The sequence below is a fragment of the Gadus macrocephalus genome, chromosome 14 (genome assembly GCF_031168955.1).
Source record: "Gadus macrocephalus chromosome 14, ASM3116895v1".
NCBI lineage: Eukaryota > Metazoa > Chordata > Actinopteri > Gadiformes > Gadidae > Gadus > Gadus macrocephalus.
The window spans coordinates 25,750,544-25,822,632 of record NC_082395.1 but is presented as its reverse complement, the minus strand read 5'-3'; the positions used below and the strand labels follow the sequence as shown (position 1 = coordinate 25,822,632).

Below are 72,089 nucleotides of genomic sequence, written 5' to 3'. Positions count from 1 at the left end.
CACATTGTTGGTCAAAAAGGGATTCTAGCGCTCTGAAAAGCATTTGGCACGATAAAAACAAGAAATGTTGATTTTTCTGTTCATTTCAGAAAAACAAGTCACAAGACATTGTTGGTCAAAAAGTGATTCTAGCGCTCTGAAATGCATTTTGCACACATAAATACAAGAAATGTTGATATCTCTGTCAATTTCAATGCAAACGTGTTACTAAGCTTACCAAAGGGTTATAGGGCCATACTCCACCATTTGGAAGTGGGATACATTAGTTTTGAGAAAAATCAACAATGTAAGGTCAAAAACACATTGTTGGTCAAAAAGTGATTCTAGCGCTCAGAAAAATATTTGGCACGGATAAAAACAAGAAATTTTGATATTTCTGTTCATTTCAGAAAAACAAGTCAAAAACACATTGTTGGTCAAAAAGTGATTCTAGCGCTCTGAAAAATATTTTGCACTCATAAAAACAAGAAATGTTGATATCTGTCCATTTCAATGCAAACGTGTTACTAAGCTTACCAAAGGGTTATAGGGCCATGCTCCACTATTTGGAAGTGGAATACATTAGTTTTGAGCAAAATGAACAATGTAAGGTTAAAAACACATTGTTGGTCAAACAGTGATTCTAACGCTCTAAAAAAAGCATTTTGCAGGTATAAAAACAAGAAATGTTGGTATCTCTGTCAATTTCAATGCAAACGTGTTACTAAGCTTACCAAAGGGTGATAGGGACATACTCCACTATTTGGAAGTGGAATACATTAGTTTTGAGCAAAATCAACAATGTAAGGTTAAAAACACATTGTTGGTCAAAAAGTGATTCTAGCGCTCTGAAAAGCATTTTGTACGCATAAAAACAAGAAATGTTGATATTTGATGGATAGATAGATAGATAGATAAATACTTTAATAATCCCAGAGGGAAATTATTTTTGTCAAGAACTCCAGATATACATACACAAATACACAAATAAATAAATAAATAAATAAATAAATATTAAGAATAAAATATAAAATATAACATAGATATATCCATATCCATATATATACATACACACACACATATATATATATATCTATATATATATATATATATATATATATATATATATATATATATATATATATATATATATATATATATATACATATACATACAACATAAATACACATACATACACAAAAGATAAAAGATACAACCTAAAAAAAATATATATATACCAAAAAAATAAAAAAATAAAAATAAATGGTTCGTTTCACAAAAACAAGTCAAAAACACATTGTTGGTCAAAAAGTGATTCTAAGCGCTCTGAAAAGAATTTTGCCGGTATAAAAACCATAAATGTTGGTATCTCTGTCAATTTCAATGCAAACGTGTTACTAAGCTTACCAAAGGGTAATAGGGCCATACTCCACCATTTGGAAGGGGAATACATTAGTTTTGAGCAAAATCAACAATGTAAGGTCAAAAACACATTGTTGGTCAAAAAGTGATTCTCGCGCTTTGAAAAGCATTTTGCACGATAAAAACAAGAAATGTTGATTTTTCTGTTCATTTCTGAAAAACTAGTCAAAAACACATTGTTGGTCATAGAGTGATTCTAGCGCTCTGAAAAGCATTTTGTACTCATAAAAACAAGAAATGTTGATGTCTCTGTCAATTTCAATGCAAACGTGTTACTAAGCTTACCAAAGGGTTATAGGGCCATGCTCCACTATTTGGAAGTGGAATACATTAGTTTTGAGCAAAATCAACAATGTAAGGTTAAAAACACATTATTGATCAAAAAGTGATTCTAGCGCTCTGAAAAGCATTTGGCACGCATAAAAACAAGAAATGTTGATATTTCTGTTTGTTTCAGAAAAACAAGTCAAAAACACATTATTGATCAAAAAGTGATTCTAGCGCTCTGAAAAGCATTTGGCACGCATAAAAACAAGAAATGTTGATATTTCTGTTTGTTTCAGAAAAACAAGTCAAAAACACATTGTTGGTCCAAAAGTGATTCTAAGCGCTCTGAAAAGCATTTTGCACGCATAAAAACAAGAAATGTTGATATCTCTGTCAATTTCAATGCAAACGTGTTACTTAGCATACCAATGGGTTATAGGGCCATGCTCCACTATTTGGAAGTGGAATACATTAGTTTTGAGCAAAATCAACAATGTAAGATTAAAAAAACATTGTTGGTCAAAAAGTGATTCTAGCGCTCTGAAGAGCATTTGGCACGCATAAAAACAAGAAATGTTGATATTTCTGTTTGTTTCAGAAAAACAAGTCAAAAACACATTGTTGGTCAAAAAGTGATTCTACACATTGTTGGTCAAAAAGTGATTCTTGAGCAAAATCAACTATATAAGGTTAAAGACACATTGTTGGTCAAAAAGTGATTCTAGCGCTCTGAAAAGCATTTGGCACGCATAAAAACAAGAAATGTTGATATTTCTGTTCGTTTCAGAAAAACAAGTCAAAAACACATTGTTGGTCAAAAAGTGATTCTAGCGCTCTGAAAAGCATTTTGCAGGCATAAAAACAAGAAATGTTGATATCTGTCAATTTCAATTCAAACGTGTTTCTAAGCTTACCGAAGGGTTATTGGACCATACTAAACCATTTGGAAGTGGAATACATTAGTTTTGAGCAAAATCAACAATGTAAGGTCAAAAATACGTTGTTGGTCAAAAAGTGATTCTAGCACTCTGAAAAGCATTTTGCAGGCATAAAAACAAGAAATGTTGATATCTCTGTCAATTTCAATGCAAACGTGTTACTAAGCTTACCAAATGGTTATTGGACAATACTAAACCATTTGGAAGTGGAATACATTAGTTTTGAGCGAAATCAACAATGTAAGGTCAAAAACACGTTGTTGGTCGCAAAGTGATTCTAGCGCTCTGAAAAGCATTTTGCAGGCATAAAAACAAGAAAAGTTGATATCTCTGTCAATTTAAATGCAAACGTGTTACTAAGCTTACCAAAGGGCTAATTGGGCAATACTAAACCATTTGGAAGTGGAATACATTAGTTTTGAGCGAAATCAACAATGTAAGGTCAAAAACATGTTGTTGGTCGAAAAGTGATTCTAGCGCTCTGAAAAGCATTTTGCAGGCATAAAAACAAGAAATGTTGATATTTGTAAATTTTAGAGCTGTCAGTTAAACGCGTTATTAACGGCGTTAACGCAAACCAACTTTAACGGCGTTAAAAATTTTATCGCGCGATTAACGCAATTATTTCATTACATTTTTTTTTTTTTTTTTTTTTTTGGCTCAAAACGAAGAAGCAGTAGCCTGACTGCTATGTTTAAATTACATTTGTTCAAAGCAGTCGTTTAATTGCACTATAGGCTCTTTTTTTGTATCGTCCTGTTTTGATCAGTATATGCCAATGTTGTTATCAATAAAAAATCATTTGCACAAGGCAAGCCGATGCACTTCACCATGTTGATAAGAGAATTAAAAGGTGAAGAATTATGGGACAAAAAAATCAAGGGATATTTAGCATAGAAAAATAATTTGTGATTAATCGCGATTAATCGCGAGTTAACCATGACATTAATGCGATTAATCACGATTAAATATTTTAATCGCTTGACAGCTCTAGTAAATTTCAATTCAAACGTGTTACTAAGCTTACCAAAGGGTTATTGGGCCATACTAAACCATTTGGAAGTGGTATACATTAGTTTTGAGCGAAATCAACAATGTAAGGTCAAAAACACACTGTGGGTCGAAAAGTGATTCTAGCGCTCTGAAAAGCATTTTGCAGGCATAAAAACAAGAAATGTTGATATCTCTGGCAATTTCAATGCAAACGTGTTACTAAGCTTACCAAAGGGTTATTGGGCCATACTAAACCATTTGGAAGTGGAATACATTAGTTTTGAGTGAAATCAACAATGTAAGGTCAAAAACACCTTGTTGGTCGAAAAGTGATTCTAGCGCTATGAAAAGCATTTTGCAGGCATAAAAACAAGCAATGTTGATATCTGTCAATTTCAATTCAAATGTGTTACTAAGCTTACCAAAGGGTTATTGGGCCATACTAAACCATTTGGAAGTGGAATACATTAGTTTTGAACGAAATCAACAATGTAAGGTCAAAAACATGTTGTTGGACGAAAAGCGATTCTAGCGCTCTGAAAAGCATTTTGCAGGCATAAAAACAAGCAATGTTGATATTTGTCAATTTCAATTCAAACGTGTTACTAGCTTACCAAAGGGTTATTGGGCCATACTAAACAATTTGGATGTGGTATACATTAGTTTTGAGCGAAATCAACAATGTAAGGTCAAAAACACATTGTGGGTCGAAAAGTGATTCTAGCGCTCTGAAAAGCATTTTGCAGGCATAAAAACAAGAAATGTTGATATATCTGTCAATTTCAATTCAAACGCGTTACTAAGCTTACCAATGGGTTATTGGGCCATACTAAACCATTTGGAAGTGGAATACATTAGTTTTGAGTGAAATCAACAATGCAAGGTCAAAAACACGTTGTTGGTCGCAAAGTGATTCTAGCGCTCTGAAAAGGATTTTGCAGGCATATAAACAAGAAATGTTGATATTTGTCAATTTCAATTCAAACGTGTTACTAAGCTTACCAAAGGGTTATTGGGCCATACTAAACCATTTGGAAGTGGTATACATTTGTTTTGAGCGAAATCAACAATGTAAGGTCAAAAACACATTGTGGGTCGAAAAGTGATTCTAGCGCTCAGAAAAGCATTTTGCAGGCATAAAAACAAGAAATGTTGATATCCGTCAATTTCAATTCAAACGTGTTTCTAAGCTTACCGAAGGGTTATTGGACCATACTAAACCATTTGGAAGTGGAATACATTAGTTTTGAGCGAAATCAACAATGTAAGGTGAAAAACACATTGTTGGTCGAAAAGTGATTCCAGCGCTCTGAAAAGCATTTTGCAGGCACAAAAACAAGAAATGTTGATATCTGTCAATTTCAATTCAAATGTGTTGCTAAGCTTACCAAAGGGTTATTGGGCCATACTAAACCATTTGGAAGTGGAAGACATTAGTTTTGAACGAAATCAACAATGTATGGTCAAAAACACATTGTTGGTCGAAAAGTGATTCTAGCGCTCTGAAAAGCATTTTGCAGGCACAAAAACAAGAAATATTGATATCTGTCAATTTCAATTCAAATGTGTTGCTAAGCTTACCAAAGGGTTATTGGGCCATACTAAACCATTTGGAAGTGGAATACATTAGTTTTGAACGAAATCAACAATGTAAGGTCAAAAACATGTTGTTGGACGAAAAGTGATTCTAGCGCTCTGAAAAGCATTTTGCAGGCATAAAAACAAGCAATGTTGATATTTGTCAATTTCAATTCAATCGTGTTACTAGCTTACCAAAGGGTTATTGGGCCGTACTAAACAATTTGGAAGTGGTATACATTAGTTTTGAGCGAAATCAACAATGTAAGGTCAAAAACACATTGTGTGTCGAAAAGTGATTCTAGCGCTCTGAAAAGCATTTTGTAGGCATAAAAACAAGAAATGTTGATATTTGTCAATTTCAATTCAAACGTGTTACTAAGCTTACCAAAGGGTTATTGGGCCATACTAAACCATTTGGAAGTGGTATACATTAGTTTTGAGCGAAATCAACAATGTAAGGTCAAAAACACGTTGTGGGTCGAAAAGTGATTCTAGCGCTCAGAAAAGCATTTTGCAGGCATAAAAACAAGAAATGTTGATATCCGTCAATTTCAATTCAAACGTGTTTCTAAGCTTACCGAAGGGTTATTGGACCATACTAAACCATTTGGAAGTGGAATACATTAGTTTTGAGCGAAATCAACAATGTAAGGTCAAAAACACATTGTTGGTCGAAAAGTGATTCCAGCGCTCTGAAAAGCATTTTGCAGGCACAAAAACAAGAAATGTTGATATCTGTCAATTTCAATTCAAATGTGTTGCTAAGCTTACCAAAGGGTTATTGGGCCATACTAAACCATTTGGAAGTGGAAGACATTAGTTTTGAACGAAATCAACAATGTATGGTCAAAAACACATTGTTGGTCGAAAAGTGATTCTAGCGCTCTGAAAAGCATTTTGCAGGCACAAAAACAAGAAATGTTGATATCTGTCAATTTCAATTCAAATGTGTTGCTAAGCTTACCAAAGGGTTATTGGGCCATACTAAACCATTTGGAAGTGGAAGACATTAGTTTTGAACGAAATCAACAATGTATGGTCAAAAACACATTGTTGGTCGAAAAGTGATTCTAGCGCTCTGAAAAGCATTTTGCAGGCACAAAAACAAGAAATGTTGATATCTGTCAATTTCAATTCAAATGTGTTGCTAAGCTTACCAAAGGGTTATTGGGCCATACTAAACCATTTGGAAGTGGTATACATTAGGAGGGGGTGGTCGATAGCAACCACCATAGCAACCATGACGGTCAAGTGACTGGATGCAGCCCCGTTGAAAAAAATAGAATACCACCCTACACACTCAGGAGATTAATCAGGAGATTAATGATGTTTAAATTATTAGGACCATGAAGTCTTTATTTGCATGGGTTTACATTTCATTCTGTGTAGCATGGAAAAATCGGAGAAACACTCCCATTCAGAATGCATTAGTTTACATTTCGTTCTTTGAAGCACGGTTATTTTTATTTATTTATTTATTTTCAGTTTTTGAGGAGCGGCTTCAAAGATGCAAATCTTTCTGCAATAATCCAAAATCCAATGGAAAAACCCGTTGGCTTTTTGTCGAGGGAACGGAACCGAGTGCGACGCTCACTTCTGGGTTGGCCAACACACGTCATCCCTCCACCACTCTATACTGTAAAAACACATGTTCAAGTTGAATGATAATGCATGAATTTATTCTTTATTCTGCTATAGTAACTTCCGGTAATGGCTGCCTCGAGCATGGCTGTGTAACCAGTGAGCTCCTTCTAGCCAACATTTGAAACTCCGCCAAAACTCGAAAAATAGTTATAGAACAGAACTAAATTAAAATAGGAGCGGATAATGAATACAAGTACGAAGCCCAAAACCAAGAAGACCATGGAAAAGTCAAGGAAAGACGATATTAAAGTCAAGTCTAACTCTAGCACACTAGCCGAAGATAGAAACCAGGATCCAACCAACTCACTTCAGATTGGCTTGGACGGCATTAGCCAACAGATTGCTACAATGCAGAAGGAGCTGAAGGCAGACTTAAAAACGTTTAAAGAAGAAATTACAAGTCATATGAGAAGCGAATTGTCACAGTTCAAGGAAGATATGGAACAGAAACTGACGATAATAAGTAAAGACTCGCAAGAACAAAATGAAAAGATAGATGCTGTTCAGACGCGCACTGAAGAAGTGGAGGCATGGAGCACAGAGGCGAACGAAGTGCTACAGGAGTTACTCCATGAACGGAACAGGATGAAGGACAAACTGGATGATTGAGAATCGAGGTCTAGAAGGAATAATCTGAGGATCTACGGCATACCAGAAGACACAGAGACAACATCGGTGCTGTCGTTTGTGGAAGAGTGGCTCCGCACTGAATTATCGATTGATAGAGACCTCCAGATTCAACGTGCGCATAGAGCGCTAACTAAGAAACCGAAAGCAGAGGAGCCTCCACGGTCTTTGGTGGTAAACTTTCTTCAATATACAGAGAAAGAACTTGTTCTGAGCAAAGCATGGAAGAAGAAAAACATCACATTGGGAGCCAATCGCATTTATTTCGACCACGACTACAGTGCGGGAGTGTTGTAAAAGCGCAAAGCATACACAAACGTGAAGAAGGTTTTGAAAATTCAGGGCATTCGCTTCCAGACACCGTTTACCAAAATGCGTATTCACTGGGCCAACGGTCAGAAAACATACAATACAGCAGATGAGGCTACCGACGATCTACGAAAGAGGGGAATTGAAGTGGAAAGTCCAGCATTTCAGAACGGTCCTCCTCAACTCGAAAGGCTCCTGTCATCCAAAGCTTCTGCCTGGCAACGCGTTGGACGGGAGGGAATCGCAGAAACAAGAAAGCGGACCAGACAGAGGCTGCGAGAATTTCAACACGACTCCAACGAGAGGCGTCAAGGAGAAAACGACTAGGCAAGGATACGTTTGGTTTATAGTGTTATATGATTAGATAAGGGAACTGTAGAAAGAGACTCACACGTTAATGACTTGACCAATGACAATGTTAAAGGATTAATACGTTAAATGATAATTGTTATTAAGATGAAGAATATCAAGGGTTTATTTTTTTTAGTATTGACGGAATGTTGGCTGGAAGGGTAGCCTATACCATATCCACAACTAGTACGGGTAGAGCAACTCTAAATGGGTGGACTCACGCTGCTAGGCGGGGGCCCTTTCTCTGCGAAAGGCCATCTCCCCCAAAACAAAAGGGATGTCAATGTATAATAAGGGAAGCTGACATCTCTTGGAAGTCAACTTTATGTCTTTCAATGGAAAGTATTTTTTTTTGTTTGTTAAATAGTTCTTTGCTGTGTATTGTTAATGTCTGTTTAAATGTGGGCCTAAGAGGAAGTGAAGTTAAAATTTGGATTAATAATAACAATGACATATAAAGAAATTAAGGTTATGTCTTTAAATGTAAATGGTTTAGGAAACCCAGTTAAAAGAGCAAAAGTAATGAGTAAAGTAAAAAAAGATAAGGCACAGATTTGTTTTCTGCAAGAGACACACCTTTCACAAACTGAACATAAGAAACTAAAAAGGTTTGGATTCAGAAAATCCTTCTATAGCTCACACACAAATACACGTCAAAGAGGGGTAGCAATTCTCATATCAAATTCAACCAACTTTGAATGCCTAAAGGAAATAAAAGATAAAGAGGGTCGGTATATAATAATTAAAGGGACAATTGATCTGTTAGGGTGGTGGTGGTGCGAGCAGGCAAGTAGGACCCAAACGCAGACGGTTTCAGGAAACGGCACTTTATTCAGGCCTAAAGGCTAAGGCACAGGAATCAGGGAACTCAGAAGACAACTCGGAACTCGGGAGACTACAGGGAACTCGGGAGACGACAGGGAACACGGAACACGCAAGACTAGCCACCACAAACAACCACAGCAAACCACAACTAACAACCACAATGACAGCACAAGGAACAAAGGAAAGACGAGGGCTTAAATAACAAACACAACGAGGAACAGCTGAGACACATTAGGGGAGGGAACAGTAATCAACACAGGAGGGAAACACAGGGAGACACCCACACCCTGACAGTACCCCCCCGTTAAGGGTCGACTCCCAGGCGACCCACGACAAGCAAAAAACAAAGAAAGTCAAACCCAAAACGGGTGGGTGGAGGGGCGCCAGGAGGGGGGAATCAAAAAAAAAAGAAATGGACTGGGGCAGAGCCGAGGGACGTCAGGCGGGCGGCCAGAAAACTGCCCCAGGGCATGGCAGGGAGCCTCAGGCGGACGGCCTGAGGGGCAAGCAGAGGCAGAGTGACGGCGGAACCCTTCAGGAGGCCGGCGGCAAGGACGATGAGGGCTCAGTCGCTCAGGAGACCTGCAGTGGCACAGAACCCCCTCAGAAGGCCGGCAGCGGTGAAGGCGGAACCCTTCAGGAGGCCGGCGAAGGCGAGGTAGAGGGCGGGTCCCCTCCAGAGGAAGGCCAGGTAGAGGGCGGGTCCCCTCAGGAGGCAGGCCAGGTAGAGGGCGGGTCCCCTCAGGAGGCAGGCCAGGTAGAGGGCGGGTCCCCTCAGGAGGCAGGCCAGGTAGAGGGCGGGTCCCCTCAGGAGGCAGGCCAGGTAGAGGGCGGGTCCCCTCAGGAGGAGGGCCAGGCAGAGGGCGGGTCCCCTCTGGTGGAAGGCCAGGCAGAGGGCGGGTCCCCTCTGGTGGAAGGCCAGGCAGAGGGCGGGTCCCCTCTGGTGGCAGGCCAGGTAGGGGGCGGGTCCCCTCCGGTGGAAGGCCTTGAAGGGGAACCCCCCTCGGGAAGGAGTGGAGGAGGGCCCCCACAGGCAGGAGCGGGGAGCGTGCCTTCCCTGGACGGTCTGGAGGGCGGACCCCCTCCGGCAGGAGCAGAGGCCGGTCCCCCTCTGGAAGGAGCAGGGGGCGGGCCCCCTCAGGCAGGAGCGGAGGGCGGACCACCTCAAGCAGGCGAAGAGGCCGGTCCCCCTCTGGAAGGCTAGGAGTGGGCTCAGGAACCGGACAGGGCTCGGGGACCGGAGTCAAAGCGGGAGCTGGAGTGCCAGGAGGAACCGGGTGGTACCCCAAACTCTCCCAGCGAGCTATCGCCTTCATAAAAAATGAATCCTGCAGCTCACGGCTAACCGGGTGGCACCCCAAACTCTTCCAGCGATCTATTGCCTTCAAAATAAATAAATCCTGCCGCTCACGGCTAACCTGATCGTCCGCTGGGTCCATTCGTGTTGCTGTCATTCTGTTAAGGTAACTGCGGGTGGTGGTGGTGCGAGCAGGCAAGTAGGACCCAAACGCAGACGGTTTCAGGAAACGGCACTTTATTCAGGCCTAAAGGCTAAGGCACAGGAATCAGGGAACTCAGAAGACAACTCGGAACTCGGGAGACTACAGGGAACTCGGGAGACGACAGGGAACACGGAACACGCAGGACTAGCCACCACAAACAACCACAGCAAACCACAACTAACAACCACAATGACAGCACAAGGAACAAAGGAAAGACGAGGGCTTAAATAACAAACACAACGAGGAACAGCTGAGACACATTAGGGGAGGGAACAGTAATCAACACAGGAGGGAAACACAGGGAGACACCCACACCCTGACATGATCAGAACATGGTCACTCTGGTAAATGTTTATGCACCACCGGAAAGTGATAAAAACTTTTTGAAATCCCTTTTTGATGTTATTGCAGTACAAGTGGAGGGCATGTGCATCTGCGGGGGGGATTTCAATGTAGTGCTGGACCATAATCTAGATACAACTAGTAAGAATAGAGGTAAGATGAATATGTCAAGACTGGTAAACAAAACATTGGAGGAAATGGGCTATTTTGATGTATGGAGGGATATTCACCCTCTTAAAAGAGACTACAGTCACTATTCAGGAACAGTATACTCAAGAATAGATTATTTTTTTATGCAAAAAGAAGACAGACATAAAGTCAAAGAATGTCAAATAGGTGTGACTGATGTATCTGATCACAGCGCCAATCTTTTTGTGGGATGCCTTAAAGGCTGTCATGCAAACTGATAGCAATTACCAGTGGCCTCAAAAAGACAAATATTGCACGCTATCAGTCCCTTCAAACTGAACTTAAGATGACAGAACATAGACACAAAGAAAGTCCAGAAGATAACACAAAACAACAATTAAAAGAGATATGTCATAAAATAAATGTAATGCTGCAGCAGGAAGTTGAAATGAAAACAAGATACCTCAAACAAACGTACTATGAAGTAGGCCCAAAAGCTTCCAAACTGTTGGCACGGAAACTGCGTAAACAGCAAGAAGAAAGGGCTGTCCATAAAATACAAGACCCCAAATCAAACCTGCTTACGTATCATCCAAAGGGAATTGAAAGTATATTCAGAAATTATTATAAGGAACTCTATACTCAAACATCAGTTATAAATAGAGGAGAGACTAAATCATTTTTTGACACACTGGATTTACCCGCCATAGGAGACATACAAAATAAACAAAAAATAACCCATAACTACAGAAGAAATTGATAAAGCAATAGGAAAATTAAAACCATCGAAGAGCCCAGGTAGCGATGGATTTTCGCCGGAGTGGTATAAGAAATTCAAGGAGGAGCTCACTCCAACTCTTCTCACTACCTTCAACTGGATTTTGAAAGAAAACCGCATCCCCCGTCATGGAAGGAAGCTATAATCACTGTACTCCCCAAAACACAAAAGAATAGGGAATTATGTAAAAATTATAGGCCTATATCAATCTTAAATGTTGACTATAAAATATATACTTCCATCTTAGCAAACAGATTACAAACAATACTACCGGATATTATAGATGAAGATCAAACAGGTTTTGTTAGAGGACGTCAGACTCAAGACAATATTAGAAGAACCCTGCTTATTATAAATAAAATCCAAAAACACAAAATACCAACAGCACTAATTAGTCTAGATGCGGAAAAAGCATTCGATATGGTTAACTGGGGTTACCTATACATGACACTGGAAAAATTTGGTTTCAAACAAAAGACAATACAGTGCATTGAAGCTATTTATAACAACCCAACTGCGAGAGTAAAAGTAAATGGCTCCCTTTCAGATAATTTCACTTTAGAAAGAGGTACTAGACAAGGATGCTGCTTAAGTCCCATCTTATTTGCCATATACATTGAACCTTTAGCTCAAATGATCAGACAAGATTCCTTATTAGGTGGAGTACAGATACACAACGAAAAACATATTATAAGCCTTTTTGCAGATGATGTGATGATTTATTTGAAGGACCCAGTGAACTCTTTTGATAGATTAATGCAGACTCTAGAAAAGTCCAGCTGCTACTCTGGGTATAAGTTAAATGTAACAAAGACACAGACACTAATTTTCCATACCACACCAACACATAAGCTAAAAAAGCACAGATTGAGATGGGAAGCAAAATCACTTAAATATTTGGGAGTTAACATAACCAAAGACCTCTCAGAACAATATAATAGTAATTATGAGGAAGTAAACAATTTGATAAAAACTGATATAGAAAGGTGGTCTACTTATCCCATGGATCTCACAGACAGAATAAATGCTGTCAAAATGAACTTACAACCCAGGTTATTATACCTGTTTCAATCTCTCCCAGTGGATGTGCCCCAAGCACAGTTCAGAAAATGGGACAAATTGATATCCAGATTTGTATGGGAAGGAAGACGACCTAGAGTACGCTTTACAACTCTCCAACTACCTAAGGATATAGGAGGTATGGCACTTCCAAATTTGAGGGAATACTTCTATGCAGCACAAATCCGCCCACTTCTATGTTGGGGTAATAATACCACTATAACCCGCTGGAAAGATATAGAGATAAGCACTCATACTTACCCAATCCAAACATACATGGGTGAAAGGCAAACCCCTCTACAGCTCAAGGAGCAGATTGATCCAGTAACATCTTTTACGCTAGATACATGGCACTCAGTTTCTAAGCAGTTGAAAATAGGTAGGGAACTTAGTCTTCTAAAATGGGTTGCATTTGACAGAGAATTTATTCCAGGGAAGATGGACATGACCTATAGAGGATGGGTACATTTTGGCATTACGGCAATGTGTACCATTATCAAGGAAGGTGAAATGCTGAGTTTCCAAGAAATGAAAGATAGATTTGGTGTAAGGAACGCAGATCTGTTCAGGTATCTACAGATGAGGGACTACTATGAAAAAAAAATAAGAAAGAAGGATGTGGAGATTCATCCCCTGATCAAGATTCTTGTGGCGTCATACTGTAGAGAAATACCTAAGGCAATTTCAATTCTTTATACTTGTTTAATGGAATCCAAACAACACTCAACATTATATATAAAAGCCAAATGGGAGAAAGAGCTAGATGAGGAAATCTCTACTGAGATTTGGTTTGAAATGTGGCAATATCACCAGACCACCACACAATCACATAAGTGGAGAGAGTTTGCCTGGAAAAATCAGATCCGTTACTTTATCACTCCATTAATAACAAGTAAACAGTTATCAACTCCACAAGCATGCTGGAGACAATGTGGTGAGATGTCACCAAATCATACGCATATTTTTTGGAGCTGCAAGAAAATATAACCTTTTTGGAAAGAGGTACATAAAGTTGTATGCCAGACCCTGGGATATCCAATTCCCTTTACATGTACAGTCCTATACCTCGGACATTTAGTAGAGTGTGTAGCTAGAGATGATCTATATCTGGTGAAAATTCTTCTTACAGCGAGCAGGAAGACAATCACTAAAAATTGGCTGAAAGCAGACATGCCACAATGTAAGCAATGGCTATCTATAATCGAGGAAATCCAGGGGATGGAATGGTTAACGTATAAACTGAAATTGAAAGAAGAGTTATATGCTAGGAACTGGGTAAAATGGATACGAAATTAAACATACTGTATGAAGACATGTCTAGATAATAAAATAAATTATAAACATTATTATAGAATATCAAGAATTATATTATATATTAAAGGACTCATATAGCCATATGTGGCTCCTGTAAAGTCTCCTCCTGTTAAAAGGCCACCCTTGTATTTATTTTAATTTTTCTTTATTTTTTTTTATTTTTTTTATTATTTATTTTATTTTCATTAATATAGTCCTGTTAACCTATTTTCCAATGTATGTCTGTACTTTATTTCTGTTACTGTATGTACAATATGTGTCTTACTTCCAATAAAGACCAAGTTAAAAAAAAAAAAAAAAAAAACACATGTTCAAGTTGAATGATAATGCATGAATTTATTCTTTATTCTGCTATAGTAACACGGTAAATAAATGGCAAAAATGGGCTGAGAACGAATTCGTATTTACGATATTGTAGTGACTACATTATGGGTTCGTGTTCCCCTCTTACTGATGAGTGGGAGGGAACTGGTCAGGAGTCACGGGGGCTAGGGGGACGCGTTAGGCGGTTGCACACGAGATCTAACCATGCACTGTGACTGATTGTTCTGATCTCTTTTATTGGATTAAACGGTTATAATTAAGTTGCCTACGTCCTCCTATTCCTCCGGCACTACAATATGTTCAATAAAACGTAATCACGGACAAAATACGTTTTTTTAGACAAACGTAATTGAGAATGCCGAATAGTTCTCTGGGAACGTATGAGAAAGGGTCGCTCTGTCTGTCTTGGTCTCGACGGGTTTCTGTGCAACGTCATCGCAGATGTGCGCGCGCAGCCAGGGGGCAGAAAGCGGGACATTTGTCATTTGTTTACCAGCGGAGTCAGCGGAGAACGAAAATGACAAGGAGCTGTTGTGCTGTAAACTGCACGAATCGGCAAAAGGATGGATGGAAACTGTTTAATATCCCGAGAGGATCTCATCCTTTTGCCAAGAGAAGAAGAAGATTGTGGCTCCAGGCCATTAAAAGGGCGGATTGGCCGTCCCGAAGGTCCTAAAGGCGGCGAGAGTCTGTGCAGCGCCCACTTCGTTTCTGGTATGTTTGTCTTTTCCAACATGAGCTGGATAATGAGTAGGACTGCGTGTGATTTTACCATACTTAATGAGGATATATTAGTGTAATTTACTGACTAACTGGCCAACAAATTTGTCCGTCTTCTACTGAGTTTGTAAAGTTTAACGTTGGCTCGCGGTCGTAACCTATAAGTTTAGCTTTTGTTGTTACTGTAAGTACCAACATTAGCTGCATGGCTGGTGTAGGTTTCTTGGTTCAGGCTGAAAGTCATACAAGAAAGTGTCTTCACAGTTCACACAGCTAATGTTACAGTGTACGATTTTCTTTAACTCTGAACCCGTAACTTAAATGCTTGTGCTATTGGTGCTCATTATGACTGAGCTCGTAAATTAGCAAATAGGTTAAAAAATGTGAAAATAAACAATAAGCATAGCTAATCTCATTCTGTTTCTCAGGGTCACCGTCCATGGATTGTGATAGTCCAGATTTTGTTCCATCCGTTTTTTCACACAGCAGCAACTGAGACATCTCGGGAAAGGTGGCAAGGTCAGTGTCATGTATTTGAAATTTTCTAATTTCTTGGTAGCTTGTTAATTATCTGAGCAAATAAGATATTCTTGTGTGTCTTTCTTTATTATGTTATTGTATTATCTCTTAATGTGTTGATTATTTTGGGTTTTTAACTTAACTCTACTCTGTTTGTCCTAGATATGAAAGAAAGAGAATAAGAGATGAAGATAAGGCCCCTGCTACCTGCCCCACAAGCCAGCCTGAAGCAGATACTGCAGATTCTTCTGAAGGTATGCACAAGTCATACTATTAAGTGTGTGTTTGTGTTGGTTGGTTGGTTGATTGGTTGGTTGGTGGTCAGGTGAGTAGAGTGACAGAGAACCAGACAGATAGTCTGTGTGTTGTGTGTGTGTGTGTGTGTCTGTGTATGAAAGCTGATGTGTTGCACATGAGTTAATTTATCTCCTTTTTGTGTTGTAGATGAATGTAAGTTTGTGTCCAGAAAAGAGATGCACCAACTCAACCTGCAGTACAACCAGCTCCGTGATGATTATGAAGCTCTGAAAAGAGAACTGTATGCCACACAGGAAGAAAATAAACATCTGAAGGAGCAACTGAAGCAGTCCAAGTTTGGGTTTGATTCCATAAAAGACACAAATGCTAAAATATTTTTTTTTACTGGTTTACAATCATTACAAATGGTTATGTGGCTGCTGGATATTGTAAAAAGAAGCACACTTGTGCTTAAGGGTGGGTTAAGTTGGGAGAACCACCTCCTTTTGGTTCTAATGAAAGTAAGACTTGGACTCACCAACAGAGACCTTGCCTACAGATTTGGGCTTCCATTCTCAACTGTATCAAAAATACTAAGAGACTGGATACCCATGTTGTCCTCAATAGTGAAACCTTTGATAATGTGACCTAGTAAGGATGCAGTGAGAGCAAACATGCCAAAGTGTTTTAAACCCAAATTTAGGAATTGTCGATGTAGACTGTACTGAAATCTTTATAGAAAGAACACACAATCTTAAAGCAAGGGCTGAAACCTGGTCAAATTATAAGCACCAAAACACAATGAAATATCTAATAGGAATCACACCAGCAGGAGCTATATCTTTTTTGTCTAGTGGGTGGGGAGGTCGTGCCTCTGACAAGGTAATAACTTTAGATTCTGCCTTTTTGGGTAAACTTGAGCATGGTGACGAGATCCTTGCTGATAGAGGTTTCCTTGTTGGAGAGGATTTGGCCAGTGTAGGAGCAACATTAAGAATACCAAGTTTCACGAAGGGGAAATCTCAGTTGCCAGGTTCTTGTGTTGACACTTCACGTCAGTTGTAAAGAGTCCGCATACATGTGGAACGAGTTATTGGTCAGCTTAAAACCTTTAAGATACTGAACACTGTCATACCCATCAGCCAAGTCGATATGCTAGATGACATTTTGACCATATGTGCTGGTCTTACGAACCTTAGGGGGGCTGTGGTGGCCCGGCGATAACTGTGTTCAGAGTCAAGGAGGTGTACATTATTTTCCATGATTGTGTCAGGCTTTTAAGGGCTAATGAGGGCAATGGTGGTCACTTACTACTTGCTCTCACTGTCTCTCTCACTTACTCATCACTCTCTTTCTCTCTGACTATAAAATTAATAACAGTTATGAATAACTAAATTTGATCAGACAGGATCATTCAGAGTACAAAAAGGTTGAGAACCACGCACGCATAACTATTTCATTTATTTATGATAATGGAGAAACTGCGTTTAAAGCTGACATGGCAAATATTGAACATGAACTGAATGTTGTAAATGCAATATATTGAAGGCAATGCAATTAAAATTAAATGTACATCTCAACAATGAATGAGTGTACATAATTAATACTATATGAACTCATTTAACATTTATACCTGGACATTTTTTTTTTTTCTAGCTTTCAACTACGTTTTGAGTATTACCATTGTCTGCCGAACTCAAACTGCACTTTCTGGCGATGAACAATATATATCAGTGCTGTTTGTGATTTTACGTAAATGTACATTCAGAAAAAAATAAATGAACACTTAAAGAGTCAGATGTGTTGTTTGTTTGTTGTTGTGTTGACAGTAATGAAGTCAGTTAGATTTTGTCAGGTGGTGTACCTATCCATCTTTGCTCATTACATCAGTTTTTACTTAAATGCTGTTGTCCAGCATCCAGTATTTACCATTGTTGGATGTATCTATTTGCATCCACATTTCCATTTTTTGGAGTATCTGGTAATGTTCACACATGGATAGTGAAAGTGTTGGCAGCAGTCTGTGCACTTGATCATTTTGCCAAAGCTTGGCTTTTTGCAGTAGACATTTGATCTCTTCTGCCAGGTCAGGGTCTTTGCAGCGGCAGACAAGTTCTGGGAGGAGGTGGTCCATGAAGAAAGATTCAGCCTTGGGAAGAGTTTCTTGTAGAAAGGGCTCATCTCTCCGTAGCCGGAAAATGATGCTGCTTGTCTTCGTCCACACCATGAAGTCACACATGTCCATTTGAGAAACATACATTTGTAACTGGATCTGTGAGTAATATGGGTGGGTGGGTCGCAAGTCATAGTTTCCATCAAGGCAAAAGGATGCATCAGTCTCTGACCCCTCTAGTCCCTCCCTGTACTTGTATGGACACTTTATCTCTAGCAGGCCTGTTCCACAGCAGTCACAGGAGAATACCCCATCAGGAGAAGCAGCCAGGTACGGCTCATCTGCTCTCACTGTTAGACCCACTGCTTTTACATTAAAGTTCATGTGTATTTTCTTCATTTCTGTTTCATAATTTTTACGTGCTGTGTCCTCCATTTGCTTTCCCCACATGACAGCGGGTACAGTAAGATCTGTGGCATCGTATTGCATGTAAAGTAGCCTCGCCGTAAACATTTTTACTTTAACTTTGTTAGCGTTAACTAACATTACGATCGTGCTGCTGATATTGGAAACATCTAAAACAACCGTCAAAACCTGGTAAGTTGAGTGAAATTCACGGACATTTCAGTAAGTGTTTTTATGATTTGTGATGCAATGAAAAACAAAGCGATTTTTCAGTAAAATGACATTTTATTGCAACTGTGTCAGGGAGAACTTACAAGCAATACGGCATCTACATTGATATCAGTTCACTCCGAAGCAGGCTTTTGCCCCCTGGCTGCGCGCGCACATAGTATTGTTTGTACACAAGAAACCCGTCTTATAGGGTATCCTAAACCCGGAGATGGGTATCCTACATTACGTTAAATGAAATGACTTAGTTCAAGTGAATTCCCCCCAAAGTATTTCATTAACATGCCGCAAATGTCCTTGAATGTATTTTAATGGTCGCCATAACATAAATTCAGAAATGTTAATGCAATACTTTGGGGAGAATTCCCTTGAACTAAGTCATTTCATTTTACATAATGTAGGATACCCACCTCCGTTCAGTAGGACGCCCTCTTCACTTCTCCAGAAAGAAACGTACCCGCGCTAAGAATGCTGCGATCTTTATAGCTCCATGGCTGGCACGCGATGGGTCCCAGTCAGGGACGGCTGGTATAAATGGGCTAACAGGGCTAAGCCCTCTTACAGTGAAAAAACATATTGTTTTTAATTTTGGTAGAACCTAAAGGAGCAACAGCACCAAAAAGTGACAGACACAAAACCCAGGATATATATATCTTTGTTTTTTTCCTGTGAATGGGCTAAATGTATTCAGCCCAAGCGCAGTAGCGTAAGCTTCCATTGACGTTTGATTGACAGGTGCCCTGACACGCCCCCTTCATATGCTTCCCATTTGGGCTAAATTAGTTTAGCCCAAAGGCTGACCTAGCACAGTAGCTACAGTAGTGTCCTTCGACTAATCACAGCACAGTAGCGCAAGTGCAGTATGGCGGGCGTTAGCATGAAAATGAATGAAGTGGATTATTTACTTTCTAATCGGTTTTCTTTAATGTCTTTGGAGGAAAAATTGGAAGTGAAAAGATTGGGGACACATCAACCAAACGATGTACAGATTTACTGTCAGGAGAGCGGTCAGAATATGGCCGGTAATAGTGCATTTGTAAGCGGGTCAACTACGTTTCGTATCGAAACATTTAAAAAGCTGTCTAAATAACCCAACATGACGGGACAAGTGTGTAGAGATAGTGGCCCCTCTCCAAGCTGCATTTCAGCGACAGGCAGTAACAATAAGGTTCTCTAAGGAATCGGAAATGATCTAATTTAATGTTGCATACAACATTGCCAAAGAGGAGTTGCCATTCTCAATTTAAATCCGAAATTATTCTCATGAAGAGAAATGGATTAAACATCAACCCGACGTAGGCCTATAGCAATGAGATGGCATGTGCACAATTCATTGCAGTAGGCCTAATGGGCGACACCTTAAAGCAAAAGACAGCTGCGGACGTCGGAAACGCCACATAGGCCTACATGTCCTTCATGATTGACGGCGACACAGACGTCTCTACCAAAGAGTGTGTGATCGTCTACAGCCGCATTTTGCGCCAATGGAGACCAGTCAACATTTTAATTGTGTAATACTTTAAGCACAAAAAAAGTTTTATTTTGCTTAATGGTTTAGTTCGAAATGTTCAATTTCAGCTCAGTGAAGCACTTTAAACACCTTATTTTTCTTTTTATTTATAATTGTGCTTCAAATAAAGAAATGCCTTTCTCTACACCTTAATCTTGTTTAAAAATCATTCACATTATATGAAAGTTATGAACAGAGATATAAAGGTGACCTCATGGCGTCTGGAGCCCTGTGAAGTATTGATAAATGTAATGCATTCTTTAGCCCACCCACCCAAAATCACCACCAGCCGTCACTGTAATTTGAGAAATGCATCCCTGCCGGTGATTTTCATTGGATTAGGAAATTATGGGCGGGACTATTTTGTCCCGCTCACGGACGCTCTGTCATCTACGGATACGAATACTTTTGCTACACATTTACCACCTAGGGGTGTTGCAAAACAACCTGCAAAAAAAACCACAGCTGAGACTTGCAGGAGCAGATTCGAGCAGTTGTAAAATGGTTTTGTGCTCGCTCATTAAAATGCTGAATTAACATAGCGTTCACAGATGTGCAACTTCTGATGCATTTGTTCAAATTTGGGTTTACGAATGCACACCTTTTGGGCATGTTCTCAGATTATGAAACACGGGTGTGCGAATGTGTTTTGCACCAACTGCGCTGCAATAATTGTAGCAAAAGGATTTGTGCACCTGTAACACAGATTAGCGTACTCGTAGACCCTATTTTGTGTTTACAATGGTATAAAAAATATTTATATTTTTTTTACGACTACAAATGTACTGTTACACATTTGTGACTTTAGAGTACACATGCAAAATAAATATATACGACTTCAAATTTACTGTGACTTTAGTGTACGCATTCAAATTCTGCAGTTACAGGTGCTAAAGACTTTTGCTACAATAATACCTTCATACCAATGAAGCAACCAAACATATAAGCCGTAAATACTATACATAGCCACAAGGGGAGCAAGACCTTATTGGAGGCTGCTCCAGCCACAGATAGCAGCACCTTTTGATATATGAAGAAGCCGAAGCCATTACGGCACCCCGGCCACGCCCACTAGGCCACGCCCACTTGACGGTCTCTACCTGTGCACTAGAGGTGGAGAGCGTCAGAGATTTTCAGCGACACCCGCGGACAGTCATGGGCCTCTGCCCGTGGCTGAAAGTAGCTACAGTTATTATCTCTCACACGTGTTCAACACGATTCCTAGACTTTCGTTCCATAGCCAGTTACCATGCCGAAACATGCAGACTTTAACAATAAACTGAGTTAAAAGAAATCCCGGATTTTGAACCTTTCCTTGAAGAACTACGTAAGAATTTGGTGACCCTGGCGTTCTTGGAAAAGTTCTACCGAGACTAACCACGCGGTCGTCGAGATGCAATACAAGCTGGATGCAGGCGCCATTGAAAGGTAAACAGAGCCTGTTGTCAATGACCAAAATCTGTAATAGTTAGAATAGTAACATTTAGGCAAATAGCTTGTACTGCCTCCGTCTGGCTGCGGGGTCTCGTGGTCTCGGATTGTAATTCATAAACAGCCGGTTACTTGGACGGCCTCATATACGCTAACAGATTAAATTAAATAATTATATTAAAGGAACAAAGGGCTAGGAGTGTGTTTTTATGGGTTTGTCGATAGACTGTATCCAATCCCGTCTAGATCTAATGTTTGTCCCACGTGGGAGAAATAATACCTGTGGTTAAATGTTGTATGGTGTATGTGATGTCTTTATGGGATTGTCTGTCTGTCTGTCTCTGTCTCTGTCTCTGTCTCTGTCTCTGTCTCTCTCTCTCTCTGTCTGTCTGTCTGTCTGTCTGTCTGTCTGTCTGTAGAAATATGTTCTCTCTCTCCATAAATATATTCCCTTAAAGATCCATTTGTTTCAAATGATAACAATGTTTTGGCAGCTACTTATTCAGCCAATGGTGCAAGTATAATTGTCACATTTCACTAGTCAATAGCTGGAAGTATTAAATTGTATATTTCATTCCAATATTTGAGGTATTTAGTTTGATTTTGATTTAAATATCAATATCTAGTTCATAACTACAGTTTCCGCACGCTCATTAAGTGCCCTCATCCTCTACGAATCAATAAATCCATAGCAATAGGTTGAAAACCATCGGTAAAGCAATAGTTTCTGACACATAATATTTTGGCTATAATTTTGTAACTAATAGAATTCAACATCTATGGGAGACTATATTTATGTATACATGTGATAAATCTGTAAATCCACTTTGTTTGTACAGACATATTACTTTTGGGCAACCAGGAAGGGTGCTCCACAGTTTCAATATGGAATATTGAAAAGTAATTAACGTTGTACAAACTTGTAACTCCCAATACCTCGCTCTTTCTCTCTGTCTGCCTGCCTGTCTAAAGGTAGGCCCTCCCTCACCCCTTAAATTCCTTCCCCATCCTTTTGTCCCTGTCTCCCACCCCCCCTCATAAAGACCCCCCCCCCTTCCCCAGAGAATAGAATGAACCCCCCCCCCCACCACCAATCTTCCTCCAGCAAAACCTCCTCGTAAAAACCAACCCCTCCCACAACACCTCTCTCTATCTCTCTCTCTCTGTCGCTATTTTTAACAACGATAACTTCTATTTGTAGTTCCCTTATCATCCAAGGATCTCATAGGGCTATCTGTGTACATATAAATGTACACACAGCGCAGAAACAGAGTGTATTGAGAACACAAATTGCGGTTAAGTGGTAGCCTTATGCCATAAGGTACCACAGTTTTCAGCCGGACAGATAGAACTCTGAGAAGTTTCTGTAGTCGGCTGATACGCATGTAGTTTGCACCGCCGCCATATTTGTAGTTCTTGATAGTGCATCCAACCCCCCCTCTCCCCTCCCTCCGATCCCTCTTCATGGATCTCCTCCTCGTCTCTTCCTCACGCCTGAACCTCCTCGTAAAAACCAACCCCCACCCCTCCCACAACTCCTCTCTCTATCTCTCTCTCTCTGTCGCTATTTTTAACAACGATAACTTCTATTTGTAGTTCCCCTTATCATCCAAGGATCTCATAGGGCTATCTGTGTACATATAAATGTACACACAGCGCAGAAACAGAGTGTATTGAGAACACAAATTGCGGTTAAGTGGTAGCCTTATGCCATAAGGTACCACAGTTTTCAGCCGGACAGATAGAACTCAGAGAAGTTTCTGTAGTCGGCTGATACGCATGTAGTTTGCACCGCAGCCATATTTGTAGTTCTTGGTAGTGAATCCAACCCCCCCCTGTCCCCTCCCTTCGATCCCCCTTCGTAGATCTCCTCCTCGTCTCTTCCTCCCGCCTAAACCCTCCTCGTAAATCCAAACCCAGCCTCTCCCACGACACATCTCTCTCTCTCTGTTGCTATTTTTAACAACGATAACTTCTATTTGTAGTTCCCCTTATCATCCAAGGATCTCATAGGGCTATCTGTGTACATATAAATGTACACACAGCGCAGAAACAGAGTGTATTGAGAACACAAATTGCGGTTAGGTGGTAGCCTTATGCCATAAGGTACCACCGTTTTCAGCCGGACAGATAGAACTCAGAGAAGTTTCTGTAGTCGGCTGATACGCATGTAGTTTGCACCGCAGCCATATTTGTAGTTCTTGGTAGTGCCCCCTACTCGTTAACACGAGATTATTCCCAATTACATCTCAACATCTCCAAATGTACCATAAGAATATAACTATTATAAGTCCCAACTAGACGACCCCCAGCTTTCCAAGTAGCCGATCTACAATCCCCTCATCAAGCTCAAGAATCCCCTTAATTGCCTGCCCCCACCAGACGAGACCAAATTTGCCTTCCAACAATAGGGTAATTAAATAGCCGTTCAAAACCCCTCTTGACTTTAACATTCATACTGAATCAGAGGGATCTAATACATTTATATACACCCCATGCCACAACAACTTGATAGACAAAGATTTTTGTCTATTGATTTCCCTGCAGATCACACAGCCCTGCAACTTAAAAAGGAACACACCTAGGCTGTACCTTCAAACGGTCTCTACCACACACTACCTTATTTACATTGCTTAAAGAAGGAGACTAAACCCCTTCCTATTGTCAGTTAAATTTAAGTCTTATCTCATTGTTCTTTCTCCCCCTTGCCCCCTCCCACCCCTAACACCTGGTAATATGTTGGAATAGAATTTAAATTTGGTATATGTGTTTGTATATTGGAGGGTCTGGGTGCTGAAATACAGGGAGCCAGTCCCTTGTTAATATCACACACACAAGTATTTGTGTAGGTTGTAATCAATGTTTTTTGATTCACCAACATTAATAGTTTAAAGGATCTATAAATGTCTTGCATTTGTACTAAATTTTTTCTCTTTTCTCGTCAGGTCTTTGCAACCCGAGCAGTAATGGATGCCCGACATTCATCATTTTAATCGTTAACATTACTACAAATATTCTCTTTTCTAATAAGTGAGTGGCAACACAACGATTAGTTGCCCACGATCATCATTTTACTACTTTTTACTGTGCATAAAATCTTAATTCTCTTTTCTCTTCAGGAGGTGGCAACACAAGCATTATAGTTGCCAAACACTCATCTTTTTACTTCTCTTCATTGATCATAATTCTCTCTCTCTCCAGGAAATGGCAGTATAAGAACGAATGCCAAACACTGACAGTAATTATTTTTTTCAGGTTGCTAAGCCCTTCTGTCTATTCAACATGCGTTTTGTGTAGCAAGACAGGTAGAGAACCAGGCTGGTTCAAATAGACACGGGGTTCAACTGCTAGAATAATATGTCTAATTAATAAATGGTGCACATGGTTTTAAACGGTGCCCAAGGAGGGAGTTAGCTTAACTGCTGTAGACACAATTACAATACGTTTTTTGCGAATATTAAAGGTACATGGGTTAATAATTGGCAATATTTACAATTAAATTACATAAGTAGAATAAAATGTAATCCATAATTCATCCTAATTTTGATTAACAATATACGTGTTACGTTTTCTCATTACACGCCAAGACAGTGGATACTCGATTATTACAATATACCATAACCAGTTTAATGGTCAACCAAAACGTACAGCCGTACGTTACCCCGACTGTCCCCAACTGACAACGTTCCGGTAACGACAGAAGTATGATGCCTAATATTGAAATGCAGATTTTTAATATTAAGATATTTTGATAATGTTCAAATTTAAGTTTTGTATGTTTGTATTTTCCCATGTGGTCTTGTCACCCTGTTATTCTGCAGGGTCGTTCAAAATCCTTTGAGGTTAGTGGAAGTCAGTTCTCACTCTGTTCCTTTGTTGTCCTGTGTTGGTTTGGGCCCGTTATCCTTGATCCCCAGAGAAGCGCAGAGACGCAAGTGATAAGGAACGGCCAACCCCATATTTATGACATCTTAAGGAATGATGACTTAGATGACCATATGGTTAACAAAGGCCTTTGGTTTGTTGTGAGGCAGCTGCCCTCAGCAACACTTCTGAAGGTGTAAGAACTCCTGGCCACTCAGCGGACCTTACTGCGGACCCTTTAGAAAATGAAGGGCTCCGCAGGAAGAAATCCCATCTGAGGTCTCAAATTGTTGAATAATATGCTTATTTTTAGGTCTGTTGATGCATGTTATGATTAATCTTCGTTCATGCTTTTCTTAAGAATGTGTATATAGAGATAAAAATAAAATGAAAATAAAAATCAGTAAAAATATAAAATGAAAACAAATGGTGGATTCATATACCATGTGTGAATGTCCTCTTGTGTGTGTCAGAGCCACCAACATAATGGAGGTTACTCGACTGTTACATACACGAGGGGATATTGAAAGCATACCACATATAAAACTAAGATAATTAGAAAATGGTTCATTATAATTAACTTGCAATAACATTTGCTTCACCCAATAACTTCTGAATTTTTCTTTTAGGTTCAGTTTTTGTTTTGTTTTAGAATATCACCCTATATTTAATGCCCAGATGTGCATAATTCGGATGACTCTTATTCTACCTAGTTTAGACAGTTTTAATTGCCCTGGCTCAAGATTCCCCCATAGACTTGGTGTCAGACGTTGGATTGTGGCGCTCCTTGGGAGCCTCCGAGCCACGCGTTAATCGACTAATCGTTCCTGCAGTGTACTGAGGTGGTGACGGTGGAGCTCAATGGGAGGCTCCGGGAGAATTCACAATCACGGGCTCCTTCGGGGAGAATTCAAGTGGGTCAGGATTAAAAGGTTGAATTAATGTATCGATTTGATGTTGACCAACAAAAAACTAGATAATTATAATAATAAATACTGTTCATGTAATGGTATAGTTGGGTCTGGGACCTGCGTAGCTAAAAAACTGTTTTGGAAATAGTAATGGACGTGTCCGGGACATGTATAGCTATAAATAAGTAAAGATAAAACTGCGTTTTACTTTACTTCACTTTGCTAAGACATATGCACGTTTGATGTGGTATGCAAAAGGCAGAGAATAAGGCGTATACACGTTTGATGTGGTATGCAATGTACATAGGAGTGAATCAAGTGTGGACTACATCAAATGCGAACAATACGTAGAATAAATGAAGATTAGGTCATCCAATATACATAGTTAGTGTAGGACAATCGGGTAATATAATGAAGGTAACTGTTGGAACCAGATACGGTTACAAAGAAGTGATATTGAACATACAAAATTTTAACATTGTTATTTCCCTTTTTTCATCTTTTTGGGTTTATAGATAAGAAATGGATTAGCAATACATCTGCTCGCCAGGTACAATATAGGCTCAATTTAGATTCAGAAGTAGTGGGTTAACCTTTCAAATGCCACTGCTACTGCTGTAACGCTTTGTTACAACGTCAGCGTCTCATAGTCTGATATTTTTTTTACTCTGATAAGTTACGGCACACAGGTATACTGACTCATGAAACATTTACGGTTTACTGCATTTAACAACAGCGTGGTCTCAAGACGGCTGCATAGACCCACAACTATCGACCTTTGGTTTTGTATTCATTTATCTTCATAATGGATTGGTTTATGTACAGATGATTAAGGAAGGGAACTTCAACTTGGTTGCACTACACCGTTGTTAGGATTGGTTAATTTTAATGCGCATGGCTGAAGCAATGCGCAAGGAGGGATGTAGTGTGAATATTAAATCAAGGTTGAAGGTTGAAATCAGCTCAGAATAAGGAACGGGACACTCAAAACAAAAATTTAAAATCCGTACAAGCACTAAATAGATCAATTATAATACAAACATATTTGAAACGCATACAATTTTCAGGTCCAATGTTTCCAGAAGCAAGATGAATACCGTGTATCACTCTGACACAGCTAACTTTGCACGTAATGCTTACGGTTAGATTCATGCTTACACTTACATTTCTAGGGTCCCATAATGGACTTCCATTAGAACAATTAAAAATAGAATTATAGGAAATATGTTTTGGAACAACTAACTGCTGTACATGAGTTTGTATTTCTACAATAGAAACAAAAGTTCCAGAACCAGATGCAGACACACCCGGAGCCTATAAACTACGTCCGCCGAGCAAGGACTAACAGTCACATGAGGAGATCAAATAACGGCAGGATTTGAATCGGTTCTGTTTTGGTTGTCCACCATATAAAAAATATGTATATATATATATTGTTTGGATAAATTACATGCATCATAATCAGCAACAGTTCGTTCAGTTTACCAGATAAAGTTAAAAGGAATATATATAGATATGGATATGTTATTGACAGAGCAAGGAGGGGTAAATGCGATGATAGGCACAACATGTTGTATTTTTATCCCCAATAACACAGCTCCGGTTGGGTTGGTGGCCAGGGCGCTGGCATGATTACAATCCCTCAGGTAAGAATTGGCAGAGAACTCCGGCATTAATGACCCTTTCACAGGATGGATGGAGAATATGTTTGGGAGGTGGAAAGGCATGATCCAGTAAGTGCCCGTCGCGGGAATAAATGCAGAGACCGTGTTAATTGTCACCGGCTGCCGTTGTATTCCCTGTGCACGAGGGCTACTGCATCTGCTGATCACCACAGCAGTGGGCGCTACAGAAGCGCCAAGTGCCATTCAGGCTTACATGGGGATCAGATATGATCCGATGAAAGTGGACGAGACCTCACCTGAGGGGCCCGACCCTATCCAGCTGTAATATGTAGAATAGTCAACACTGATACTATTCTAGTAGAAGCGCCAGTATATAAGATAATCAATATCCCGGATTTACTTGAATAACAAATTTTAAAACAACCATACCAGACTATGTTTGTTATTGTGTAGTGTTGCTTGGTTGCAAGTGCAACCCGTTATTTCTGAATCGCTGCATTGATAATGGTACTGTTGATCTTCTTTGAGACGGTTGTTTACAGGCCACCTGTTGCTGACACGACGACGACGGAGAACCTGTTTGGAGGCTCCCATGATGTAAAAGTAACCTCTCTGAGCTGAGCCCTTGACAAGGAGGGACGAGTCTTGGGTTCATGAATTACAGGCCCAACGGCGACAGAAGAAACAATGGCTACGATAATAACAACGCCCAAAACCACCCACATGCAACAGCGAACCAATACACGAAGATCACCTGAACCACCCAAATCCATGCTAGCCTATCAATCATTTTGAATTTTTAAAATTGTATTATGACTACCAATTTTTACTTACTTTTGCACATGTTGAAAATTGTATGACCTTGTAGCACATAACCGAATTTAGCTTAGGATTTCTATGGATACTTTTGTTTGTGTGTTGTTTGACCATATGATTGTATGATAACAAGATATATGTTCATTGTTGTATTGTTTAATAATGACCTGTATTTCCAATGAGACCCACAATGTGAATACCGTTCCAGTATTATCGGGAATGCGTTGTGGTTTTTTCTCTATTTCGATAGAGTTGTTCCCACACGGTTGATGGTGTTGATGATTTGTCCTACTTTGACTATGTTTTCGGTGTGGTAAATGGTAAATGGTCTGCATTTATATAGCGCTTTATCTGTAACCAGTGGCCACCCAAAGCGCTTTACAATATTGCCACACAATCACCCATTCATACACACATTCATACACCGACAGCGGAGTCTGCCATGCAAGGCGACAGCCAGCTCGTCGGGATCAGTTAGGGTTAGGTGCCTTGCTCAGGGACACCTCGACACACGCTAGGAGGAGCCGGGGATCGAACTAGCAACCTTGCGGTTACCAGCCAACCCGCTCTACCTCCTGAGCTAGTGCCGCCCAAAAATGGTGTTTATGATTTAAAATATTATTGTATGGTCATCTGAGATGACCAAGGAGGGATTGTTACGTATTTTAAGAATCTAAGCTACCCACACATAGACCCAATGAAGCAACCAAACATATAAGCCGTAAATACTATACATAGCCACAAGGGGAGCAAGACCTTATTGGAGGCTGCTCCAGCCACAGATAGCAGCACCTTTTGATATATGAAGAAGCCGAAGCCATTACGGCACCCCGGCCACGCCCACTAGGCCACGCCCACTTGACGGTCTCTACCTGTGCACTAGAGGTGGAGAGCGTCAGAGATTTTCAGCGACACCCGCGGACAGTCACGGGCCTCTGCCCATGGCTGAAAGTAGCTAGAGTTATTATCTCTCACACGTGTTCAACACGATTCCTAGACTTTCGTTCCATAGCCAGTTACCATGCCGAAACATGCAGACTTTAACAATAAACTGAGTTAAAAGCAATCCCGGATTTTGAACCTTTCCTTGAAGAACTACGTAATACAATCTAGTGGTGGCATAAAGGTGAGTCGCCTAAGAGAGGAGTAAATATGAAAGGTTAAGACCGAATCATGACATTCAAACATAATCCTGTTAACACACATGTATATAGTGTAGGGTTGTCAAAAAATGTATAGTCAGATACTAATCGATTACAAAAAAACAATAATAATAACGGATTAGATACTTATGTGCAACAGTATCGATACTAAAACCGCAGTCTTCATCATCTTCATCTCTTTTTTTTTCTCGCCTCCTTCAGTTGACACACAACTTTACACAGCAGCGTTGCAGTTGCTAATATAGCAATATAATAATTATAAAGTCAAGTCTCATTCAAAGTTACAAAACATTGTATAATGTATGTATTCATAGATTAATCCATAACTAATCAGAAAACATTTAGGTTATGTCCTTGACATGTCCAATTCTTTAACAGTGCATCATTCATTACGGCTAATGGTTTCACCATGAGATTAGCTCAGTGCGCTCTCTCATGAAACTCATCTATGTACTTATTAAACAAGTGGTTGAAAATATCAGAAAATCTATGTTTTCTGAGGGGTAACAAAAGTTTTGGGGTGACTTCTATTTAGGTCCATGAGATAGATGCACCTGGGTGGGTTTTACTCAACATTGGCAAATGTGATGGTTATGCAATAAAGAATGTAATGGAAGTAAGAACTGGCTGGATTTTGGAGAGGGGTCTGGCTGCAGACATCCACCCACACGCTCCAGACATCCACCCACACGCACTTCCGCTGCAGACAGAAACATCCACCCACACGCCGGAAATTGCGTGCTGGTGGATGTCTGGAGCGCGAGTTGCACATTATTCAACAGCGCCCCCTCGGGTCACACTTTTCGGTGGGTCGCAGAATTCGGTGTAACAACGGGACTCACTGCACGCCACGAAGATGTGACGTTCGGCTCAGCTGCACTTGGAGGTTATGGTAGGTGACTATTCAAAACACAGCGATACAATTATAAATGCACGAGACTTGCATTTCTTTACCGATCTATTAGTTTCATTACGTTTTGATTTTTTCATCAAACAAATAACAGAACGTTACACCAATATGAAGCATTTGTTGTTTTATTCCACACTGACGGTGGCAAACGCTAGCTAGGTGTCATTTTTGCAAGATAGGCAAATGTTTTTTGTAAACGTTGTGCAGCCTATAGTCGGTCTTATTAAACGATTTTGGAGATTTGTAGATGTGTTGGGAGCATAAACGATTTTAAGATTTGGACTTTTGACAGTCATCTGTAGTCCAAAACAGAGTTAAATTGTAATAAAATAATTACCACGAATTGAATTGACGCAGCTCGTTTCGCTTTAACTAGAGTTGCACCTATCAGCTGTTCATCTCCGCAGCGGTGGCTGAGAAGTGTGATATCATTCAATAGACAAAATCGATCGTTCAATATTCGATCTGTTTAGTTCATACAATCTGTTTATAACTAAGAGATCATAGCACTTAGTTCAGTTAAAAGGGGTAAAAGAGATGAAAAATTTAATAAAACAGATAAAAGTTAATGAATTACTGTTATGTAATAGCCTACTATCCTGTCTCAGATTCTAAATGTTCAATGTCCCCCAGTCAATAGGGTGCTGGGGCTCAGACAGTTCATAAAACATGTAATGACAGAGAGAAACAGATGTAAAGTACAGTATGAGGTAGAAATATATCTCATCATTACTTATATGCCAATAATAGTTAAAGTTGATGCTCTATAATTAATTGCTGTACACCCCTAATAAATGTTACGTTTTTCTATTTCAGCCTTTTTCGTCTAGACTACAACCACTACTGAATTACCGGCCTTTAAATAGTTTGCTGTGCTGTGAGAATTTATCGTCTTTGATCTTAATTTTTTCTACAATTACAAAATCAATTGTAAAAAAAAAATTCTGTCTTTTGTAGATGCATCACTCGATTTTTAGGGATGATTCAAAGCCAGAAGTCAAACGCTGCACAACTTGCTGCACACTTTTCCACTGCCCCCTATGCCCAACTTTTAAACCAACCGTAAACACGAAGCTTCAGTGCCACCTGGAATCCCACATAAAACATTCCATTACATTTAAAGGTGATATATGTATGTGTGTAGAAAGAATATAAGAATGTATGTGTATATGTCTGTAGACAATATTTATGAATGTTTGTCTGCTTACTTTTATAAGTCACTGACTTATTTTCCTCTATCTTTTGCCTGCATTGATCTTAGACACAAAGATCAATGATAATTTCCCTGAATCTTCCACCATTCAGTCATGACAATAATCTTTTGTAAAGAATGTGCCATCCTCCTAGGTGTGATGGTCTTTCAGTATTTTAAGTATTTAAAGAGGACAAAATTATTCTGGTGTTCAACTCACTCAGTGTTCAACAGTTTCAGGTCCTCCTCTCTGTAGACAGACTTACCCCCTCCAGTTATGTTTCCCACCACAGTGCCGTTGTTGTCTAATTTGATGTGTTATTATCTGGATGGGCTTGTCTGCAGTCTGGGGTGTAGAACCTTACAGTTTCAAGTCTTAGTTTAAGTAACTAACTGGTTGCAAAAATAATAGAATTGAATATAAAATGATTCCAACTTGGTGGCATTTCATTTTCCATTAAACAGGGGCCACTTGACAACATTGTGGCTGGAGTTTCCTGGCTGCGTCAGAATGCAGGTTTGCTCAGGGGGAAGGTGGTCGAGCCCGCATTTCCGAATATGGACGCAAAAGAACAGCAGGAGCTCCTGGAAAGGATACGTTCTTCAACTGATGAAGAAGAAAAGTATCCCCTGCTCTTCACATTTGATTTTCAGGAAGACATGGAGGTCTTCCTTAACATGGCAGCTGAGGAGGATCTTCGGGTCAAAGCCATGTTTTTGGGTCGCTGGGTGGACAGCCAGTGACATTGCTGTGTGTGTGTGTGTGTGTGTGTGTGTGTGTGTGTGTGTGTGTGTGTGTGTGTGTGTTGAGGTTCTGAGTTCAGTTATCTGTTGAGTGTTCTTAATGAAGTTATAACGTTTACAATGTACAGATTTTTTGTATGACTTTACTTATTCACTTTGGTAACACACAGAGCTAAGTTAAAACACAGACTTGAGTTTGTCGTATTTAAATATGGGCAAATAAGGTGGTCCAGCAGCACAAGGTAAGACAATATTATAGACAATTAGAGCCAGATATTAAATGAATGATGAGTAAGAATTTAGGAATGCAAAAGTGCTAATAACATATGATAAATTATGTTGGAATGCAGTCGAACCTTATGTTATTAAGACAACAGAATGTAACATAGCTAGACCTAGTCTCGCAAAGCCAGACCAAACTACAGCAAGTAGAATGGTCTGGAGCCACTCTACCTCGAGCCGTCTATCCGTGGGGAAACTGGGCGGGCCTGTTTTTATTTCTTTAAACCAATCACAATCGTCTAGGGCAGGGCTAAGCAGCAGTTGTGTCCATGCAAAATAGTGCCGGGGGGGAAATTATTTTGACGGAACTTCTTGACGTTCAGAGGCTGTCAGAAATGGCTCAATCCCAAACGCCACAAAAAAACATTAACGATGTATGTTGCCTATGTGGAGATAATTTTATAGATAAAAAGAACAAACATCGTTTGATTCTTTGTCACGATGATTTCAAGCCACCATACACTTTGGCCCTTGAGGAGCTCACGGGACCCATAAAAACGAACGACGTTTTAACATTTATATGTGGTTCTTGTAGAACACTACTAAAGAAATACCGTAGGAGCTATTGTGAAGTGGAACGGATCGGTTCATTGGTTAAATCCATGTCAAACGCTCATGCCGCTGTCAGAGTGAAACGATGCGCCAAATCCACACCAACCGGCGATAGTCGTGACCGCAAACGCATCGTCCCCGGGGAGAATCCTGCCAGACGGACTCTCCAAGGTAATGTCAAAATAGGCTATGTTGTGGTCCTACCATTGTAATGAAATCAGATAGTCAGTAATCAGTAATTACATTATATTAAAATTAAACAAGATTGGATGTCTAGTTCCACAAACAATTTTGAAAACTTGTCTGTAGGCCTATAGCCATTTACCACCAACTGCTATTCATGTGTCTCTTTGGAAAACAATGTTATACTGTCCAGAGATGTGTCCACGGAAAGAGCCAAACATGCCAACTTTACAGCGCCGTCAAAGTCCTCTTCAAAACTCGCCATACTGCCTAGTTTTCGAGTTTGAGGGGGAGCACAATACTGTAACGTCAGCAACCGGAAGGGGAGGAGTCGCGGCCAAATCGGCCGCTAAGCAATAGACGCTGTCCACTTCCGTTCAGCCAGACTAAGCTAGACCTAATATAAATATGTCAGAAAAGGTGAAGCTAAAGGGGAATTGTTCTAACTATTCCTGTCCACTCATACATAGTATTTAAAATAATTATTAGCCTCAATCTCTGATGCCCTTCAGCTTTACAATACGAGTATCAGTTAGTGTCCTATCAAATATTAAATTGAGATGATTGCAGTATAACACAGAGGGAATTCTGAATAAGGTGTGTGTATTTACAGAAAGAGAAGAGCCATAAGCTCCAGCTTAAAGTCAACAGCGAGTGTCAGGTCTTCTGTCCAAAACCGGAAGCGTTTATCCGATTTTATAACTTAATTTATTTCGTTCATTTATGTAAACACATTACTTAATGACCGTTCATTTATGTAAACACATTACGTAACGCCCGATTTTTATTTTATTTTCAGATTTTTATTTTTTATTATCCGATTTCCGGCGTGTGGGTGGATGTTTCTGTCTGCAGCGGAAGTGCGTGTGGGTGGATGTCTGGAGCGTGTGGGTGGATGTCTGCAGCTAGATTTTGTGTCCTTGTCGTGGTGGTGCAGGCGTTTGTTTGTGTGTGTTTTGTAAAAAAAGACAAAACATCAATGAATTGAATGTGGGAAAAAAGGAACTGACTGGATAGGTTGAAATATTGAGGAGCACAAAATGTTATATTTAATTTAAAAAGTAAAGGAAAACAGAGCTCTGAAGTATTTGTGTGTCAACCTTTTCCCAATTTCAAGTCTTCCACACTCCCAGACTGCTTGGTCACATCCAGTATTAAAGTGTTTTAAACATCCATCCCTAGAAAGGTCTTCAAAATTAGGTGCTAGGTATTGAGATGTTGCTCTCACTGTCCGTCCACACCAGAAGCGAATTGAGCGACCAAATCGCCGGAAGTCATTCACTTTCTATGGGCAAGAGCGACCAGAGCGACCAAAGCGACCAACGCTACCAGCGGCCAAAGTTGAGCGACCAGAGCGTCAAAAAGAAGTTGAAAACTTTTTAACTTTATGCAAATGACTATTATTCGCTTCAGCGACCAAACACTGACAGCCAATCGGAATGTAGACGCTCTTCGCTTGCGTGGATCCCAGGGAACATCGGCAGGCACTTTGGTTCCTACCTACCTTTATTCACTCACTGAACAAAATGTCGGCTGAAGTATTAATCGCGGCTGTAACTGGGCACCCGGTGTTGTACGAACCCACCCTTTTTCAGTTCAGAGATCGAAACGCCATAGTGGTTTGGATATCAAGTGATGATAAGCGGGAGTATTTATAGGCTACATCTAGAACGTTCGTATTTAAGCGGGAATCATTATAATTTGCTCTACATGCCACCAATCTAACCAACCAATCGCGTGTAGCATGCTTTAAACAAAACCAAAAAAGTATTTGAAATCGTCACATAAACAAACTAATCGACAAGACGAGGGATAAATGACAAGGGATATATCTCTTGTCTTTTATCCCTCTATTCCCCACTATTCACGGAGCCTGAGGTGAATATTTTTTAATGAAATAGTCTAGATAGATAGATAGTCAAGTCTTTATTAATACCAAACGACACAAATCGTCGGGAATCCATTTAGGTGGTTCGTCCCACACAGGACAGTAGCCTACAATACCACACAGAACAAGTCTGACTGGATAATACACACAATACATCACATGAAAACTAGACACGCGTTGATAGATAGATAGACAGAAAGGCCTAGATAGATAGATAGATATGTTCCATTATTTGCCTTGCGGAGCCAACCAGACCTGTGCACGTATGCAAATTAGCCATGTGTCCCAGTGTCTATTTGTTTTGAATGCGACGAATGAGTGCAGATCATGATTTGCAGATCCAGATCAGTGAAACATATTTGAACTACTACAGCACGCAGGGTTTTTTGACTCGGTTGTAATTAGCCTACATTTTAGGATTTTTTTTATATTGGGGGGAATCACTGTCCTACTTGTTGTCGAAGCACTTTATCGAACAAGCAAAACCGTCTCGGCAATATGGCCAAGGTGTATGGGAGAGTTCACTATTTGATATGGCTGTCTGTAGGGCCTACTAAACGCATGGCTCCTTTAAATGCGTCTGCATAATTGAATTGTACGTCATGAGCGACTTGAGCGACCAAAGCGAACAGAAAAATTCGCAGCGAAACTTTGTGAGCGACCAGAGCGTCTTTGACGCTTTGGTCGCTCCTGGTGTGGACGTACAGTCAGAGTGCACCAGATTAATGCATGTTCAAAATCTTTGCCTGGGGGGGCCGGACCCCGCCCCCAGGCATTTGTCCCCCCCAATGTTGAAACCATGGCTACACCTCTGGGTTGATAAGCAGATGGTTAGTTGCACACCACTCGATAAAGGAGTCCACAACGCTCCTGTACTCCTCCTCCTTCCCCTCACTAACACAGCCAACAATTGCAGAGTCGTCTGCAAACTTCTGCAGGTGGCAGGACTCAGAGAGGAACTGAAAGTCTGAGGTGTACAGGGAGAACAGAAAGGGGGAAAGAACAGTTCCCTGAGGAGCCCCAGTGCTGCTGACCACAGTATCAGACACACCGTCCTGCAGTCTGACATACTGCGGTCGACCTGTCAAATAGTCTGTGATCCAGGAAACCAGGGGAGGGTCCACCTGCATCGCCGTCAGCTTGCTCCCCAGCAGAGCAGGCCGGATGGTGTTGAACGCACTGGAGAAGTCCAAGAACAGGATTCTCACAGTGCTTCCCGGACTGTCCAGGTGGGCGCAGGCACGGTGGAGCAGGAAGATGATGGCGTCCTCCACACCTAGTCTCGGCTGGTAAGCAAACTGAAGAGGGTCCAATGATGAGCTAGCCAAGGGCCGAAGAAGTGACAGGACCAGCCTCTCCAGTGACTTCATCAGGTGAGACGTCAGTGCCACCGGTCTGTAGTCGTTGAGGATGCTGGGACGCGCCTTCTTCGGTACAGGTACCAGGCAGGATGTCTTCCACAGTACAGGGACCCTCTCCAGACTCAGGCTCAGGTTGAAGATGTGCTGCAGAACTCCACTCAGCTGGGTTGCACATGTTTTGAGGACCCTTCGGCTGACACCGTCGGGTCCTGCTGCCTTGCCTGGGCGGAGTCTGCACAGCTCCCTCCTCACCTGCTCTGCAGCAGTGATGGGCAGTAACACGTTAGAAGTAACGCGTTACTGTAATCCAATTACTTTTTTCAAATAACGAGTAAAGTAAGGGATTACAATTACAAAAATAGTAATTTGATTACTTTTACTTTCCCGCAAGCATCCTGCGCTACTGCGTTACTAAACCGTGATTTATTTTTTCCATTGACAGTAAAAGAATTTGGGATTTTGCCGTATTTGCTTTGTGAGACTGTCTCGTGACAATGACGTAGCCTATAGCGGCGCGACGTCTAGAAGTAAGTTTAACACCAACGTGTGAGCAAGACATGGAGTGCGGGAGAGAGAGCGAACATGGAGCATTTAATTCATGGAAGTTCAGACATTACTTTGAGTTTGACTCGGTAAAAGATGTAAAAAACATTAAAAACATTAATTAGTCAGAAGATCTAGAAATAGAAGGCATAATGCTAGCTATGGGCCAACTTAGCCTATCGGACAGCAATCAGTGCACTTGCAAATGAGTGCCTGCAAGTATAACCGATCGTGGTGTGACATTATTTAACCATCAATCTACCGCAAATATGACCAGACAGATGTACATTGAACACATGATACACAAAGCACACCGTCCAACTCGGCGAATGCCGACAGACAGCCCACAACAAGCCAAACATCACCACGGCGGGTGTGCTCTCTCTCTCTCTCTCGCACGTCCGTACTACACAATCACTCCAACTTATCAAACTCCAAGGCTAGGCTGCTTCACTAAGACCACAACTAACCACAAGGCCTTGATCATAAGCATGCAGTATGCCGAAGCCGAAAAGGAAACACGCAGTCGCACACACTCATCTTATGCAAAACAATCCGTTTTATCATCAACATTCAGTCACTGCAAAGATTTAAAGGCTAGCCTCTTACCATAAGTTAGAATGGACCAAAAGTATGTGATTGAGACAGTATTGTTCGGCTTTCGCTTGCTATCCGTTTTTAGTGTGACTTCTCAACATTACGTTTTTCTTGTGTTAGGCGCACATGGCTAATTTGCATACGTGCACAGGATTGGCTGGCTCCGCAAGGCAAATAATATAACATATTTAACTATCTTTCTATCCGTCTATTTATTTATCTATCAACGCATGGGTCTAGTTTTAATGTGATGTATTATGTGTATGTCCAGTCAGACTTGTTGTCTCCCTTGTTCTATGTGGTCTTAGTAGGCTATAGGCCTACTGTGTGAGCCGAATCACCTAAATGAATTCCCGACGTGTAGTTTGGTAAAGACTTGACTAGGCTATTTATCTATCGAGGCTATTAGTTAACAATTATTCGCCAAAGGCTAAGTGAATAGTGGGGAATAGCCCCCGAGACCGAAGGTTTATTTGTTGTTATCAGCTGACATTTTGGGATGAAAACAATAGAGTTTGAGATGTCAATCATGGGATATTGCCCAATAATCCCGAGATAGCCAACCAATCAAATTGCGCCATTTTAGGAGATTCACGTGTAGCATATAACTATATAATATCTATGTATTTATCTATGAAACACATCCTTCCACACACAGTTCAAACACATAGGCCTACTCTTTGACATTAGAACAGCCTAAATGTTAATAGAGACTTTGGTTTTTTACACACCAAAACGATTTTCTTTAAATGAGAGACTGTTGCATTTAATAATATATATTTTTTGCAATGTGCATCGTTAAAAAGATTGAGACTAATACAAACAAGTTTTAAAAAAAAGCGCATACAGGTTGTGTATAGTAGATAGTGTGTTTTTGAAAAGTAACTAAGTAAAGTAATTAGTAAAGTAACTAATTACTTTTGAAGATAAGTAATCAGTAAAGTAACTGGATTACTTTCTTGGATAAGTAATCAGTAATCAGTAACTAATTACTTTTTCCAAGTAACTTGACCAACACTGGCGCTAGGGTTGTGTGATCCGCTCGTGCCCCATCCCGCAGTCCAGCAGCCGGGCTGTCTCTGTTTCTCAATCCTGTTCGTGACGCCAAATGTGGTGGCATTAATAATAAGGACTTATCTAATTTACTTCAACTAGCTAAAGGCAAGAGGAATCCGAGAGTCCAGGTCAAGTATAGATGGAGAGTTTATTGCCACCTGCAAACGAGAGACAACAAAGCCGAATGGTATTCGCGAATACACACTACTGAATGACACCCGTACAGCTCCTTATATCCCCAATCCTTGCACAATACAAAGTTGGACTTTCATCAAATATTGATGTGCATAGAATGTTTTTCTGGGTCATACTGTGTGGATGTCAGCATATTCTCATGTCTTCTGGATCCCAATGTGACCTTAGAACATATATTATCCTTATACAAACAGAGATGATGCACACGTGTGAATGTTAGCATTGTCTTCAGAGAATACATCAGATGGGAATAGACTGGACCCACTCACTGGTGTCACATGGCACATCAGGTGGGAATGGACTGGACCCACTCACTGGTACCACATGGCACATAACATCTAGGCTAAAGGTGATCAGCTCTTTTCCACTATTTAAGTATCTATATGATATGTTGGCCTAATAATAATCATAGTTTAACATAAAATGTAAGGTTAATTTCTACCACAGTAGCCGCTGGACTTGGGGCTTATACAGGGGCTGCAGGTGGATGAGGTTGTGGTCTGATTTTCCAAGAGGAGGAAGGGCAGAGGAGCTGTAAGCATCCTTAACATTTGCATACAGCAGGTCAAGTGTCTTGTTTTCCCTGGTAGGACAGTCAACAAACTGCTTGAAAGTGGGCAGTGTTGCAGCCAGAGTGATGTGATTGAAGTCCCCAGATATCGCGATGAATGCGTCAGGGTGCCGTGTCTGAAGTCCCGCAACGACGGTGTGGATGACGTCACTCGCGTGCACCGCGTTTGCAGTTGGAGGAATGTAAACAACCAGGAATATCACATGTCAGAACTCCCTCGGCAGATAATATGGCCGCAGACTCACGGCAAGCAGTTCAATGTCCGGGCTGCACACCCGCTCCTTCACTGTGACGTGACCAGGATGACACCACTTGTTGTTAATAAGAATAGCAAGTCCGCCACCTTTCCTCTTGCCACTCTCTCGGTGATTCCTGTCCGCCCGAACAGTCTGAAAGCCGTCCACAGTAACATTAACGTCCGGAATGTCCTCATGGAGCCACGTCTCCGTGAAACACAGCACACTGCTCTCACGATACACCCGCTGAGTCCTCACCAAGCCTGCCAGCTCGTCCGTCTTATTAGCCAACGACCTCACATTCCCCATGGTGATGGAAGGGAGAGATGGTTTATATCTCCGCTTCTTTTCTTGATGTTTACGTCCAGCCTTACATCCCCTGAACTTCCTCCTCAGTTCTCTGGGGATTTCAGAGCCCTGTTTCAGGTAGCTGGTTTTGAGGCAACCCCGAGTTTGTTCGCTCTGAGTTAGTGGAAACTCCGGGTTTTCCGTTTCAGGTAGCAGGTTCAGCGCAACCGAGAGTTAGTTGCTGCGGCAACATACGCCGTGGGTCTAACCTGCTCGGGAGGTGGTTAGACCTACTCTGAGTTTGTTGTCTATAAGGCTGAAGGCAGCTCTCCGACAGAATGAAGTGTTAGAAATGGCATGTCCTTTTCTACGAGAGCCTGTGGACGTAGAGGCTGCGATCCTCAGAGGGAATCTCCGTGAGGAACGATTATTAAGACCCCGGTTGGATATAATTTATTTTCCTGATAATTTTCTTCCCGAGCGCTATCGTTTTTCAGCGCAATCGATCATTTATTTAGACCACCTTCTCAGCCCCCATGTTAACTGTCAAACGCACCGGGGGCATGCTTTAAGTTTAAGTTTTGTTTTTATATCGCAATTAACGCATGTGCAGAATGATCCGCCCCGTGCATCCCACCCGCTCTGTACTACAGTCACTTCAACGTTGTGGCTTTCCCATGATCAGAGTAGCTGACTAACCACGGACCTATAACTAATGCAAGTCAAGAAACTCATTTTAAGAATGCAAGGCAGAAAAGACCCTGGTACTGCTTTTAACCAGATGCTGTTCTTCTCTACATGCACATGCTCAGCATAATCGTCTGCATTGTTCACTGAAATAAAACCCTTTGAGTAAACTGTTCAACAAAATAACTTGTCCCACCACAGCCCGTGTTCTAATAAAGACAATCTACTTATTATGAGGATTCCTTTATTTCCTGAAAGAAAAAAAAATTAAGTAATTTATATTGGGTATGTTTTTAGAGCAGGGAACAGTATCCCAGTTTGCACCTCCCCCACCTTTAACTTATGTTCCAAAATTTGGATCTCCAAAGCATCCTTTTGCATCTTTTGAATTGTTACAATTGCATGGAAGTTGGTGAGGGCATCTGGTTCAAGTAGGGCGATGACGCCATCAGATGATTAGACAATTATTACTTGAGCCAGAATATTGCCCCATCTAATTTGCAACGCGCTGGGTTGCGTGTACATATTTAATTATTTTGAATAACCAACCTCTTATAAAGGCACTTCTATCCTGGGGGGTGGGGGGATCAGAGGAGCTCCTCCCAGTGATGCTCTCATCCACAGGACGCATACTCTGTTGGCTGAGGGCCATCTCCTCAGCCTCTGTGAGGGCTGCAGAGTTGGACCCCCTCCAGACTGAAAGCCTCTGCTTTTTTTCGATTTGCTAACATGGAGGAAAATGTTACCCTAATATTCAGTAAGCGCTATTTTGAAGACATATATATATGTATGTATATATATATATATATATACACACACATACATACATACATATATATGCATATACATACATATATATATATACATATATATACATATATATATACATATATATACATACATATACATACATATATATATATATACATATATATATATATATACATATACATATATATACATACATATATATATATACATATATATATATACATACATATATATATATATACATATATATACATACATATATACATATATATACATACATATATATATATATACATACATGTATATATATATATATATACATATATATACATACATATATATATATATATATATATTAGGGGTGTAACGCCCGTGCCCACTACCTCCGTTGCCCATTGACTTTGAATGGGGACGGACGCGCAATGCATTGTGGATCCGTCCGTTCAGTTGGAGCGTTCGCCACCGTCAGGAAGTTGAACAATTTTCAACTTTTTCGGCAGCGACGGTTCCGTCATCCAATCAGATCGCGTATGCAAATGTAAGCACTGTGATGCGACTCGGGCTCTGACGATACTGGAAAGCGGGAAAGCGGGTCATCTTGCCTCGCAACAAGCAGGAAGAAGCGGGAAGAACCCGGCGAACCGATTTGATTGGCTGACGGATGCATCTGCAAAGACTACTCCCCCATCCGTCAGCCACGCCTTCCCACGTCCGTTGACTGACGGTGCAATGGGCACGAGGCGTAACGGTACACGTATTTGTACCGAACCGTCACGGTACAGGCACTTCGGTGCGGTTACAGAGGTGTACCGCGGTTCGTAAATGTGGCGTACATAGCGTTAATATGGTGAATGTAAAGGCTTGTTTTGCAGTACGGAATTTAAAACTTGAAGTCGGAGTTCCACCCGGACCGTTTAGCCAAAGTAATGTAGCGACCCTGGGACAGTTAAATAGTTTGTGTGTTTTGTGTTGCATTATATTTCGTTGTCCGTTATGTCAGTTGTTCTGTGTGCATGTATTGTAATGTTCTTCTTGTCAATCAGCGTGGGGGCGAATCATTAGGTCAGCTGGGGGAGGGCCTTGGAAGAACAGGAGGGTGGGGGCCTGCACGCGAGTGAGACCGTGTTGGGGGTTGCCGGGGTAACCGGGGTTTGTTTTGGGTCGGTTTTCTGCCGTTGGTTATGACGTTACGGGTTTCAGTGACCTGGTTTTGGTTCATTAAAACTACCTTCAACTACTAATGACTCGACATCATTATGTCACCGGCGAGGTCACTCCATTGGTGTCAGAAGTGAAACTATTATTTTATTTTTTTTCTCGGTCCTGCTGTGCTCGGCGAGTCGGCTACTCCGACTCCGTAATCCCTTCAGCAGCTCTCAGTCGGGATGTCGGATACGCAATGCAATTGGCCGCCCGATCTATCTTATACAGTGTATGTTACAAACCATTTAAGCAGTGTTGTAAATACACTTCCAAAGCTTTTCAAATCTTATTTGGTGTTTTATTGGTCCTGGTGCAAAGTAAACAATGTACAAAGTAATTAAGGTACAAAGTCAAACCGAAGAAGTGATTCAGGAAATGTTTTTGTTAGAGGACCAATCACAGCCCTTGCCGTCTCCGTTGCGTCGACCAATAGGTCCATGGTTTCGACGCATAGTTCAAAATATTGGATGTGCACGCTACGGAGAGGCTCTCCGACAGGCTGTCCGGCTATGGATAGGGCTCCCTGTGTCTACTTACAGCACTTTAACATGCACACGCATTTGAAAAGGCACCATCCAGGTGTTACTATCACCGTTGCTGTGAAAAAAAAATTGACCATTTACATGCAAATTAGGGATGCGAACAATTAATCGATTATCGATTAATTGTCGATAAAATAAATTACTTGCAATTAAAATAAATTACTTGCAATTAATCGCATTTTTAACCCATAATTCCCCAACCGTCCACGTGAGGGCGCGCTTGACGCCAGACGTACTTGACGCACACGCGGGAACACAAGCGGGAACGCAAGCGGGAACACAAGCGAAGCAGGACAAGACAAACGAAAAGCGGGACACTGACACGATGAAGAGGCCAAAACGGAGTGCAGTATGGAGCCACTTTAAGTTGGTTAATGACGACAAAGACGCCAAATGCACAATATGTGGAAGTATTTTAAAGTACCTCAACTAAACGACTTCGTTGAATTACCACCTAAATGTGTCACATTCAGAAGGAAATTCAGGTTCTCAGAAGAATTGCCGCTTATCAATTAATCGATCATCGATCGATAAGATGAAACAACTATCGATTAATGAATTACTCGATAATTTGCATCCCTAATGCAAATAAATATCACATTAAACAAATGAATAGTTGAATGGGTGTTTGGTGACATACCTGGTGGAATATTTAACAAGGAAAATGCTTGTTGAGAACCCTCACAATGGCAGCCTAACATGAGAGAAAGACAAGCTGAAGTACACATTCTTGGCGAAGTCCACGCTAGCTAAGTAGCTACGACCAAAGCACATGGTAACCAAGCTAGCGATCCTAAGCCTGTAACACTTCGACTAATCTTTTAGCCCAATTATTACGATAGAAACGCGAGTTTCTTAATTTGAGAACCCAGCACATTGATTGTGTTCGTTTGAGACCACTTAATAATACTACAAATAACGAGGAGATAGCTCAGGGAATTACATTAACTCATATATTTTCAAACTGTTCATATCTCCATATACATTCACCAAACAACCCTCACATAAACCCACAGGCCATATACATTCACCAAACAACCCTCAAATAAACACACAGTTCATATACATTCACCAAACAACCCTCAAATAAACCCACAGTCCAGATACCCCAAAAGTCTTTTCCGCCGATGTGATCTGATAACCGCGTTAATAAGCGGCCTCCATTTGCGCGCCCCTTGCGCACACTCGCGCGTTCTCCCTCTAGTTCAAAGCAAACAAAAAAGAATATCCAAACGAAATCCCCGATGTCCCCGAACCAAACTCCGCAAGCCACGGTCTCTTACGTCCGGGGAAATTTGGCAATCCGGGAAAAAGACAGGCAAAGAAAAACAAGATGACCCAGGTCGTAACAAAAACCTCCTTCAAAAAGTATAAATCGCTCTTACCGACGTATCCAAAGAGTCGGCAAGAGTTGTCGACTTTGTCTCAGTGGTTCTTAAAGCTTTTCCACTATTAAGCTTTCTCCGTTGGACTGGCGTTTGTTAGAGGTCCCTCTCAGACTCCCTCCATTCATTCCGCCCCCCCCATTCATTAATTTCCTTGTATTTAAAACCTCTCGAACCTCATCCCGTCAGCTGACAGGCACGTCAGCTGATTTGCGGAACACCGATCCCCGGTCAGAAAACAATAACAGTCATAAATATAAAATAAATACATATAAATATAAGGCCACAGGTACACATTAAGGTAGGAACATTACTTTAGGATCACCACATTATACCTGTTAATTCTTTACATATTGAAACCAGGTAATATTTTTACAGTGTATCCTAAAATATGAAATATGTGGCCTAGTGTCACATAGACCCCCCCTCCAGCCGGAGGCTACTCAGGTAAGACACCAAAATATTTTTTCAAATTTACCACATTTACTGTATCCTCTTTTTGTGGGTTGTTCCACCCTACCCTGTAGTTTACAGGCCCCAATTTTTTTGTAATTTTAGCTGGCCCTTCCCACCTAGGCGCTAGCTTAGCAGAGAATTTATCACTGGCCCTAGAGAGAGGATGGGACCTGACCCAGACTAGGTCACCCTGCTGAAAGTGCGCATCTTTTCTGCGGGCATTATAATACCTAGCTTGTCTAAGTTGGTGCACCCCCACTCTCCGTTGGACCTCCTCTAGCATTTTCTGTTGTCTCTCCACCAGGTTGTAGGCCTCTCGCTGTGCAGGTGATGGTGACTTGTAGATGAGCCGTTCCAGTGGGCCTTTGAGGTTCCTGCCCAAAGCCAGCTCAGCAGGGGTTTGTCCAGTGCTCTCCTGTTGTGCTGTGTTGAGGGCGAAACGGAACTCTGACAGCCAATGGTCCCAGGTGTTGTGGTGTTTGCCGACATATGATGCAATCATGGCTTTAATGGTCCGGTTGAATCGTTCTGTCAGATTGGTTTGTGGATGATAACTGGTTGTGAGTTTCTGAACAACCCCCCATGTGTTGCAGAGGTTAGTGAGAAGTTTTGAAGTAAACTGTGGACCTCGGTCCGAAACCATGTATTGCGGCACCCCCCACCGGGTGAAGATTTCCTCTCTGAGGATTTTGACCAGACGGGGTGTCTTGCTGTCCCTCAAGGGAAACATTTCCACCCAATTAGAGCAATAGTCGACCACCACCAGGAGGTAACAGTTGGCTTTCTTACTTCTAGGTAATGGCCCCATGAGGTCAACACCCAGCATCACTCCCGGTTTTTCAACTACTGTGCTCTGCAGTAGTCCTGATGGCTTGGCGTTATCCGCTTTGTACTGCTGACAGGGTATACAGGACTTGACATGCGCCCACACATCTTTGCGGACATTCGGCCACCAGGCTACTCCCAACACCTTTAATAGAGTCTTCAGCTGACCCAGGTGACCACCAAGGGGATTATCATGAAAGTACCTCAGAAATTCGGACACCAGGGATTGTGGAACGACCATCTGGTACTTCTGTCCCTGGTCCCGTACAGGAACTCTTCTGTACAACACCCCTTGTTGGATCACAAAGCCAATGCGAGTTAAAGGCACATCTGTCTGGGCACTGTCCTGCTTCAGCTCACACACCCGTTGGTCCTTCTCTTGTTCCTCTGCTATCTCTGCCAGGGTAGTAGGCAACACAGAGTGGATTTTGGTGGAGACAGCCCAGCACGGTGATGGGTGAATTGAGAGAGGTTCGTGAGCCCGGGACAACGCGTCTGGTGCTGAATTGAGACAGCCCTTTCGGTAATGTACCTTGAAATGGAACTGCTGTAATCGTAGGGTCCACCGGGTCAGACGGGAGCTAGTCTTTTGAATGCAATTGAATGCCCACGACAGTGCAGCATGATCAGTGTAGACGGAGAACTCCACTCCTTCTAAATAGTGCCTCCACTTTTCAACCGCCCATACCACTGCCAGGCACTCCTTTTCCGAGGTGGAATAATTGCACTCTGGACCTCGGAGTCCCCTGGAGGCATAGGCTATCACCTGCTCCCCTTCTGGTGTGTTCTGGGACAAGATGGCGCCAAGGCCCACGTCACTAGCATCTGTTAGCACCTGGAATGGTAAGGATAGATCAGGCTGTGCCAGCACTGGTGGATTCTGCAAGGCCTCCTTTAAGGCATCCAGACTGGCCTGGCATTCACTGGTCCATAGCCACTCCACTCCTTTCCTCTTGAGATGGTTAAGCGGGGCTGCAAGGTCGGCAAACCGGGGAATGAATTTATGATACCAGCCAGCCAGTCCAAGAAAGCGCTGCAGAGCCTTTAAGTCCTTGGGAGTAGGGAAGTCAGCCACAGCCTGTGTTTTAGCTGGGTCCACCTCCACCCCTCTGTCTGAGACAAGGTGGCCAAGAAACTTAAGTTCCTGTTTGAAAAAGTGGCACTTCTTCATGTTAAGGCTGAGGTTTGCTTCTTGCAGCCTTTGGAAGACTGCAGCCAGATCCTGTATGTGGTTGTGGCGGGAATGAGAGTACACAATGATGTCGTCTATGTACACAAAACACATCTTTCCTCTCAAATTCCCTAGGACCCGCTCCATTAGCCTTTGAAAGCTCGCAGCAGCATTTCGGAGACCGAACGGCATGGATTTGAACTGGAACAGCCCTAGTGATGTTATAAATGCAGTCTTAGGCTTGCTTTCTTTTGTCATTGCCATCTGCCAATATCCCGATTGCAAATCCAATGAACTGAACCAAGAGGCTCCCTCCAATGATTCAAGAATGTCGTGTATGATGGGCATTGGATATGCATCAGGCAAGGTCTTGGCATTCACTCTCCTGTAGTCTACGCAAAACCTATAGGATCCATCAGGTTTGTTGACGAGAACCACAGGTGAGGACCAGGCAGATTGTGATGGTTCGATGATGTCCTCAGCCAGCATTTTCTCCACATGTTCTTCTACTATTCTCTTCTTCAGAGGAGATACCCGATAAGCCTTGCTCCGGACAGGAACTTCATCTTGCAGGAAGATGGCATGCTACTCCACCTCAGTTTTTCCCAGCTTCCCAGAGGTAACCGTCGGCCAGTTCTCCATAAGTTGCTGAAGCCCTTCAGGCCAGTTAGAATCATGCCTGGGAGATGGGGTTTCTGTTGTAGAGGAGACCCAACACTGATGGTAAGCACCCGGAGGCAGGGCATAGTAGAGGTGTACCCCCTCTAGAGAGCTAAGACTGTTGTTGTTCCACCCAGTAGTGGTGAGAGGTTGTCGTTTAAAGGTATGATAGGTGTAGCCTCTATCTGTCTTTAGTCCATAACTGTTTTTAGCCAGATGAATGAGAACACCGGTAGTAGCTAGGAAGTCTAGGCCTAGAATCACAGGGAAAGCAAGGTGACGGTCATCCATCACGTGTACTTCAGCAGGCCATTGTTTGCCATGCCAATCGAGGCAAATAGTTTTCTTCCCCAGGGCTTGGTGTGTGGTCCCGTCTGCCATGACGAACCTCTGTCTCTCTACTGGTAGGAAGTTTTCATCTGCTGCTGTCACCTGTCGCCATAGACTCTGCTTCATCAATGTGAAAGTGCTGCCTGTGTCTACTACAGCGTCTCCCTGCATGCCTCTGATGGTAATGGGAACTAACAGTAGACCCTGTTGATCTTTATCTCTGTGTGTTTGATGTTGAACTACCGTTAATTCAGCTGCTCCATGCTTGCTCCTTTTATCTGATGTTTTTTTTTCTTGTCTATCTGAACTAGCATGCACCTTCTGCCAGTACTCCTTGGCTCCAGAGCAGTCCTTCTCCACCATAGAGCCCACCTTCACCAGTTGTGCCACGGTTGTCACCGTCCCACGGAGGCACCCCGCTATTTTAGGATTGCTATTATTCAAGATACGCCTTACAATCTCTTCTTCAGGCATGTCCTGCTTCCATTTCAGACATAAATCCTGGTAGTCATAGGCGAAATCTCGGAGGCACTGGTCTGGCTTCTGAACGGTGGTTCTCAACTTCTCCTCCACTTCACTCAAGTAATCCGTGGATAGGAAAGCTGCTAGAAAGGCTTCTCTGAATGAGATCCAATCATGTACCTGACTCTTGGTAGCTTTCCACCAACTGAGTGCTGAGCCCTTTAAAACTGAGGATAGCGCACCCATTAGCTCATGAGAAGTAATGGGTCTCATTTCTAGAAAGTTTTCACACCGTTCGATAAACCGTAAGACATCAGAGGATTCACTGCTAGGGCCAAATGTGGGAAATTCCAGGTTCACAGGAGGCTTGTGGTACATTGGAGAGGCAACAGACTTCATACGGCCAGGAGGTGTTGCAACATACTGACCAGCTTGGGTAACCATTGGGCTAGCTTGGGTCGCTATTGGGCTAGCTTGGGTAGCTATTGGGCTTACATTAGTGGAGACTGCTATAGTTCTCAGTGGTACGGGAGTGCTAGTGGGCCTTAGCCCGTGCACTTGTTTTCTCCATTGTTCATCTCTTCGAAGAAGGCAATTGTACACTGTCCTGTCCAACTTTCCTATACCATCACACAAGAGCTTTTCTAGTTGAGTCAGGTTTTCTTCCACCCACCCTCTAAAACTCAACTCCCTATTTACAGCACTTGTTACAGACTCCCTAAATTCAGCTTTTAACTGTTCCACTGGGTTTTGTAGGCTATTGATGTTATTTGCCAATTCCTCACTCTCTGTCTGTGTTTCCTGTGTAACCGTTTCTTCCCAAACAGCCCCCCTGTTATCCTCACCATTATTATCATTACTATCACCATCATCATCATCATTTTCAACATCATTTTCATTACCAACCACATCATTTTCGTCATTATCAACATCCTCCAAACCCATTCTAACCCTACCCACAGTATTTGGAACATTACCAGGAGTGCGTGGAACATCATTAGGGCTATGACCAATGTGGTGTGTAGTGCTAAGTGTACTAGTGTCATTGTCACTAATATACAATGAGCTCAGTAAATAAGATATATCTGAAGTAGATCTTCTCGTAACAAAAGGTCCTGCAGTAAAATCGGGATCACCAAATACAGGCCTTAGATTAGGCAAAGAGGTCCTTCCCTCTCTATGAGCCATATTACTAAATGTATCTCAATATTTTTTTCACAAACAACAATCAAAGTAACTCTGGTACCCGTAATGGCCACCACATGTAACACTTCGACTAATCTTTTAGCCCAATTATTACGATAGAAACGCGAGTTTCTTAATTTGAGAACCCAGCACATTGATTGTGTTCGTTTGAGACCACTTAATAATACTACAAATAACGAGGAGATAGCTCAGGGAATTACATTAACTCATATATTTTCAAACTGTTCATATCTCCATATACATTCACCAAACAACCCTCACATAAACCCACAGGCCATATACATTCACCAAACAACCCTCAAATAAACACACAGTTCATATACATTCACCAAACAACCCTCAAATAAACCCACAGTCCAGATACCCCAAAAGTCTTTTCCGCCGATGTGATCTGATAACCGCGTTAATAAGCGGCCTCCATTTGCGCGCCCCTTGCGCACACTCGCGCGTTCTCCCTCTAGTTCAAAGCAAACAAAAAAGAATATCCAAACGAAATCCCCGATGTCCCCGAACCAAACTCCGCAAGCCACGGTCTCTTACGTCCGGGGAAATTTGGCAATTTTCAAAGAAAAACAAGATGAAAAACAAGATGACCCAGAAAAACAAGATGACCCAGGTCGTAACAAAAACCTCCTTCAAAAAGTATAAATCGCTCTTACCGACGTATCCAAAGAGTCGGCAAGAGTTGTCGACTTTGTCTCAGTGGTTCTTAAAGCTTTTCCACTATTAAGCTTTCTCCGTTGGACTGGCGTTTGTTAGAGGTCCCTCTCAGACTCCCTCCATTCATTCCGCCCCCCCCATTCATTCATTTCCTTGTATTTAAAACCTCTCGAACCTCATCCCGTCAGCTGACAGGCACGTCAGCTGATTTGCGGAACACCGATCCCCGGTCAGAAAACAATAACAGTCATAAATATAAAATAAATACATATAAATATAAGGCCACAGGTACACATTAAGGTAGGAACATTACTTTAGGATCACCACATTATACCTGTTAATTCTTTACATATTGAAACCAGGTAATATTTTTACAGTGTATCCTAAAATATTAAATATGTGGCCTAGTGTCACAAGCCTAAAGTCCATTTAAATGTAATTACCGATTCCAAGCAACACAATATATATGTACAAGCAACCAAGTATTAAGACAGTATTATGTACATTTAGACTCCCGTAATACATCGCCAAAGTGTGGATTCATGTTTAACTGCTCTGACTACCTACCTCTCTCAGCCGGGGTATACGTAGACTGAGGAGAGGAGGCAGCAACGTAAAATACAACCCCTGCATTCCGCTAGGGGGAGCTCTAGCACTCCAACCAAGGCTCCCACTACCACAGCCAGCGCAAGGATCTCGCTGGCAATGGCAAGTGGGAAGCATTAACCCTGCTACATATATATAATGCATTTTGCCTAGGTGTAGCCTTCTAATATATCTAAATCCTATTAAATATTGGCAGTGTTGGGGTGGCTGGGAAATGTACTACTTACATTTACTGCTTAAATATAGGCCCATCACATGTTGAATATAGCTGTTAAATTAGGTAGAGCAGGCAAAACAGCACCATTGATTTGATTTCAATTAAACATTAGTTTACCTGTTTAAACTATATTTTTGTACTTCATCTTCATTTGCTGCCAAGTCCTCGTGGGGCAACTCGGGGTTGCGTAAATTGACACACACACACACACACACACACACACACACACACACACACACACACACACACACACACACACACACACACACACACACACACACACACACACACACACACACACACACAATTTACATATTGAATAGATAGATAGATAGATAGATAGATAGATAGATAGATAGATAGATAGATAGATAGATAGATAGATAGATAGATAGATAGATAGATAGATAGATACATTATTTTTGTCACGAACTCCAGATATACATACACAAATAAATAAATAAATAAATAATTATTAAGAATAAAATATAATATAAAATATAACATATGTATATCCATATCTATACATATACACACACATATACATATATATATCCAGATCTATGCATATACACACACATATACATATATATATATATATATACTGTGTATATATATATATACATACAACATAAATACACATACACAAAAGATAAAAGATACAACCTAAGAAAAACAAAATATACAAATAACAAATTTAAGGACAATATAAATATATATACAACACCATATATACATACATATATATACATATACACACATACATACATACATGCATACATACACATATACATATATATATATATATATATATACATTAGAGGTGGGCATAGATTAATTTTTTTAATCTAGATTAATCTAGATTAATCTTGAAATTAATCTAGATTAATCTAGATTAAAATGGCTCATTTGAATTCTGCCGAAGGCATTCATAATATGTGTGCTACCTAAATAATTAGACCAGGGGCTCATCTCCTGTTTCCAAAATGCATCACAAACTGCTAGAGAAGGCTGTTCTACTATAATTGGTGATGAAAATAAATAATGTTCAATAAGATGCACTTGTGTTTATGAACTGTTTATTCAGTTAAACATGAATTTAACACACTGCGTCCACACACACACACATTGCGTCCACACACACACACACACACATTGCGTCCACACACACACTGGGTACACACACACACACACAAATACCCAAATAGAACAGGCCCACAAATAGAACAGGCCCACAAATAGAACAGGCCCACAAATAGAACAGGCCCACACACACACACACACACTGCCAACACACACTAACAACACACACTGCCAACACTAAACACGGAGTGCGTGGGGACATTTTTGTGTCGATCATGTGGGAGTGGTGGCGGAACTTTAGGCCTACATGACAGGTCATGATGAACTTAAGAACATGAGAATCTATTTCTTCTTCTTCCACCAGTCACTCAGGCAGACCAGCTTGTTCACAGTTTCTGGTGACAAGCTAGATCTCCTCTTCTGCACAATATGGCCTGCTAAAGAAAAAAGTCTCTCGCATGGAACAGTTGTGGCAGGAGTCCCCAAGTATCTACGGGCAATGTGGGCAATCTTACCATAGACAGCAGTGTGCTCCGACCACCAATTCAGTGGACACTGATCTAAGCTGGCACTGGGCTCTACCTTGTACCTCTCCACAGTATTGTCTTCTGGTGTCTCCTCCTCTGATTCTGAGTCTGAATCCATCACTAGCAGGGCTGTTTTCTTCTTGGGTGGCTCAGGGTTCTCCTCCCCGAGTGGCTGCAGAGCAGGTTCTTCTCCCTTCACCAACTCCCTTAGCTTTGCCCACACTGGCTCCCTCTCTGCTCTGGGCAAGCACTTGAGGTCCTTAAAACGTGGATCTAGAGCAGTCGCCACCTTTGATGAACAAAAATGAATAATTATTGGTTGACGAAAATTTCACTTTCCAAATCCAACCTCCATATTTCTTCATGACTCATTCATTCATCTATTCATTGACCGATCTACTGGCTTAACAGTTTATAATGATAAAACAATGTAGTTATCTTCTGGTCAGTCTGACATACCTTAAGCCATTCCAGGTTTATTTTCTCCCTCCGCTGGTTGAGGTCCGTGGTGAAGGCAGCCTTGAATCGCACAATGTAGGCAGGATCATCATCTGAGATCTTCATCGCATGCTGGAGGTGGCACAGGGCAGGTAGAACCACAGAGCAGGATACATACTTATCCCCACCAAGGAGCTCAGTGATGTACCTACAGACAGACAGACAGACAGACAGACAGACAGACAGACAGACAGACAGACAGACAGAGCAATAAATAATTAATGACTAATTAATTTAACTCAGATTACACATTTTTAAATTTCTTAATCACATTACATTATTGGATGCCAATTCATGAACACGCTATCTTTGTAGACCATACCTGCATGGCTCCAGCTGTTTCTCGAGATTTGCCAACTTCTCATATTCAGCATTTGTTGGGAGGGCCAGATTGTGCTTCTGCTGAGACAGCGTTGTGTGCAGTGCGTCTCTGTTGCGCCTCACACGCTTGATCATCTCAAGGGTGGAATTCCACCGTGTAGGAACATCTTGCACAAGTTGCTCCTGATCTTGTCCAAGGGAGGCTTGCTGGGCATTCAGCTCGTCTGAGTTGGCCGGACTGTGTTTGAAATGTCCGACCACTTTACGGCACTTGGCCAGTGCACCATCAAAACCACCATCCCGAAGTGACATTACAATAGCTCTCTGTACAACATGCGCAACACAGGGCACATGCTCGAATGGCAGTATCCTCCCTGCTGCCACCATATTAGGAGCGCTGTCTGTCCCAATAGTGCTGATTTTGTCAGTTATCCCCCACTGATTAGCGACGTCGAGAAACTGCCTGGCACACGCTTCGGCAAAGTGACGCTCCTCTGTTTTCATCACACCTAACGGACAGACAAAGTACATCAGAATAAATTCACTAGTAGTAGTAAACAACTAGCAATTATCAAGAAGCAAACATAATGTTGTGGTGGTAATTCATGGTGTTGTGGTGATTAATAAGTAATTAAATTAAATAATGTAATTTAAAATTCAGTGTTGGGCAGTAGGGTTAGGGTTCACTACTTGTAGCTAAGCTAGTAACTAACTACAATTCTCAGTAGCTTCACTATTTCTTGAATCAAGTAACTTTTCAGTCTTTTCACTTATAATTGATTTACCTCGGGTGTACTGTGGAGTGGGCAACTGTTTTATTAGCAGGCTAGCATTGCCGGTTGACTTGCGCTAGCCTAGCACGTGCAAACTAGCCTAGCACGTGCGAACTAGCCTAGCACGTGCGAACTAGCCTAGCACGTGCAAACTCTGCAACTAGAAGGACTGAATGAAATGTGTTGAAAACTGTCTCCAATGGTAAAGAACACCAAGGCTAACTTGGGAATCAGGCCCTGTGTCCAAAATTCCTAACTACCCTTTTAACTTCTTGAAGTAGCTTGGCCACTATTTCTGGGGTATTTGTGGCTAAACACAGCGCAGTCATTTGTAGTATAGAGAATATCCCTGCAACATACTTGAACTTGTAGGCCTATCGTTGGAATTTTGAGACTTCTTATTAATCACAGATTCAATCAAAATTTGAACACACATTTGCTTGAAATTTGGTTCAACTTAAACATGTATGTTGAAATTGAATGAACTACTTTTGCTGTGTAACTTGGCTTGTTCGCCTACATTTGACTGGGTGGTAGCTTTTGTGTAGTGAAGCTTTATTTACGGTAGAGTAACTGATAGCTTAGCTCAGTACAATTTCCAAGTAGTAGTAACACTGTTAAAATTAAATAACGTAGCCTACCTAGAGCGAAGGAGATAAGTTCCCAGCTGGCATCGATGAGGTGTACAGTAACGCCGAGGTAGTTATCATTCTTGACAGATGTCCAATGGTCCCCAGTCAGTGCTACACACGTCGCCTCTACCAGCTTCTCATCTTTTGCGGCTTTCTCTGAGGCGTGCTGGTCATGTATTCTTCTCATGATAGTTCGCCTCGCAGGTAGTTTGTATGATGGGTCACCTGTGGCCGCCTGGAGAACAAGCTCGAGCCCATCATCTTCAACCACGCTGATGGGCCGGCAGCTGGTGGCAATCCACTGAGCGAGGAGCTTAGTTAGCTTTTCTGATAGAGCTGTGCTGACGGGCTTGCCTCGGTTGTACTCAAACATAGTAGTTTGACGAGCACTACTCTTCGCCGGTGCTACAGCAGTGCTTGGCCCGGCATGTTCCGCATTAGCTAAGGGATGCTTTGCGTTCAGATGGTACTTCAGACTGGAAGAACTCCTACAGTAAACGAATTCCGCATTGCACAAGGTGCAAACAACCTTGCTTTTGTCAAGGTTTCCATTGGGAAGCTTCTTAAAAATAAATTTTCCGTTTAGCAAACACGGCGGCTTCCTAGATGCATCCATGTCGTCAGCACGTCACGTTTGATGTGGTGATTTCACAGTAGGCATACACAGGTTCGAAGCATCCGTCAGCCAATCAAATCGCTTCGCCGGGTTCTTCCCGCTTCTTCCTGCTTGTTGCGATGCAAGATTACCCGCTTTCCCGCTTTCCAGTATCGTCAGAGCCCGAGTCGCGGCTCTGACGGTGGCGAACGCTCCAACAACGGACGGATCCACAATGCATTGCGCGTCCGTCCCCATTCAAAGTCAATGGGCAACGGTCAACTGACGGAGGTAGTGGGCACGGGGCGTGACTCGTTCTCGCCCCCTAGTGCAATTCGCCAAGTTTTTCACCCAACTTTGAGAATAGATTAACGGCGATATTTATTTTATCGCCGATAAAGAGTCTTGCGTTAACGCGAGCGTTAACGCCGATAACGGCCCACCACTAATATACATACATACATACATACATACACATACATACACAAAAGACAGCACTGTACAAAAAGAATTGTACAGTATTGTGCAAAAGGTGCAAGAATTATAGTCCTTGTTTGAGGTCAGAGATTACAGAGAGGGACGGTGTCTGACATTCTAAGGGAGGCGTTGTAAAGTTTAATGGCCACAGGCAGGAAAGATTTCCTGTGGCGCTCTGTGGTGCATCTGGGTGAGAGGAATCTCCTGCTGAAGGTGCTCCTCTGCAGGGCCAGTGTGTCATAGAGAGGGTGTGAGACATTGTCCAAGATGGACTGAAGCCTGGACAGCATCCTCCTCTCTGCCACGGTCGTCAGGGTGTCCAGTTCCTCCCCCACAACATCACCGGCCCTCCTAATCAGTCTTTCAAGTCTGTTGGTGTCTGCAACCCTCATCCCACTGCCCCAGCATGTGACAGCGAAGAAGATTGCACTGGCTACAACAGACTCATAAAACATCCTCAGCATCGTCCGGCAGATGTTAAAGGACCTCAGCCTCCTGAGGCAAAAGAGTCGGCTTTGGCCTTTTTTGTAGACAGCCTCGGCGTTTCTAGTCCAGTCCAACTTGTTATTAAAGTACACCCCCAGGTACTTGTATCCCTCAACAGTGTCCACTGGGACCCCCTGTATGGAAACAGGGGTCACAGCTGCTGTTTTTTCCCTCCTCAGATCCACAATGAGCTCCTTCGTCTTTGTCACGTTGAGTTGCAGGTGATTCAGCTCACTCCAAGTGACAAAGTTGTCCACAACAGTCCTGTATTCACGGTCATCCCCCTTTTCAATGCAGCCAACTATTGCTGAGTCATCAGAAAACTTCTGAAGGTGGCAGGACTCAGTGCAATAGTTAAAGTCTGAGGTGAAAAGGGTGAAGAGGAAGGGAGAGAGGACAGTCCCCTGTGGGGCCCCAGTGTTGCTGACCACCTTGTCAGACACACAGTTCTGTAGGCGTACGTACTGTGGTCTGCCCGTCAGGTAATCAACAATCCAGGACACGATGGGGGCCTCCACCTCCATCGCAGTCATCTTCTCACCCAGTAGAGCCGGACGGATGGTGTTGAAGGCACTGGAGAAGTCAAAGAACATGACTCTCACAGTGCTTGCCGGCTTGTCCAGATGAGTGTAGACTCTGTTCAGCAGGTAGATGATGCCGTCCTCAACTCCCAGGCGGGGCTGGTAGGCGAACTGTAGTGGATCAGTGAAGGGCCTGACCATAGGCCTTAGCTGCTCCAGGATGAGCCTCTCCAGGGTCTTCATGACGTAGGACGTCAGGGCCACCGGTCTGTAGTCCTGAGGGCCGTTGGGACGCGGCTTCTTAGGTACAGGAACGAGGCAGGACGTCTTCCACAGCACGGGGACCCTCTGGAGGTGCAGGCTCAGGCTGAAGACCAGACTCAGTACTCCACACAGCTGATGGGCACAGGCTTTAAGCACCCTGGGCAACACACCATCAGGGCCTGCAGCTTTGCCGGAGTGGAGTCTTGTTAGCTGTCTTCTCACCAGGTCAGGCGTGAAGGACACTGTAGAGGTGACAGTTGGGGGAGGGGTGAGGTCCTCAGGTTGTAGAGGACATGATGCAGAGCAGGGAGGAGGGGTGGAGTAGGTAGGAGTGAATTGAGGTGTCAAGGGGCAGACAAGAGGTCTGTAAGGAGAAGGAGTAGGGGGAGGTGGAGTGGCAGTAGGTGTTTGGCAGCCAGCAGAAGAGTCTTGTGGGGGAGGGGCCGCAGTATCAAACCTATTCAAAAATAGGTTCAGTTCATTGGCCCGGTCCACACAGCCCTCCAACCCCATGCCACCAGTCTTCTGGGACCCAGTGATGTTTCTCATACCACTCCACACCTCCCTCGTTTTGCTGGAGTTTATTCTCCAGCTTTCTCCTGTATCTGCCTTTTGCCTCCTTGATTGCAAGTTTGAGTACCACCTGTACTCTCCTCACCTCATCACGGTTGCCATCTCTGAACGCCCTCTTCTTTTCATTCAGGATGGCCTTAATGTCCTTGGTGATCCACGGCTTATTGTTGGCATAACAGGTAACAGTCCGTGCAGGGACATTGCAGTCCACACAGAAGTTGATATAGTCTGTGATGCACTCTGTAAGCCCATCAATGTCCTCCCCGTGGGGCTCACAGAGTGCAGGCCAGTCAGTCACCTCAAAGCAGCCCTGCAGTGCCTCATAAGCCTCCCCCGACCACCTCCTCACAGTCCTTGTGGTCGTAGGCTTCCTCTTCACCAGAGGCACATCACAGGGTTTGAGGTGAACCAGGTTATGATCTGACCTGCCCAGAGGGGGGAGAGAAGAGGAGATGTATGCATCCTTAATGTTAGCATACATCAGGTCCAGGGTCCTCTCCTCTCTGGTAGGACAGCTCACATATTGCTTGAAGGTCGGCAGAACTCTATCCAAGGTGACGTGGTTAAAGTCTCCCGAAATGATGATGAGGGCACTGGGGTGTTGAGTCTGGAGTTTGGAGATGGTGGTGTGGACGATGCTGCTGGCAGATGTTGGGTTTGCAGAGGGAGGGATGTACAGTACAACAATGATAACATGCGGGATCTCTCTAGGCAGATGGTATGGACGAAGTCCAACGGCGAGCAGTTCAGCATCCGGGCTACAGAGCTGTTCTTTAATGGTGATGTTACCAGGATTGCACCAACTGCTGTTTACAAAAACGGCAACCCCCCCTCCTTTCCGCTTACCGCTCTCAATACAATCCCGGTCAGCTCGGATGGTGTGGAAGCCATCCACGGAGACTATCTGGTCCGTAATGTCCCTGTGCAGCCATGTCTCAGTAAAACACATCAGGCTGCACTCCCGGTACTCCCGGTGGCTCCGCGTCAGCGCCGTCAGCTCGTCCATTTTGTTGCTAAGAGACCGCACATTTCCCATAACAACCGAGGGGAGACACGGCTTAAATCTTCTCCTATCCATAAGCCCTTCCCGTCTCGACCCTCCTCTCATCCCACGACATTGTTTCCCTCCTCTGCATCCCCGGTTAGCTTTCCTCCAGAGTTCAGGTGGGATATCAGCTGGTCTGTCCACTATGCCGGTCGGCATTAGCGCAAACAGCTGTTCCCCGGAGTAAACAAAGGCAGCTTGTTGCTGCGGCATAAAAAACAATCACTAAAAAAGCACTAAAACACTCAAAAGCAGCCTCGTTAGAGAAGGTAGGACTTCACCGGGTTAGAAGTGAAACAAACAAGAACGAACAAAAGTAATAAAAGTTAAGAAAGTTAAAAAAAGCGAACTCAAAGGCTGGAGCAACGTAACCGGCAGCCTGCAGCTTTCGCGCACGCGCACGAACCATCATTCCATAAGTGGAAGATATTAAACTTTCCTCTTATTTTATTTTACTAATTTATTTTACTCACGCATTGACTTGTTCAGCTATTTACTGCCAAGCTCTCTCTCGCGCTCTCGCTGCCGCGGCGGAATTGCTTTTTGGGTAACTGTTCGGCATGCGCGTTCATTAGAATTTCCAATTCCGTGGGGGAAAAGTAAGTGGATCTACGCTTTTGGTCCATGTTTGATCATGTTATCAGAAATCCATTGATGATGGCTCTTTATAGTCAACAGGCACGCCCTCAACCCAGAGTGAACATACTCAGAGTGTCACGCAGCGTCCTGCTACGCGGTCCACTACCTCCACCTAGTGGCCACTTGGCGCCGGTGGTTCTTCTCCTTCCACACCTGTGTGCTGTCAGCTCATCACCAGTTCCTACTTCAGTCGGAGATCTCCTGCCAGTCAGTATCGGTCCAACCAGCATTCTCGAGCTTTCCTACAGTCTGTCCCCGTGGTAACACTCTCCTTCCTTTCCCAGTACTCTCCGGTCGCCGAACTCCTGCTTGCCTGACTACCCGCCTGCCATCGCCCTGCTTGCCCATTACCGAACCCCTGCCTGCCTGACTACCCGCCTGCCTTCGTCCTGCTTGCCCGTTATCGAACCCCTGCCTGTCGGACTCTCCTTCTGGTTCCTGATCCCCCGCCTGTTCTGACGCTCCTTCTGGTTCCTGACTCCCCGCCTGTCTGACGCTTCTACATTCCAATAAACCCCGTTCCCTTTTACCTCGTCTCTGCCTGTGTCTGCGCTTGGGTCTCCACGTTCCGTACCCCTTAACAGTACGAACTGGCCTAAACATGGACCCAGCGGACGCAGAGTCACTCCGCCAGATGATCTCCCGTCAAGGAACTCTCCTGGGTCAGCACGACCAGGTCCTGCAGGAGATTACCTCCAACCTTCGTGAGCTGGCCGGGGCTGTACACTCACAGCGCGCCGTCTCGCCTGATCCATCCGTCGCTGTTCCGGGTCCATCGGCTTCGTCCCGGGAGCCGTACATTCCTGCCCCAGAACGCTACGAGGGGGACCTGGGATCCTGCCGGTCCTTCCTTCTCCAGTGTTCGTTGGTCTTCGAACTGCAGCCTCTGACCTACCCCACCGGCAAGTCACGGGTCGCCTACCTCATCGGTTCCCTGCGAGACGAGGCGCTCGCTTGGGCTACGGCCGTGTGGCAACGTGGTTCCGCGGTTTGCAGCGACTATTCCGCCTTTACCGTGGAGATGCGGATGGTTTTCGATCACCCGGTCCGGGGAAAGGAGGCGTCTCAGCGCCTTCTGCATCTCCGCCAGGGATCCCGCAGCGTCGCCTCCTTCGCTGTTGAGTTCCGCACCCTGGCGGCTGAGAGCGGCTGGAACGGGGAAGCCCTGCAGGGGGTTTTCCTAAACGCTCTATCTGACGACATCAAGGACCAGCTGACTTCCCGGGAGGAATCCGCGGATCTGGATGAGCTGATCGCCCTCTCCATTCGGTTCGACAATCGGTTGAGCGAACGCCGCAGGGAGAGAGGGTCACGCCCAGTCTCGCACAGGTCCGAGCCGCCTGCAACATCTCGGCCCTCCGCTTCGTTCTCCGCTCCACCCCGCCGCGAGCGGGGGCACTCCCCCGAAGATCGCTGTTCTGACCCCGAGAACATCCTGCCCCCCGCTTGTCTGATCGCTACACTTACCTGGGAGATTGAGTCTGCGGTGCGCCGGGCACAGAGTCAGCAGCCAGACCCCGGTACCGGTCCTCCGAATCGCTTGTTCGTTCCGGACGCCGTACGGTCCAGGGTTCTGCTCTGGGCTCATTCCTCCAGGCTTACTTGCCACCCAGGAATCACCCGCACACTGGACTTCATCCGCCGGCGTTTTTGGTGGTCGTCCATGGATGCGGACATCCGCGCGTTCATTGCAGCATGCGCAACCTGCGCCCGGAATAAGACGTCTACTCGTTCCCGCTCCGGTCTGCTGCGACCTCTACCCATTCCGAGTCGACCGTGGTCTCACATCGTCCTGGACTTCGTCACCGGTCTGCCCACGTCCGAGGGTAACACCACCATCCTCACAGTGATAGACCGCTTCTCCAAGGGCGCACACTTCATCGCGCTCCCCAAGCTCCCCTCTTCAAGAGAGACCGCGGACCTCCTGGTCCAGCACGTTTTCCGCCTTCACGGCATTCCGGTGGACATCGTCTCGGACAGAGGTCCTCAGTTCACCTCTCAGGTGTGGCGCGCGTTCTGCGCTGCGCTAGGGGCCACACCCAGCCTTTCCTCCGGATTCCACCCCCAGTCCAACGGACAGTCAGAGCGGGTCAACCAGGAGATGGAGGCAGCGCTCCGCTGTATCTCTCACGCTAACCCCTCATCCTGGAACTCTCAGCTCCCCTGGGTCGAGTACGCCCACAACACGCTGGTCAACGCATCCTCCGGTTTATCCCCGTTCATGGCCTCGCTGGGTTATCAACCAACCCTGTTCCCCGAGCTGGAGGAGGAGATTTCAGTCCCGTCTGTCCAGGCCCACATGCGCAGGTGCCGGCGTACTTGGAAGCGTACACGCGCTGCGCTGGTCCGCGCATCCTCCCGCTCCCAACTACAGGCCAATAGGCGCCGCCTTCCTGCACCCCAGTACGCTCCCGGACAGAGGGTTTGGCTTCGGGCGAAGGATCTTCCCTTGAAGGGAATTTCTCCTAAAATCTCCCCCCGGTTCATTGGACCTTTTGAGATTGAGGCTATCATCAAGCCCTGTGCCGTTCGTCTCCGACTTCCCCCATCCCTCCGTATACATCCGACCTTCCATGTGTCCCAGGTCAAGCCCGTCTCCTCCAGCCCGTTGTCTCCCCCTGCCCCGCCCCCACCTCCACCCCGGGTTATTGACAACCATCCGGCGTGGACGGTCCGTCGCCTCCTGGAGGTTCGGCGCCGCGGGCGGGGGCATCAGTACCTCGTCGACTGGGAGGGGTACGGTCCCGAGGAGCGCTCTTGGGTTCCCCGGAAGAGTATTCTGGATGCCTCGCTCGTCCGGGACTTCCACCGAGATCATCCGTCTGGTGTTGAGCGTCCGCCGAGAGGCGTCCGCCGAGAGGCGTCCGTAGAGGGGGGGGTACTGTCACGCAGCGTCCTGCTACTCGGTTCACTACCTCCACCTAGTGGCTACTTGGCGCCGGTGGTTCTTCTCCTTCCACACCTGTGTGCTGTCAGCTCATCACCAGTTCCTACTTCAGTCGGAGATCTCCTGCCAGTCGGCGCCAGTTCGTCGTTACTCCTGCACAGTCAGTATCGGTCCAACCAGCATTCTCGAGCTTTCCTACAGTCTGTCCCCGTGGTAACACTCTCCTTCCTTTCCCAGTACTCTCCGGTCGCCGAACTCCTGCTTGCCTGACTACCCGCCTGCCATCGCCCTGCTTGCCCATTACCGAACCCCTGCCTGCCTGACTACCCGTCTGCCTTCGCCCTGCTTGCCCGTTATCGAACCCCTGCCTGTCGGACTCTCCTTCTGGTTCCTGATCCCCCGCCTGTTCTGACGCTCTTTCTGGTTCCTGACTCCCCGCCTGTCTGACGCTTCTACATTCCAATAAACCCTGTTCCCTTTTACCTCGTCTCTGCCTGTGTCTGCGCTTGGGTCTCCACGTTCCGTACCCCTTAACACAGAGTTGATTAACCCAACGCTGATCACCTGTTCTGAAACCGAAAACCCAGAGTTGCTTTTCAACCCTGAACTCTGAGTCAACCAACTCAGAGCGCAGGATTAAACTCAGAGTATGTTAAACCAGCTACCTGAAACAGGCCTCAGGTCTCTCCCGCATCAGCGCCGATGGTTGTAGCGACAACAGCTGATCTCGGGTGTAAACAATAGATACGCCGCATTGTTGCGCCCCAACGGAGACGCGATCGGGAAAAATTGTCCAAAGAATGAGACACACGGCCAAAAAACACGAAAAAAAGTTCCCAAACATAGTTGGCTAAGGTTAGTTCAACTTACTGAAGAAAAAAAACGGTAATAGAAAACAATAAATATGAAACAAATAGCTAAAAGTGAAGAAAAGAGAGAGAGCAACTGTTGCTCGCTGCCGCTCGACACAGCGCCATGGTAACCGTAACAAGGATTCATTCAAGGAACAAGTAAACCATAATAAGGATATATCCATATGTGGTAAATATGGGTTCACCAACGGTCCAGAGGGAAACGGGGGAAGATACGGGCGATAGTTCACATAGACGACTAGTTATTATGAACCTATTAACAACTATTCTATTAATTTCATCCAAATAATTTTAGGTGTATTAACTTTGCTCATTCTCAACGGTAAATGGCAAATGACCCCGCGGAGGACGGGTGGGGGTGAATCCCTATTGGGTCTATGGGTCCGATCACTCAGGTGGGTGTGGGTCGGGGGTATTGATTAGAATACAGGCAAAGTCTTTTTGTGGAAGTAGTGACTCCAGCCGACGACAACATGTTGACCTGCCGTAAGTAGTTCTTTGACCGTTGCTATATTTCGGATATCATGACTATGACAATGTGCATCTGTTGTCTATATCTGACTGATGAATAGTATCTCAATAGTGATATTCTGAGATGTCGATGAGGCTGTGAAACAACCTCCGCTACGATCACGTATGTTTTTATTTCACAGCGTTTTACTCTCACTCTATTATTATTACCATGTTTAGCATTGCTATCCCACTATTATCATTAGTAGTAGTTTAAGTGTATAGAAAAAACGGCTAAAACGAATTTCTGTTATGTGGTAGGTCTGTCTGATGCGGGGTCTCGGAATAAGCATTGAACAGCTGCTGGTGGTCTGAACAACGTGGGACTGGGGCCAGCAGTTGTAAGCTATTAAAACATGTATAAAGAATACATGTCTATTCTTTGTGTCTCATCACTATCACTACATAGAAAACCGGATGGGTTTCTTTGGGGGCAACAACTATGGCTGTGAATATTGATACAAGAGCAATGCGCACCCTGCTGTGCCATAACTTTACATTCCTCTGTATTGTATGTCTACAGTTTATGTTGTTAGGTGTAATGATCATGACAAGCGGCGTATCTAGGGGAGTTAGGAATAGAGTACAAGATTAATAGTCCTTGAATATTTCAAAGATGCGATATGGGATCTATTGTGTGCGTGTGTGTGTGTGTTTGTGTGACATTACCTGTATGCCTACTCAAATAAGAATAACACATTCACAAAATATTGTATTTGTTGACAGTATATAGTGTTAGTTTGCAGTTGTTTGTGTATACAGGGACTCTGGTGGAATCCATCATCACTTGCAACATCACTTCCTGGTACGGCTTCCTCACAAACGCAAGCAAAAGCAGACTTAATAGATTAACTAAGCAAGCTAATAGGAATACACCAGAAAGCGCTGGAGGATCTGTATATCCAGGCAGTGGGAAGGAAGACCAACTCCATCCTCTTAGATCCCTCCCACCCACTCCATCCTTGTTTTGATCTACTTCCTTCTGGCAGAAGATTCAGAATGCCTTTGGCCAGGAAAGCTATCTACAAAAAATCATTCATCCCCATAGCTATACACACACAGAACACTCATTCCTCAAAGAACTCACACAAATAACACACACACACACACACACACACACACACACACACACACACACACACACACACACACACACACACACACACACACACACACACACCTCCAAGCCTTCAGTCAAAAGACAATTTTCTAGTATGGCAACATACTAGACAATAAAGCTTTTTGAATCTTTGAATCTTGAATCTATTTATTAAGGAATCAACTACGGTCTGCCGCTAAATCTGGCTGTCTCTCATACCAGAGGGGCACAGCCTCACGGGATAATGGATGTGAAAAAGGTAATATATGATGAACCGAAGGAAAAGGTACCGCATGACACAAGATAAAGACTATGCTTAACAAGAATATAATAATCATTACCCTGCACCCATTTATTTTTAACTGTAAGCTAACTATTTTCATACAATGCCATTGTTTTGGCACAAAGTATCTAATTTCACAGATCTGGTCTGGTCTGGTCTGAAGTTATTTTGAAAATGTAATTGCATTCAGACGTCATAATCCATTTCTTCCATCACATTATATTACTTTACTTACTTACATAGTAAGTTTCTTCCATAGGCCAAATAGCTGCACTGCCATCAATTTTCCTGCAGGTTCGGGAAGGAAGATCCGTATGATGTTGTATGCAATAAGGCGGGGACTATGTACGAATTACTTCAGACATGCGATAGGTTTAAAGAAAAGGCTTCCAAAAACCAAGGCAAAGATCTTGTTATTTTAACATCTCATAAAATAGCTATTAGTATGCATTTTCCATGCCACAAAATTACAGAGATTGGCACTGAAACCCTCGTAATTAGGTACATCAGTGCAGGAAGGAACCAGACAACCAGCACAAGCAGTAAGGACAAAAAGGAATATCGTGGAGAGATGGTAATATTTGACGTGAAAACAACTGGCGATACTAACATTCTTACTAAGTTTATGCATAATTTGGGGCTGAGAAAGTTGAGAGAAGTGCTGGAGCAAGATGGACGTTTTAGTGACGAGGTATTACAAAGCAATTATTCTCTGCAGTACACAAAGAATGGTATACGTACGGAAATGTCCACCTATGCAGATTATCTAGATGGTAGATGTTTCAAGATAACAAGAGGTCACTGCTTAAAAACGCAGTGATAGTTGAACGTCCGTGCGTGGTTTACAACATACTTAGGATCTTTCATGATAACGCCACACTTACTTATGGATATTAGCTATAAGGCTATCACCCGTAATGATAAAGAAGTGGTACGAGTTTTGTACAGATTATGTTTTGGTTCATTGTTTTTTTTTTTATTGGTTTATTATTTGTATGCATTATATGTTGGTGTCATCACACTCTTTTGCAATGATGATTTGTATATTAATGTGTTAATAAAGAATGTCATATATCGTTTGTTAAATGTTGAATGCTTAATGGGTTGTTGTTTTTTTGTCACAAAGTATCCATCCCATCAGAGGGGGTGCAAGCAGGGTGGTAAACTGGATGTGGTACACAATATGTTTGACCCTAGGCTTCAACAACCGTTCAGCATGGTAGTAGCAGCAGGATCATCAAACACCAGCAAAACCTACTTTGTCAAAACAGTTATTGAAAATATGATAGTCTATTTTCAGAAAAGATTGACAATATTGCATATATTTATTCATTTTGGCCCCCCTATATGCCGAAAAGGTTAAAATGAGATGCATTAACGTTGTGGAAGGGGTCCTTAAATCTCTGGGCGATGATTCAATCTTACCATCCAATACTAGATATCTGCTCATTATTGATGACTTGCTGAATGACGCTTGCAATGATTTAGAGGTTCAGCATGTTTTCTTTTTACTAAATATGTACACCATCGTAACCTCAGTTGTATGTATTTGGTACAGAATTTATTTATGCAAGGTAAAACCAGCCAAACAATAAGCTCAAATACAAATTACATGGTTTTGTTTAAATTTCAGATTTGTTGATAGTCAGACAGATGTTTCTGTGTAGGTCAAAGTATTTTCTAGACTCCTTTAAGAAAGCTATTAGTATACCGTATGGATATCTGCGTGTAGACTTTGAAACCACGACCCCAGACAATATGAGAACAGCAATTTTATCAGACCGAAATATTGTCTACCCCCCAGTTAGCAAAGTGAATAGCCGTAGTCCATGATGTAGTGCATTAGCAGAAATCTAGACATACCCAATCTAGGGGTAAGGGGAGTGAGAGTTTGAGTCTGTGAACGTTAATGTGTTAAAACACAGAGTTACGTATGTAACTCCGGTTCTATGAATCCTGAATGCATTAAGCACTGGATTTATCCGTCTCGCGCATGCGCAGTTCGAGTACCTATACCAACAAGGTCACATGTGACCCTCGTGACACCGGATGGGCTATATAGCCCGGTGTCGACAGAGGATCTGTTCCCAGAATCTTCTCGCGAACCACGAGACTTCTGAGTGACCTGTAACTCTGGCGGTCATCCAGGATTCATAGAACCGGAGTTACATACGTAACTCTGCGTTCTATTTCATCCTTACTGACCGCCAGAGGCGGTGCATTAAGCACTGGATGGCCAATACCAACAGCGTCACGAAGAATCAAAGCGTTCACCCTACTGACCAGAGACAGCAGAGCTTGGCCTCAGGACCACGCCCATTGGATGGGGAGTGGCAACGTTGACCCGGTAAAACCTGGAGAATGTGCTAGGCGACGCCAATGACGCCGCGGCACAGATGGTCCCCAGGGGCACCCCTCTCAGGGCAGCCCATGATATTGAGACGGATTGGTTGAGTGACACCTCACTCTGGATGGCGGGGGGCGGCCACTGGCCCCGTAGGCGTGCATTATGGTCTCCACAATCCAGCGGGACAGCCTCTGCTTAGTTAAAGCACGACCCCTGTTAGGGCCACCATGGCAAACACCATGGCAAACACCACGCCAGTCGGCTGCTCCGACTGGCGAATACCGGCGGTAGCAGAAATATAAGCCCTTAGGGCCCGCACCGGGCACAGCAGCTCAGACCCACCCTCCCCAGATGGGGGGTCAAAGCGTGCCAACTGGATGGGCTGGTTAAGGTGATTGTGTGGAAGCACCTTTGGCAGGAACGCAACATTCGGCCATAGAGTGACACCCGAGCCATCAGAGTTCCACCTCAGGCATGTATCACTCACTGATAGGGCATGCAACTCCCCGACCCGCTTGGCAGAGGTTATGGCGAGTAAAAAGGCAGCCTTCATGGACAGCCACTTCAACCCCCCTTGACCCAAAGGCTCGAAGGGAGGCGATGACAAGGCTTCCAGCACCAGAGGCAGGTCCCATGCTGGAGACCTCATGGCTGTAGGGGGACGCAGCCTCAAAGCCCCTCTGAGAAAGAGGGACACTAACCTGTGGCATCCTACCGTGGCGCTGTCAACCCTATCATGTAGGGAGGAGATAGCAGCGACATAGACCCTCAAGGTAGAGTGCGCCCGGCCACTATCCAGGAGGAACTGCAGGAATTCCAGCACGGTGGACACAGGGCAATGCACTGGGTCCACGGCCCTAGCCGCACACCAGTTGGAGAACAGCTTCCATTTGTTACTGTACTGTAACCTGGTCGACGGTGCCCTGGCACTCATGACATTACCCCTGACAGCCGCAGTGCACTCCCTCAGCAGTGGGTCGGGCCCTGCAGTGGCCAAGCCCAGAGCTGTAGGCGAGAGGGGTCGGGATGCCAGATCTGACCCCCCAGCTGGGACAGGAGATCCCTCCTGTCGGGGAGGCGCCATGGGGAGCTGCAGCAGAGCCTGAGCAGCAGTGGATACCAGAGCCTCCCCGGCCAAAAGGGGGCCACCAGAAGAAGCCGGTGGTCCTGCAAAAGGACCCTCTGGAGTATCGGTAGGACCAGAGGCAATGGTGGGTACGCATAGAGAGGCCTGTCCGGCCAATCGTGCGCCAGCGCGTCCTGCCCAGGAGAACCAGAGGGGGCAATGCGCCAACTCCTCCGAGGCAAAGAGGTCCTACTCTGCCCTGCCGAAGAGGCCCCACATTGACTTCACCACCTCTGGGTGAAGCCGCCATTCCCCCGGTGGAGGCTTTCGTCGGGAGAGGAAGTCTGCCGCCCGATTCTGGGCCCCCGGCAAATAGACTGCCCGTAGGCTGGCCAGACGGGGAGAAGCCCAAGTCAATAGGCTCTGGGATACCCGGAGAAGCCGTGCCGACCTGGTGCCCCCCTGGTGGTTCACCTGGGAAACCGTGGCCATGTTGTCCGACCGGACCAGGACATGCCGGTCTGTCAAATGGGGCAGAAAGCTGGCCAGTGCCAGCTGCACAGCCCGGAGTTCCAGCACATTAATGTGTTATGCAACGTCCCGGCCAGACCACCGTCCCTGCGCAGTCCTGCCCTGCCACACTGCGCCCCATCCCGAGAGGCAGGCGTCGGTTGTCACCAACTCCCGGCGTGCCGGAATTGCGCCCATGGCCACGCCTGCCTCCAGATACGCCCTCTCTCTCCATGGAGCCAGAGAGACGAAACACTGCAGGGTCACCTTGACCCTCCTCTGCCTGTGCCACTTGGCATCTAGGTGCAGGCTGTTCAGCCACATTTGGAGTGGGCGCAGGGACAGTAAGCCCAGAGGCACCACAGCTGAAGCAGCTGCCAGCTTGCCCAAAAGCTGAAGAAACTGAATAAAAAGCAGCCTCCTGCCGGCTCTGAAGAGGGGAAGGAGGCGGAGGATGTCGTTCACGCGTCGAGGTGAAAGGTAGGCCTTCATGGCGACCGAGTCCAGGACCAACCCCAGATAGGTAACCCGTTGGGAAGGGTCCAGGCAACTCTTCGATCTGTTCACCGTCAAGCACAGCCGGGCGACGTGCGACAGCAGGCGGGCCGTGTCCTGGGCCACCTGGGACCTGGAGGACGCACAGACCAGCCAGTCGTCCAGATACGGCAGGACCTTCCTGCCCTGCGTCTGCAGGGGTGCGAGGGCTGCCGCCACAATCCTGGTGAAAACCCTCAGGGAGAGGGAAAGCCCGAAGGGAAGTACGCTGAACTGGTAATGCCGGCCCCGATAGGCAAACCTCAGGAACCGCCTGTGGTGTGGCGCAACCGGCACATGAAAATAGGCTTCCTTCAGGTCTATGGTCGTGAACCACTCCCCCCTGGCAACTACCCTCAGGGTGTCCGCCGAGGTGAGCATGTGGAATGGTAAAACTTTTAAAAACGTGTTCAGGCCCCTTAGGTCTAGAATGGGCCGGAATCCGCCGTCTTTCTTGGGTACCAGAAAGTACGCAGAGTAGAACCCCCCGGGTTGTAACTGAGGGTCCATTGGCTCGATCGCACCCTTGGCCAGGAGGGCGGATAGCTCCTGGGCCAGAGCTGCGGCCTTCGTCGGGTCGCAGACGACTGTCATCTTGACCCGGCCGAAGGCTTGGGGCCGGGGTCGGAACTGTAATACATACCCCCGGGTTAAGGTGGAAACCACCCAGGGGTCTATAGTACAGGCAGCCCAGTAACTGATCTGCTGCTGGGAAAAACGGCCGACGACCGGCCCCGTGGTCCTAGCGCCTGGCCCCCCGGCCTCTGTCGGCTCTGGAGGGGTACCGGTGAGGCTCCACGGCCTGAGGCTGCCCGGGCTGCTGGGCGGGCCGCCGAGACCTACGTAGGTAGGCCCTCATCTCTCGCTGGGTAAGAGCGTGGCTGGGAGCGGCCCCGGGGGGCAGCCGGGGGGGCAGCCGGGGGGGCAGCCGGGGGGGCTCTAGGCCTGCCAGGAGCGGCACACTCCTGTGAAGACCCGACAACTGCAGGTTGGTTTGCCTAGCTTGGGCAGCTCAGCAATGGCGGGCTCAACGGGTGGCATGCGACCCAGCCCATACTGCGCTGGATCCCGCATGGCAGCCAAGGCCCGAGCACTGGAAGAAGGACGGGGGAGAGCCTTGGCATCCTTCCAGCAGACGTGTAGCTCCTTTAAGTACTCCTCCGAAGGAGGGACAGAGAAAGGGGCTGTGGCAGGGCTGCGCCTGAAAAAGGCGCTAGGCTGAGCCACGTCTGCCTGAGGAGCATCGAGCCCCAGGCGAGCCAGGGCCGTACGGATGACGGTCCCCATGGGGTTACCCTCTGTGCTGTGCCCAGAGCTCTGAGCAGAGGAGAGGGAGGCCTCCCCAAAAATGTTCGAGGCTTCCTCCCCTGTGACACCCTCACTGAAGAGGTTAGCTGATGCCGCCAGCGACAGGACATCGTCCGTGCTCGGCACATCCCCCAAGGAAGGTTCAGGCTGGATGCCAGCCACCGCGCCACCCGCCCCAGGTTGCAGGGTCAGGAGGAGTTCCTGTATCCTCACCATGTCGGACGACAAGCAATCCACCTTGGATGCTAGCTCGTCCCTAGCCCTTTTCCTGGGGGGGGGGCACTGCTCTACCCCGACGCCAGGAACGGCCGGGCTGAGCTGGAGGAAGTGGCGCCATTAATGGAAGGTTGACGAATGTCGGATGTTCCAACGCTTGGAGCCGCAGTGCATGGAGGCCCTCTCGGTAAGGCCCTCCCTCAAATGCTCGAAGCCGAGGCAAGAGGGGCAGCAATCATGGCCATCGTCAGGCTCAAGGAGGGCCACACAGGCGCCACACATATGAGCCATCAGCAGAACACTGGGAGAGGGAGCACT

The 72,089-nt window shown here is 44.0% G+C and overlaps 1 protein-coding gene and 2 long non-coding RNA genes across 3 annotated transcripts in view; 2 read left to right on the top strand and 1 right to left on the bottom strand.

The window, feature by feature from the left end:
- LOC132472469 (uncharacterized) overlaps positions 1–1,490 on the top strand; it is a 1,733-nt gene extending 243 nt beyond the window's left edge. Inside the window, exons 1-2 of the long non-coding RNA XR_009529084.1 lie at positions 1–97; positions 1,266–1,490. The exon at positions 1–97 is cut by the window's left edge and continues 243 nt beyond it. This is a non-coding gene — a long non-coding RNA (uncharacterized LOC132472469). The remainder of the gene's footprint in view (positions 98–1,265) is intronic.
- A 13,313-nt stretch (positions 1,491–14,803) lies between these two features.
- LOC132472278 (uncharacterized) lies at positions 14,804–16,500 on the top strand. The gene is made up of 4 exons (XR_009529051.1): positions 14,804–15,098; positions 15,533–15,623; positions 15,786–15,877; positions 16,068–16,500. It is a non-coding gene; the product is annotated as an uncharacterized LOC132472278 (long non-coding RNA).
- Positions 16,501–48,472: 31,972 nt separating this feature from the next.
- LOC132472360 (E3 SUMO-protein ligase ZBED1-like) lies at positions 48,473–54,960 on the bottom strand. Its single transcript, XM_060071952.1, has 5 exons — positions 54,136–54,960; positions 53,775–53,961; positions 53,304–53,604; positions 48,873–49,243; positions 48,473–48,478 (listed from the first exon to the last, which is right to left on the bottom strand). Exons 1-5 carry the CDS (start codon positions 54,663–54,665, stop codon positions 48,473–48,475), a joined length of 1,395 nt encoding a protein of 464 aa, XP_059927935.1. The 5' UTR covers positions 54,666–54,960.
- Between the last annotated feature and the right edge of the window lie 17,129 nt (positions 54,961–72,089).

Bases quoted from the DNA above. Each gene is read 5' to 3' on its own strand.
- LOC132472360 (XM_060071952.1), bottom strand. From the start codon at position 54,665: ATGTACTTTGTCTGTCCGTTAGGTGTGATGAAAACAGAGGAGCGTCAC. The intron at 53,605-53,774 runs GTATGTCAGACT...TGTTCATCAAAG, and splicing joins TAAACCTGGAATGGCTTAAG to GTGGCGACTGCTCTAGATCC. The intron at 49,244-53,303 runs GTAAGATTGCCC...CGCTATCCTCAG, and splicing joins GGAGCACACTGCTGTCTATG to TTTTAAAGGGCTCAGCACTC.